This window comes from Megascapheus bottae, chromosome 19 (assembly GCF_031878675.1).
Source record: "Megascapheus bottae isolate mThoBot1 chromosome 19, mThoBot2.hap1, whole genome shotgun sequence".
In the NCBI taxonomy this organism is placed as follows: domain Eukaryota; kingdom Metazoa; phylum Chordata; class Mammalia; order Rodentia; family Geomyidae; genus Megascapheus; species Megascapheus bottae.
In genome coordinates, this window is record NC_143527.1 from 8,220,007 (window position 1) to 8,291,833 (window position 71,827).

The window sequence follows — 71,827 nt, forward strand, 5'->3', positions numbered from 1 at the left end:
CTAAAATAGAGGCCTGGGTGGTCAAGGGACGCCTTGACCCCCCTTCCCCTTCTGAGTTTCTTGTCAATATCAAGGCATACCTGAGAGTCCCACCAGCAAGACATGTCTAAATCTAAAAATAGCTGTTGAGTGTATCTGATTGAGTCCAATTTTCTTGTTATATGTCAATGTCTGTTTATTTAAAAGTCTCCGCTTCTCTGTCTTGTTCGTGTTACATATTTTTCTTTGTCCAGTTTTTGTCTTTAAAATTGGTACCATTTCCAAGTATGGATCCTTATGGTTTTTCTGTGCGTACTCAAGCACACATCCTTGTTATTTATTTGAACATTTCTGGACCTAGCATGGCCGCTCCCCCATGTCTGCAGTTGTAACAAGCCCTGGAAAAATAAATTCCAGCTAAGTTGCCTTGCAAAAAGTTTTGTTTCGAACCTGGTTCTCACCTGTAAGAGTAAAATTGGCAAAACTCTCTTGACACAAACTTCCGGAAACTGAACGGCCGATATTAATTTTGCGCGCTTTATGATCTTTGAGTATGAATGTGTGTGAATGAGTGAGTGAACATGTTCAAGGTTAAATTGTCAGCATGCTGTATAAAACAATGGATAAATTTATACTTAAACACAAAGACAATTGGGTAAATCTAAGCTTAAAACTTCAAGAAAAATATTAGGTTTGAATGTTTTACAATGTCTCAAAGAATTATTGTGTTGTCTTAAAGAAAAACTGGTAAATATTTTTCTAGATCCTGAAATCTGCATTTTATTGCAGGGCATACAGCTGTTTACATTGTAAACATTGTATCCTGCTCAGCACAGAGGTGTTAGGGAATTTGGGATTTATTACTTTAAGTTAAAGTTTGGAAACATGTATTAGAGATTTAAATGTAAAATTGTTCATTAACGTCAGAAACTTTGCCTGTCCTTTCTTGCAAACTGACACTAGAAATCTGATGGTAAAATGTGGATAATGTGATTAGTATTTTAAAGGAATGTTTAAAAAAAAAAAAAAGGGAAGGAAACTAAGTCCAGACTTAGACTTTTGGTGCACTGATGTCTATAGTTCTTGCATTAGGGAAAAACTGTTATTTGAGTTTAAACTGTTGTTGGAGTTTTAGACAGTAATCTAAACTGCATAAGAGCCCCTTTTTTCTAAAAGGCAAGAGGAATGCCTTGGGCCCTAGGGGGCCTGAGGGCAGGAGTTCTTTGTGCCCTTAAAGGTTTTTCAATTGCAAATAAAGGCTAAGGTGTTAATTGTTTAAGCCAGTATCAGTAAAAGTTATTAAGAACATTGGAAATGGGTTTCTAAACAATATTTGAAAGTGAAGTTGTCTTAAATGTTTAAAGAAAGAGAGAAAAGGAAAATCAGGACTACCAAAGTAATTGCTTAATTGCTATTTCAGCTTGCTCTTGTAACTTCCAGCTAGCCCATTGGAGAAGAACAGCAATCCTTATTCAGATGTAACTTTGGCCTTTTCCAGGTTCTAGGTAAGCTCATGCTTAGAGACTATTTCTGTGTCGACCACCTTGTTGCTCTAATTGGAGAAACGTGGCCTTTTGTAGGACTCTCTGATCTGAAAACTGCAGTTTTGAGCCAACCCCGGGCAAAGCAAAGTCCCTGTGAGATTGTGGTGTCTAATCTGGCAGCAGAGTGCTATTAAGGCAGAGTTGCTTTGGAGCTCGAAGCCGCAGAGTGCTAGCTCTGAGCTGAACAGCTGGGGGACAGCACTCAAGCACCAAGCTCGGGACTCAAAGTGGCAGGGTGCTAGCCTTGAGCTGGAGAGCTGAGGGACAGTGCCCGGGCCCTGAGTTCAAGTCCAGCAACTAAGCAAGTGAATTGCCAATGGGACATTTATCCCTGTGTGGAGAAACTCTACTGGGACACGATGCAGAAAGCCTCTGCTTGGATGGCAGAGTTGGTGTCAGATCTTAGTCACTTGTGCTTGGCCGATCAAATTAATCAGAGCCGGGAGGTCATAGAATAGTTTGTAAGCATGCCTTACTAATGCCCGTGCCTTTCATAACTGGGCAGGAACTTGTCAATCTTCTGTGATAGTGGGTAGTTTTAAAGCCCTAATTGAGCGAAATTTTTATTTATTTATTTATTTATTTATTTATTTATTTTTGACACCAGCCACAAATTCAGGAAAAGTTTGTGGATCTGAGACTTGTGTCTCTATTAATCTGTTTAGATCTGACAACTGAAGCATTGTTAAGGTTGCAGAAATTTAGTTCCCCAGACAATCAAGAAAAGGCCTTTGCAAATGGGTGCTAAGTAAGTTACACTATTGTAGCCAAAGATGGTTTGTGCAGTTGTTAAATGTTAAATATGATCTCCAGTTTGGAGCAAATTATTATTCCTGATATCTAATCCTTGCAATCCCTAATAAAACAGGCTAGGCTTCTTAAGGTCCCTGGTCAAGCACAGAGACAACGCCCCTGAGTCAGCTTGAAGAAGTCACAGAAGCTGAATCTCCGCCCATCTATCCCCTTTAGATGAAGGGACCAGTCATTTTTGGAAAGTGAGACAGGATAATGAGATAATTAGAGATAGTGGAAAGAATAGAAATTGCACTTGTGTTTCTTTTAAAATAAAGATGGGGGATATGTCGGGAGCAAGAGTGGAATCAAACTGTACTTTGATTTGCATCAGATAATTGCTTGATTGTCTTATTGTTTTTTGGCCTTCTCCTGTTCAATTGATCTGAGATTTACCATATGAATGTAACCCCCAACAGTTCCCTGATTAACCATCTGGATGTAACACCTGGCAGTGCCCTGGTCTCAAGAAGGGATATAAACTTTGAGTTAAGAATAAACGAGGCGGCAGTTTTTGCTTGGGCTGCAGACCTCCTGGACCCGATGTGTTTGTCTCTCTTCTAATTTTTCCAGTCCCTGCCCCTTATTTCAGGAACCCCAATTTGCTGCCGGTAGGCCCCGGCACTTTCCGAGCTAACTGATCTCAGATCCTGTCACTTTTAATAATCTTCATGCTTTTCCCATTTATACAACACAGTTCATTCTGCAGCCCATTCCCTATTATGAAATTCCAATTAGGGCTACAATGTTGATTGAGAGATGCATCCATTTAAGATCCTGCAGACCACTCTGAAGAAAATACAAACTGAGGAGCAAGTTTAGCTCTCCTATGTAGGAGAAGAAAAGGAGCAGGCCAACCGTTTCATTCAGGAAGAAAACCTGTGAAAGGCAACAAGCCAGCAGCTGAGGGAGAAATGGCACCACTCCCCACCCTTGCCACAAGGGTCCCTTTAAATATGAGGCAGAAAAAAATGAGGTCAGTCAGGGCAGAGAGAAGCTGGGTGAGATGGAGGTGGGATGGGAGCGCAGTCTTATCCTGAGTAGGGGGTTTCAAGGTTTTAGAAGCGTCTGTGTCCACTAGGGGCGCAGGCACTTGACATGGCCTTGGTTTCAGACTCTTCTCCAAGCACCAGGGCTGCTTCTGCTCAGGTAAAGAGGAAGGGAGATGGTTCAGTGGGGTGGGCAGCAAGGGCATTCTAAGACATGGCTGTCAGGAGAAAGATGAGTGCTTCCAGTTCATCCTTTCCATCATCGTAAGGTCTTGGGGTTTTCTCTGGGTGGGGGAATGGCTGTTATATGTAGTACCCTCATATGTGTCTGAGGGACATTGAGTACGTGGACTTGAATAATATCTATGCCCTTCCTAAATTTTTCTTGATGCTTTTGCTGTTTTAAATCTCCCACATGATCAGCCTGCACCCCAAAACAATGAACTCAGGATCCCTTGGTGGAGATTAAAGATGCAGTGTTGCTAAAGGTCCCCAGGCCGTGGCACTGTGGCCCTCTGCAAGTCAGGAACAGCCTGCAATGGAAACCAAGCACGCACCCTGACCTTGACCTCCATGCTGGGAAATACTTCTCTATTATCAGCTATAAAGGCCATGGACATCCAGAAAGAGTAATCACAGGACAGACCAGAAAGTGACTTTCTTCCTCCAGCAACCTTGGGGTGCCTCTATGGTTCCCCCTACTGGTCAAATCTAACACTGCACCAGCCGCTCAAAAAACCTCTTTCAGTCCAGAAACAAGGACATACTAAATCCACTAGCACAACAATGCTCATTGCAGCACTATTTACCATAGCAAAGATATGGAACCAACCTAGATGCCCCTCAGTTGATGAGTGGATCAACAAGATGTGGTATTTATACACATGGAATTCTATGCTGCTGTCAGAAAGAACAACATCGCCCCATTTGTTAGGAAATGGAAAGACTTAGAAAAAAATCATATTAAGTGAAGTAAGCCAGACTCAAAGGAACATGGGCTTAATGGTTTCCCTCATTTGTCATAATCAGTAGAAACCTTGGGCTCTCCTAGCAGAGATTTGCAATAGAGCAAAACCTTGATACATAAGGCCATATAGTATGACACTAAATGAAAGGATCTCCAGGATATAGACACAAAAGCCATATAATGAATGATTGTTATCCTTGATGTACTATTTATCTCTCATCTCTTTTGCTGTCCCTTGGTTATCTTATATTCTTAAAGTATTTCACCTTGTTATCTGATATATTGTATATATGCTTATTCAGTTATTTGAAATAGGATAAGGAAGGGGGGAAAACATGATGAGGGGCAGAGGTGGGGGGAGGGAAATGGGGACAAAGACAAGAGAAAGGGTATCAATGTTTGTGAAGTAATGCACCTTCTATCTGGTGTAACCCTTCTATTAATTATAATAAAAATATATGAAAAAATAAGGGGGCTGGGAGTTTGGCCTAGTGGTTAAAGTGCTTGCCTAGCATGCATGAAGACCCGGGTTCGATTCCTCGGTACCACATACATAGAAAAAAGCCAGAAGTGGTGCTGAGGCTCAAGTGGTAGAGCTCTAGCCTTGAGAAAGTCCAAGGACAGGGCTCAGGCCCTGAGCTCAAGCCCAGGACTGGCAAAAAAAAAATACTTTCAGGCTCCAGATGGAGGATCACAGACAACTGTGCACACAAGTGGATTTGAAGCTAGGATACAATAAATTTGCCACTGACACAGCAGTAAATACAGTTCTCAGTTAAAATTGTAGTTATTTCTGAAAAAAAGACCACATAGTGCATTTCTCTCCCTTTTCCTGATCCCTTCTATAAGGACAGAAGGCTAGAGAACTCCATGTTAGAACTGAAATGTTCACAAGCAGCTCAGGAAAGCTAAATTATTTTAGCTCGACTCCAGCATCCACAGAAGAGACATTACAATCTCTTGTCCTTGACAGTCATATGGTGTGACCACTGGTTGTGCATAGCCTAGCCTGTGAGGCGGGGATGTAGCTCAGTAGCAAAAAGAAAGAAGAAAAGGAAAAGATCAAAACATAAAAATTCCCAAGCAGAGTGAGTATATGTAGTGATGCCAGTGGACCAGAATTTCTCTTCCTTCCCTAGGACCAACATCCTAATTTCCCACAACTTCTGCTTTGCAGCTATGATTTCTCTGTTCTTCATTTCCCTTTATCCTAGGCCTAGTAGCAGGGTGGTGAGGATCCTGAAAGCAGGGGGGGGGGGGTTCCAGGTGAGCACCCTGTTTCCCTGCTGTTCTAAGCACGGGGCAGGCTTGAGCAAGAGAGACAAGGCCCTAATCTGGGGCCACTCTCACCTGGTAAAGGACTCCCTCTGTATCTCCTCCGACTCCCCCATCTTCAGTCCATGCGTCTTTGTGGAGAACTCACTCAGGGCTTGTGTGTGGATCGGGGCTGCACATAGCTTTGCTGGGTATAGTAGTTTTGGTGGGCAGATTTTGTTCTTCGATTCCCCATTCTTCCCCTCTCCTCTGGCCTTCACATTGAGAAGCCTGGTCCCAGGCATGTTGGAAGAGCTTTAGATGTTATTTACTGTTCTCCTTTTCCTTGTCTCTGGTAGGCTGACTGCACTTGGTGGGGGATTAGTGCTTTTTGGTGATTTGTGTGGTGCTTTGTGATCATCTCATAGGCTGTCGTTTGGACCTGAGGTATCTGCTCACCCTTGGTCCCAATCTGGAACCATTGAGAATTGGAAGAAACTTTCAGAGTCTAGGCCTTGGAAGAGGTTAGTGGACTCCTAACTCATTGTTTAGCTTGCTAGCCAGGAGAAGAGTGGTTTTCTCCCTGTGGTCCAGCCATAGTTTCTCATCACCGTTCTGAAGCAATTGATTGTGGAATAAAAGTGTAAAACCATGAGCCCGAATACATCTTTTCTCTTCATAGGTTTATAATCTCAGATATTGGTGGTGGCAGAGGAAAGATGAACTAATGTGTTAAGACCGAACTAATACTTGTGTGCGTGTATCTTTCTTGACTTTTGGGAAGTGGAAGTTTCTGCTGTCATTCATCGAATAGACTTTCTACCCTCTGATCATTTTCAAGTCCTTCATCTACTTCTGTGATTTTCTCTGTTTTATTGCCACCAGGGTCTCACACAGTTGCTTCACAGTGTCCTTTTTCTTCTTTGAGCATTTTTAGTTAACCTGTCTTCTAGCTTACTTGTTCTTTGACCAATCTGGTCTTTACGTCTTCTCCCCTCACTTTAGTCCTCAAGTTTCTGTTTGACATTCTGTACTTTTTCAAAAATCTTATTGTCGGGGAAATGCATGGAGGGGTAACAGTTACGTTCGTCGAGTAGTGGGTGCATGACTTCTTAAACAATGATTTCCCTTCTCATGTTTTTTTTTGTCCCTCTCTCCCTCTCCCTGACATTTTTTACTGTTTTAATCTCTGTCAATTTTCTCTGATAAATTCTTAAATGGCTTCCCTGTATTCTCTTGTCGTGTGCTGAGTTTCTCTCTGTCTTATGAGGATCCATCAGAGGCCTCCTGTGTGTTCCATGTGCTGTGTGCTCTTGTTTATGTTTCTTTGTTTTTGGAGATTTGTTTTCCTTGTAGTGCTGCAGCTGGAGCCCAGGGACTCATACTGGACCTTCACCAAATGCTGGCCACTGAACTCCATCGCCAGCCCCTGCTGGTAATTCTTTGAGATGCATGCTTATGACTGTACCTTGAAGAGTCTGGTATTTATCCAAGTCTCCAAGTCTTCACCATCGGGCTTGATCCATCCCCCCTACACACCCCTCCTCTCTGCAGGTCCTTGGTCTTGAACTCAGGCCTGGGCACTGTCTCTGATCTTTTCCACTCAATGGTACTCTACCACTTCAGCCACCATTTCACTTCCAGCTTGTTGGGTGGAATTAATTAGAGATCATTAGAATAAGAGTCCCTAGACATTTCTGCCTAGGCTGGCTTTGAACCATGCTCCCCAGATCTCAGCCTCCTGAGTAGCTAGGCTTATAGGTGTGACCCACCAGTGTTCCACTGATCCATCCTGTGTTTTTAAGATTGTCTGTCCCTTAACTCAGAGTCAGTGTCTCGTTTTGGGCACAAGATGGCGCACTCAGTCTACGTTTGCAGTCTAAGTTTTGTTTTGTTTTCTGTATTTAGCAAACCGATTCTGATAATGGGTCTGAAGGGGACCCCACAGGTACAGCCACACTGCACGGAACGCAACGCAGGTTCCCTTCCGGGGACCCAGAGGGGCTGCCTCTTGCAGCATGGTTGGTGTTAGGGAGCCCTCCTCTTTGGCACATCCCAGTTGGACCAGGGGAGCAAGGTCACAAGGACTGTTTCCGCTCTGTTGCTGAGGAGTTTCAGCCCTGTAATCAGGCTCAGCCCACACTTCCCAGAAGGTGAGGCAGGAACCCAAGGTGAGCAACGTGCTCCTGCCCGCCCTAGCAGCCCTTTCTCCAGTCTAGCAAGACCTCAGTCAGGGGTTCAGTCAGGTGGGGTTGGGGGTCCCTGCCAGAGGGGTGTGTTCTCCTTAACCTCAGCTACCCTGGGGCCCTGGCAATGCCACCACCTTTGCTGTGGTTCTGGGCCCTCCTAGTGTCATCTCGCTGGTCACTGGTGGCAATGGTTGTTTTGTGGCACAGTAACACACAGTTTTCCTCACCTCTCCCGGTGACCTCCTCCTGGCTCTTTCCCATGCATGCTGTTTTTATGTCCACAAATATACGGCTCCCATTCCATTTCCAGCTCAACCCAGAGCATCGTTTCTATACATCGTCTTCTGGATATGTAGGCATGTTCTAGGTATGTCAGGGCACAGAAACCACACAGTGCAGAATAATAGAATGTAAGGAGGAAAATACACTCTGTTCTCTGCCAAATTCCTGCATATCCATTAAACTAGGTGTTATGAACTTATTTCAAAAGACAATTCACACACACATGCACACACATGTGCACACACATAAATGACTCCAAGAGTATTACAATTAGTCTTCGATCATTCTTTGCACCAGCCCCCATGGTTCATGTCTGTTTCTCAACCCGTGTGTGAGCGAGCCACCAGCTCTGTAACGCTAGGAAAACAAGAAGCAGGAACTATTTTTTCTTCCCAAGAGGTCAGTCAGCACTTTTTAAATTAATGACTGTCTGCATGAGCTGAATTTTCTAAGATTTTTTTTTTTACTGTTCTTTTTAGAGAAGATATTGTACTTAACTATTTTCTGATTGTCAGTCTTTCAGATAGTGTTATGATAGTCTCGATTTTACACACTCTCAAACTTAGTTACTTCTTAATTCTGAATTCACAATGCTTAGGAACTTTTAATTTAATAGTACATAAGTGCAAAGGATTTTTGACATAGTTACGAAGGGTGTGATTCTGTGGACAGAGGCATTTTTTTAAAGAAATAATACATTGCTGTATAAATGATCATTTCTCAAGGCTTAGAATTCATCCTTTTATCCAGTAATATAGGACTACAATTTGATCTAGAAATGAGATTTTCTCATTCTAAGTTACATGCTATTTATGTCTAACCTATTAGATGAAGACCCACAGCCTTGAATGGTAAAATTTGGTCTGAAATGAGAATAATGGCTAGCGAAACTACCAAAAATCAGTTTTAAGACAACATAGGTTAAAAAGATATTATAAAATCATAATCCATTTCCTGGAGATTTTGATGTTATTAAAATAAGATCTTATAACTAATAGGATACCTAGTTACACAACAGAAATTTATTCTTTTAGCTCATAATAATTTTTGAAACAGGATGTGAATGCTAAAAATGTTTATACATAATAACTATTTTAAATGAAACTCATTTGGTGATAAACTTAGATTCACTGAATAATTATAAAAATAAAACTCGGGCCGGGAGTTTGGCCTAGTGGTTAAAGTGCTTGCCTAGCATGCATGAAGACCCGGGTTCGATTCCTCGGTACCACATACATAGAAAAAAGCCAGAAGTGGTGCTGAGGCTCAAGTGGTAGAGCTCTAGCCTTGAGAAAGTCCAAGGACAGTGCCCTGAGCTCAAGCCCAGGACTGGCAAAAAAAATAAATAAATAAAAATAAAAATAAAAATAAAACTCATTTCTCACGGATGCCTCACATAGCTTTTCCTAATGTTAACGCTCAATATCTTCAAGATACAGTTGCCAGTGTTAAGCTTCTACTAACTAAAGTCCAGGTTTCATTTTGTTTTTAACCTCTTTCTCTATGTCAACATAAGAGCTGTTTTTAAAGAGTCTCCAGACAGGGAAGTTCATTGCACAGTGCTAGTTTATGAACCATTCCATGATATTCTTGAGAAATTTCTTCTTTTTCCAGTCCTGTGCTGGAGCTCAGGGCCTAAGCACTGTCCTTGGACTTTCTCAAAGCAAGCGCTCTACCACTTGAGCCTCAGCACCACTTCTGGCTTTTTTTCTATGTATGTGGTACCGGGGAATCAAACCAGGTTTTTGTGCATGCTAGGCAAGCACTCTACCACTAAACCAAACTTCCGGCCCCTCTTGGGAAATTTCTTGCCAAGGACATGCCTTCATATCTATAGAGGCTTTTTTCTGCATTAATTGATGAATTCATCAAATAGAAAGAACAATAATGACTGATCTGGGTAGCTCAGGAATTGGCAGGCGTTCAATGGGGTCCTAGTACTTCTGCAATGCAAATAAAGGGCACATGAACACCAGATACTGTGGTAAAAAGTAAAATTTATATTTTCTTTAACACTGCAGACAGGACTGGGTGAAAAGAATGTATTGCTTTAGGATTTAGGTGCTAAAATTTAAAAGAAAAAAAAAGATCTTGATGAGGAACATGATTATGTGACGGCTGAGGGTGTGTGCAGGTGGGAGAAACAGGGTTTGGGGGTTCAGGGGGAGGAGAACCTCCCATAGAAGAGCAAGCTTTTGCTTTTGTTGTGCCTGATGAGGAAAAGGAATGGGTGGTCCGCATTGAACTCCAGGGAGGGGAGTCTCGTCCGGAATTTCACCTCGCTCCCAGAGCCAGCCGCAGCCTCAGTACCTTCCTCGCTGATTTCTACAAAAGCCTTGTGGAACACGTTGGACAGACAGAGGTTTCTCTCTGAAGACATCCCTGAGAAGTCAGCTTTCCCCTGGCTGAAGGCATCGCTCATCCCCAGGCTGCTCAGGGCCGACTTGAGATCGTAGCTCTGCTCCAGCCTGAACTTGGGCAGGTGCAGCTGAACTTCATACAGCTCCATCCAGTCCTCGCTGGTCCACTCGTGCAGCTTCTCGCGGGTGATGGCCTCCTCCAGCTGTGGGGTCAGAACCAGGAGATTCGTCAATCACCCAGAATGGAGGGACCAACATCCATGCAGCATCTCATTAGGGACTGCACCCAGGACCTACTCTCTCCCCTCACCCCGATCACAACACACATGCCTGGAAACTCCTTCAGTTGTGTATGGAAAAACCTTCCTGCTTGTGACCTTGAAGAAATCCTCGCTTGGCCATTTCCTGGTTTTCAGAATAGAGAAGAAAGAGACTTTGCTTCAAATGGGAAGTACTTCTGCCATGGTAGGCAAGAGATCAACTGACTTTCAAACGTTCTACATTAATACCATGTCAGAATCTTTAGCTCTTAGCTCTTAGCAAGAGCCTTGACTCGTTAGGACAATAGTAGCCATTTTTCCACACATGTCTTAAAATATTATGTAACCACTTGGGCAGCCTTTTCCACCTACCTACCCATAAGTGCATGGAAACTTCAAAAAAGTGCTAATTGTCTGGCACACATGAACATTAGGTACTGTGTTAAAAAAAAGAGGTTATCTTCTACATAGAACTCTATTGCTCCTCTGAGCCATGCATGCCTCAGAAGCATGAACTGACCAAAATTATGTTAGCCTTGTAAGTCTGGCTACTCAACAGCCTAAACAACACAGGAGGTTGCTACTGGTACAGGCCCTTTCTCTTGATGCTTGTTTAATGAGATAAAAATGTGGAAAAGAGTTATGGGACATATTATATATATATATTTAAGTGATTATACAAATTAATTCGGGGTAGGGCACATAGCTGGGGAGTACAGCATCTTTTTGGCATGTGCCAGTCCTTCGGCTTGATGCCTACCACCACCACAAACATCAGCTTCGAATTACATAGATTGTACTAGCATGAGAAGACTTGGGCTAATTGAAAACTCCTAGTAATCGCTCTACGGAGCTGTGTGATTCACAAACAAAAAGTTGCCTGTGTTGTGCATGTAATTGTTTATATGACCACCCATACTAAAGACATCTATCCATCACTGAACTATTCTGAAGAATCATAGCATCAACTTTACAGTGTTAAGGAATGATTATTTATTTAAAGGTAAAATCCTGAAGAATCGGAGTACATTAGCCAACTATTCCCTCTACAGGAATTAAGAAGACAAAAGAATCTATCCTTATGTTTCTCCTGTAAAGCACGGGGATAAACACAAAATCCACAGCCTCGGTTACCTGTTTCAATCCCCCAACTTCTTCAGGCAGGAGTATCAACAGGCTTAGGTCACGGCTGGCATAGTAGAGTTGAAGGCCTGTTGCCTGTGGCTGCTCAATGTGAAAAACTGGAAGTTTCTCCTTCATAGACATCATTTGCACTGGTTTGCTTGTAGTCTATTTTAAAAAAAAACTTACAGTCATTCAAAGATACTTCCACAAAATTTTTATGTATTACATTTTAATGTTTGTTTTTATAACAATGCAGGATTTAAACTTTTATACTTAGTAGGCAGAGCTCTCTGAGTTTTTGTGAGACTGAGTAATGAGCTACCATATTTCCAAGGTCATTCAGGTAGATGCAGCCTTTGTAGTAGGTGACAAGCAGAGGGTGGTGAGAGAAGGCAGACTGAGAGGGAAACAGACACAGACTGAATGGCGTTTGAGATGCTAGAGACTCTGATCGCCTCTGGACTTCCAGATGCTCACAGTGTGACCTATTGCTGGTTCCCACTACGGATGGGCTAGTTCCAAATTCTTATTTTTTATTTGCCAGTCCTGGGCTTGAGCTCAGGGCCTGAGCACTGTCCTTGGACTTTCTCAAGGCTAGAGCTCTACCACTTGAGCCTCAGCACCACTTCTGGCTTTTTTTTAGGTATGTGATACCAAGGAATCGAACCCAGGTCTTCGTGCATGCTAGGCAAGCACTCTACCACTAGGCCAAACTCCCAGCCCCCAAATTCCTTTCTATCACTTGAAAGAGGAAATTCCTGCTGAATGAGTGAACCCTAGTCACTATCCAGAGACGTTTTCACAGGCCAGTGTGTGGTCCCTTCACTGGGTTTATCCAACTGCTAAGACATGCCTCTTGCACACATCCACACAGATGTGCAAGTAGGTTCTCAGCATCAGTGCTGATGTTTCTCTTCCTGGGAATTTAGAATGGGGCAGGAGTCTGGACCCTAGAAGACAGGAAGGGTTGTGAGTAGCCATGTTTGGCTACTATGTGTATCAGAAGCATGGAAAGTTAGGATTTAGCCTGGGAGAATGACATGAGAAATATACTTGAAAAGATTGAGAGGAACATGTTTTTCCCAGCACCGGAAAGGCTTAGGCAGGAGAACCTCGAGTGGAAAGCCTGGCAGATCTACAGAAGGAGAACCTGTTTCAAATAAGCAAATTTTTTGTAAGGATTGATTTTAAAACAATACTGAGAACATTCAAGCCTTATTTTTAATCAGAACCCAATACCCAGCCACATTCCTGACTATTATGGTTTGGAAGTTACATATTCCCTGTGAGTTGTGTATTGAAAGAGCCATTGCCCGTCTGATAGTGGTTTTGGAAGAGGGCAGAACCTTTAATGTGTGGACCTTAGAGGGAGGAAATTAAGTCATTAGGGGCATCTTGGAAAGGAATCTTGGAATTCTGAATTCTGACCCCTTCTCTCTCCCTCCCGCTCTGTCTCTCATTTCCCTCCCTCCCTCCCTCCCTTCACTTCTCTTCCTTTTACCCTTCTCTCTTTTTCTCCTCCTCCTCCTCCTCCTCCTCCTCCTCCTCCTCCTCCTCCTCCCCCTCCTCCTCCTCCTCCTCCTCCTCCTCTCCTTTCTCCTCCTCCTCTACCTCCTCCAATTCCTCCTCTTTTCTTTGTTCTGTCTGTCTGTCTGTCTGTCTGTCTGTCTGTCTCTGTCTGTCTGTCCCTCACTCTCTCTTTCTCTTTCCACCTTCCTGGATACTATGTTTTACTTCACAAACATGTTCCTACCAAAATGTTCTACTCCTTCCACTTCAAAATGGTGCAAATGTTTAGCGCCCAGCAACCATGGGCTGTCCCATAAACCCAAACAAACTTTCCCACATTTCAAGATTCTTATCTCAAGTATTTTATGCCAACAATGTGGAGCAATACAGCTGTCAGACTCCATGAAATACATCCTCCTTCATTTGTATTAGCCTCCCTTTTTTTTTTTGCATTAGTGGTTTCCTATTGCTTATTTTATGGACAGTCATGTAGTGTCTTAACACAGTAGAATTGGTTTAGAAGATAAGGACGAGATTTTGCGGTGAGGAGTGTATGCTTCTGGACTTCTTCCAGCAAGCATGCCTCATCCACTCGGCTTCCCTGTATTCCTCAACTGGGAAACACAGACAACACTGATCCTCCCCAGCTCGCCTGGTCATTAACGAAATGGTAGAACATGTGAACAGGCTGAAATCAGAGACCAACAATGAAAGGGGAACTTCCAGGTGGAACAGAGCTTGGGGCTCCGTCACCCTCCCCCTGTGAATAGCCATCGTTTAAAGGAATATAAAATCAGAAAGAAGAGTGACGATGAAACAGTGTGATATGAAACTTCAAAATGATCTTCAACAAGTTCCTACCTCGTTTACTCTGAAAGGCTTTTCTGTGGTGTCCTTCATGGAGAATCTCTGTTCCCAGCTTCCTTTGAAGTACAAGGCATTCACCAGAACCATCCTGGTCAGAGTATCCACAGAGCCATCAGGTAGAAGGTCAGGAATTTTACCTATGGGAGCAGGAGGACAGGTTTCGAATGGCTAGCAATTTAGGTGTGTTTACTTATATGCAAACAGACTCATTTCTGGATACTTACATTTTTTTTCTACAAAATCAATCAATGGTAGACATTTGACCAGCATTGCTGGGATGCTGGGTTTGGTCTTCACACAGCAAAGAAAGAAAGAGAAGGGAAGAAGGGAGGGAGGAAAAAATGAAACATACACACACACACACACACACACACACACACACACACATTTACCTAACTATATGTGTGGATAAACACAGGACATGCCTCTAAGAGGCTACTGAGTAAGAGATGGGGACAGGGGAAGGAAAAAAATAATAGAAGGTAAATAACTTTCAAATTCATGATGCCATGTTCATCATCTGTCAAAATGTATTTCAAACTGTTTAAAAATTTAACAAGGAACTATGTTGAAATTGTTTTCAGGTGGGGAGACAGATTTATTGGAACATTGTAAACATTGCAGAAATGCAAAACTTAAATCCCCCTCTGTGTATAACAAATATAAGCTGCCTTTTAAAAAGTATATCAGATGAGAGTCTTTCATAAAGACATAGCATATACACAAACTACTTTGTCAAATAGCAAAAAAATTCCAACACATACCCTAAAATTTAAAAAAAAAATAGGGGAAAAGTCAGGTTGGGAGGAATAGATGAGAATCCCGAAAAGGGTAAAAGTGATCAAGGGACACTATTCATACAACTTTGTTAAGTACAGTTTCTTTGTACAGCTACTTAAAGATAATAAAAATGTAATAAATAAACGGAGTCACCACTTTACCAATATTTCCATTTTCTACTTTCCTGATTTTTACCCCTACACTTTGGAGAAGTTTATGAGCTATGATAATCTTTCTTTAGTGTAAAGTGGCAACTTCAAGTCTACATTTTAGATAAAACATGTCAGGAAAGTAGAGGATCTAAAAGTCTTGGTATGAATAGAAATAAAAGTTCTGATTCTTTAGAATGTATCTACAATTCCAAGAAACAGTCATAGTCACCCAGCTTAAATCGAAATAAACAGACCGAACCTGGAGAACACATCTTACCCTCGGTCTGGCTCGCAACCCAAGAGTTGATCTCCTTTCTGATTTGGCCAGGAGCTTCCATGAAATTAACAGACTGTGGCTCTGCACCAAAATATGTTTTCATGTCTTCAAAGTATTTCTGAAAGACACAGGGCACAGTACAGAATTCAAGCCTAGAAAGAGAAGCTAGGAAGCTGGAGAACCACTAACTCCCATCTCCTCTTTCTCATCAGTCTTTGCTCACCGTTGGTTTTGACCAAAATCTAAACAACAAACTGACTATTATGCAGAAGTTAAGTAGTGGAAGGAATATATTCTGGATCTTGTTATCTATTTTGTTCATACCTGGAAATGAGAGTAGAATGAACAGGAATGGCAAGAAGGCTTATAAGTGATGTCACTGGCTAAAGGAGGTTATTGAGCTTTCATGGGCAGGGGATGGGACCAGGAGACCTGTGATCTGACCAAGTCCTGTGAACTTCCAGGAACTTGTTCTGATCATGGTCAAAGGTTTTATCCATCCATGTCTGTGGCTGTGAGTGGGTGATGGCTAAGGTTGGTGATGTGGAGGCAGTTGCCTGTGGAACACTGATTTCTTTTTCCAGGTAGTTGTGGTATGCCTTCAGTTTGCTCACTCTATGTTGGCCTTACAGGCAGTTCAGAGTGGTGTGTAGATTCTCTTGCCAGAAATCGGCTTGAGGATGATGAAGTCCACATCTGGAATTTATAATCTTCCGAAAAGGAAATGTAACTATTCTCAGGTAGCACTTCCTGTCTTATCCCAGGGCTGGTGGATTTACAAAAGTTGTTTTACACATCCATGTCCTGTGTTCAAGTGTCTGCTGAGCTCAATCACCTTGTCTACTTCTGAGCCAAGCAGGAGTCCATCAGCCTATCATAAATGACACTCACTAGAAGTCCCATTTGCCTGATTTTGTCTTTTGTCAAGCCTGAACAGGATGCACTCCTCACCTTCTGCAGAGATGGGCTTCAAGTATGAGTGAAGGAGAGAAGTTGATATCATTTTCTGTCCCATGTTCCAACTCTGGATGGAAAATTTAGCCCTCATTTGTTCTCAAAGCTAAGCTGCTACCTAATTCCTCCAGTACCACCAAACTCTCTTCCTTCACACTTACCCCTCTTAGTAGTCCTTTATTTATTTTTTGTTGTTCTATTCTTTTTTTTTCTTTGTGTAAGTGTGTGAGAGACAAGTGTAGGCCAGGGACATATTGCAGTTTGTGTTTATGGGTCAACCTTGAGGTTTATATTTTTTTCTTTCTTTCTTTTTCTTTTTGTCAGTCATGGAATTGGTTTCTTTTGTTCTGCATATAAAGTTCTGATAACTTCATCTGGTTTGAAGCCCCTCCCCCCTTGGGTTTTTGGGGTTTTTTTTGTTGTTTGTTTGTTTGTTTTTTTGGTTTCCTTCATTGCTGTTCTAAATCAGGAAGTACTTGCTGCATTAAGATTGTCCATGGGATCTCTGTTTACCTTTTAAATTAGCACCACCTGATTCCCTCCTCCCCATGGACTTAAAGACATTTACACTCACACTGTGAAATGGGTATGTTTTTTCTCCATATATCCTATTGGCTGTTTTAAGTATGTAGGAATTGCCAGGCTTCAGGATTTCTGCAATGAGTGACTGGAAATCAGACTGAATGTTTTCTACCTTGCCTGAGTTGAATTCCTTTAAAAGAAAAGAAAACAATAGTGAATAAAAGCCACATGTACATGATCAACCTGTAGCTAAATAAAATCATTTGATGGCACAGAATTCTAAGGTTATCAAAACATTTGCTTTAATGTTATTAATAAAGGGAGACATTGTTTTCTCCAAATTTAGTACACAATAACAGGCAAGAACATAGTTAAGAATGCTGAAGTCTTGAGAGGTATCAAGAAGGTAAAGATGAGTCAGAATATGATTCTTCAAAAAAAAACAAAAGTAGAAGCCTGGAGCAATGGCTCACTCTAGTAATCCTAGTGATGCAGGAGGCTGAGATCTGAGGATCACCGTTCAAAGCCAGCCAGGGCACTAAAGTCCAAGAGACTTATCCCCAATTAACCACTAAAAAACCAGAAATGGTACTGTGGCTCCAGGGATAGGATGATAGCCTTGAGCTGAAGAGCTCAAGGACAGCACCCAGGCTCAGAGTTCAAACCCCACAACTAACCAAAAAAAAAATAGCAAATATTTCATATTTTGTGAAACACTGCTATCATTTTAATAGGTCTCCAAGAATGGCTACTCATGATAGGCTATTGCAGGTTGAATAATTTAACCACTAAAATACACACTGGGCCTGGATAACAAGAGATGACAAATACCATTTTCCTTTTCTTCTCACTTTCGGGACCAGATTTGAGATCTCTCCCCCTGTTAAACTGAAGTACCTATAAGTTTAAAAAGACAAATCAACACATGAGTATACCTAAAAGTAATCACAGGAAGTAGGTCATAAGTACAAGCCAGCCATCCTTATCTTCAGAACCCACAAATACCTTCAGAACACAGAAACAGGCAATGAAACTCTGGCTCAACTTAAATGGCGTGTTAAACTGTACATTGAGCACTGCTTTGTAAGTCAACTTTGAAAAGTCGAATTTAAGTCACTAGTGTGTTCATTTGAATACTCTTGCTAGGGAATTAGGATGAGATCGAGAGTAGGATGAGGTGAAACTCCTGTTTCCCGTATTTCACTTTTATCTGCAGTTATTTGAAAACACACTTATATTGGGAAGTCTGGGACCAGCTGACACGTCAGTCAGAACTAGTGGAAAGGCCTTCACTGCAGAAGGCTTCCTGCCCCATACTGGGAAGGAAGGATGAATTCACAGGGAGGCCAAGAAGCCTCCGAGCACACAGAACCAGCTTTCCCCTGGGTATCCCCACTCAGTCTCCTGCATTAGATCACAATCTTTATATCCAATCAGAAGACCCCAAATAGAGTGCAGAGAACTTCTGACAGCTACACCTCAGGAGGGGCAGAAAAGGTAGACTGAAAAGGACATGGAAGCCGCCCCACACCCCTCTCTCATACCTCATCTATGCATCTGAATGGACCACAAAGATAGGGTCCACATAAACTGAAGAATATTATTCAGCCACAAAAAGGAAGAGAGTCCTGCTGTTTTCAGTAACGTGAATAGAGCTGGAGGTCATTATGCTAAGTGAAGTAAAGCCAGGCACTCACATTCATAATGAAGGTGTTTAGGAAACGAGATTCATGGCTGGAAGGGAGGAGCATAGGTGACTGAGCCCTAAAATGGGCTCTGGTGCTGTCTGTTCACCTAGTGTCATGATTGAATTGGATCAGAGAACACGCAGAGGGAGGGTATTGCTTGATTGGTGAGTAAGTGGGGAACTTCACACATCTGGCACAGAACTGTTAGGAGAATAGGGTAAGAGAGATGGATGAAAGTTTGCTTTTTATCTGCATCCTCAGTACAATAGTTCAGAGTGGGGGTTGGAGTGGATTGAGAGGAAGATTAGACAAATACAGCTCAGTGAGAAAAATTACGGACTGGTTCACAACAATTTAAGATACAGTTAACATAGAACTAGAAAACAAAAAAAATCAAAGAAATGATAACTGTGTAAGGAGATGCAAATTACCCTGACTGGATTGTTGCACACTGTACACATACATTATGAATGTTTACCATGTTAAAGAACAGGATTTTTCCAGAATGATTTTCTTGAAGACAGCCAGGCACACATATATGAAAATGAAACAATTGTGCTCCTCGTGACTTACTTAGCTGTTTAATCCTTGGCTTGCTGGCTGGGTTTAAAGAGGTCAGTAATAGCATTATAAAATGGAAACCATGACATTGTTAAAAATGTGGATATGTCACTCAGCATCCTCAATGCATTGTGTGTCCAAATATGGAAATAGTAAAACATACACACACATACAGTGCATAGCCACCTATGTCACTGTATTTATATGCGAACCTACACTCATAAACACATGTTTTTAAAATAAAAGTAAAAATGAAAAACAAATTTAGCTTCCAAATTTTTCAATAAGGTGGCAGAATTCTTACCCAAGATGGTGACCCCTCTGTGCCAAACTTAGACATAGTCAAAACCAGTCATTGTGAGTAAAAGGAGGTTGCTGTGTGCTCTGTGAGTTTGGTCCTAAGGTATCATCCTAACTTAATACTTCACAAAATAGTATTAAGTGAACACTGAAAACATTGCCATCATTAACAACTGTAACAAATTGTTCCTGGTTGATGGCTAAGTGATGGCTAGCTGATTAATTGAAAAGACAGCCATTCATGAGATAAAGTTAGTCTTTAGCAGAATCATTTGGGTTCTGTTTCCTGGGTGTCACTTGTTTTACATTTTTATTGTTTTGGTTGCCAAAGAATGCACTGCCCTGGCATTTACTTCGTTTTCTGGGACCAGTGGACTTAGTACTAGGTGAGTGTGCTTCATCCTGATTGTGAGCTGGGTCCAGGACATAGGGGTATATCTATCCTTGCCTTGTGTTCTGCTGCCCTGCACCACCGGGGAAGCAGGAAAGCCACATCCTTCCTGGGAGCATCCAAATTAAGCACGGAAGTGAATGCAAACACTATGTCAGTCCTTGTTAAGTTAAACAGTGAGAAACAAAGTACTTAACTGAAAAAAAAAATAAGTAAAATCCCTAAAATTTTCACCAGAGTTTCTCTGTTTATTGTATGATGGGGTATGTTAAGGATTTTCTAAGCTGATTTCTACTATTTTTTAGCATATTTTTTAAATCTGGAAGACGTTGCTATAAAATGTGAGCTACTGGGCTTTCTAGAGGAAACTGCAATGAAAAGCAAGGAATGCATTGGTATAGAAGACCCAGTAGGCAGCTCTCTCCTCACCTGGGCCATCTGGGCTGCAGTGTTTCCTTTCGTGCCTGAATACACCATGGCCAGAGAAGTCATGATGCCCCAAGGAGAAAAGAAAATGTTTCTTCCCTCAGCAGATTCAGCTAGCTTTTTGCTAAACTCCAAGGCAAACTCACTGATGGAACTTGCTAGAGATTCCATTGGGGAAAAACCTAAGAAGAGTAAAGCAAAAGATGGATTACATGTTAGCGAAATCCTTCCCATTTTGTTTTATTTTTGGAAAAGTGTTCATCACCCATGCCTACCTTCCTGCATGTACATGGATACATAGGAACTCAGAGAACTTCAGTGAAATCCCAGTCCAGTGGTGTTGTTTTGTATATTACAACCCAGAAGTGTGGCGAATGTAAGATGTTGGAAGCCTCCATGTTGAACAGCAGTGTGCATCAGAGAAGAAGGGTCAGCTGGCCCCTGAGTCTACTGCCACATCACTAGCCTTCATGTTTATATCTAGTCTTTCCAAACTCTTCAGATACAAAAATATTCCTTTACTGCTTTGTACCAACACCACTAGTTTTGGACTTGGTACAAACAAGTATTTCCCTAACCTTTTTTGTTTGAGCAAGAAAAAATTATTTTAATGAATAATAGGGTTTCTTTTCTTTTGGCCAAGGACTTATACTCAATGCGTAGGTACTGTCTATGAGCTTTTTTAAATGAAACATTACAATCCATACAGTCATTGACAGTAAGAGTCAAGAGCACATTCAGTTGCATAGTACACCAATATAGTGCCTTGACACCAGGGTCTCTCCAGGGTTTCTGTGAGCCAGAAATGTGTGGAAATTTGGAGAAGCTGCCTAGTTGGAACGCTCCTCTTCCTCCTCCTCCTCCTCCTCCTCCTCCTCCTCCTCCTCCTCCTCCTCCTCCTCTTCTTCTTCTTCTTCTTCCTCTTTTGTCAGGATAATGTATGGAGGGGTTACAGTTACATTCATCAGGTAGTAGGTGTATTCATTCCTATACAATGATACCCCATTCTCATGGTTTTGTCCCCATTTCTTTCCCCTATCTCCTCCTAATCATCTTGTTTTTCCCCCTTCCCTTTCCTATTTCAAATACACAAACAAATACATATATATATATATATAATATACCAGGTAACAAAATCAGATACAGTAACAATATGAGATTAACCATAAGGGCAACAAAAGAGAAAAGAAATAACATAGTACATTATGAACATCAATCACACAAGATAAAGCTCTTGTTTCCATATCCTAGAGATCCTTTCATTTAGTCTCATCCTGTATTCCTGTCCTTCTTTATTGCATGTTTACAGTGCCCATTACTTGGGCTCCAAGCCCACCATATTAAATTTCTTAGCATGACCAATACAAAGGGAAAGGCCTATAGAGAGGCTGAGACTGATTTGCCCGTTTTTCTCCCTCATTATTCATGGACAAGGAGATCCAAGCTTTCTCATCGTTTGGGTGTTAGAGTTGTAAATTTCATTCTGAATGACCCTGAGAATTTAATTTAAATCTCACTTAAAACTGTGCTCCTAAAAGAGACATAGTTCAAGCTACTGTCCGTTTGTGATTAAGTAATTTTCAACTTGATTAAACAACTGACAGGAAATCAAATTTCCATATTTAGGAACTCCATTAGTGGCTGAGTTGTGTGGTTTGGACTTGAGCTGATAGCCCCTGCCCTTCTGGAAAGCTACAGTGAGGGCTTTGGGGAAGTCAGTTCCCTATGACAGGTACTTGACTGAGTGATAGGCTTCGGTATCAGCATGATTTGGAGTTAACCATGATACTATTGAGATTCCTCCCACCAACACCCTCACACTTAACCAAACAGCTACTAACCTTCAGCTCACACCCTGGGTGTGGCTTCTGCCTGCTTCAAAAGCTCATAGTAATCCCTGGCTAATATTATTGTTATTTGACATTAAAAGAAACAGAAACCTTTCTGGTTGTGTAAGATTGTATACTCTCATAAAGTACTGGAGGCGTCACGGTATTTTTTTCTTAACAGATAAAAAGGACCATGTCAGAAATAGCTTCTCTGGGTCCTTTAAGATCCTAATGGAGGAAGTGGCTCTGATAAAGAAGCCCTGGATGCCATCAGCCTGTTAAACGATCAGCTTCTGATACAACAATGTGAAGGAGTTCATGTTATTGTATTCATCCAGTCAAGCGACATTTTGATCATTGCTTTCGTATGAAGCCTTATCTTTTTTAAAACCTCATGAAGTACCTTCCTTGGGAACATATTCTGTTTTGTAGTCAAATCAGTCAAAATCAGTGTCTTAGGATTTAGGAATTTCATCTTTCTACCAAAAACATGTTATTACACAACCTATTCTCTTCTAATAAGTTCCTGAATAAAAGAATAACAGAACTACTTGTGAAATGTTAATATCCAATTATTTTTGGCCTCATTAAAATTCTCACTAATTTTGTTTATATGTATGTAGGAATTGTTTATTGTTTATAAAGGGATGCCGCCTATAACACTTTTTTTAAAATTCCTGACTTTTTCCCCCCTTGTGGATATAGACGTTTGAACTCAAGTCCCTGTGCTTGCTCTACTGATGCTCTAGCACTTGAGTCACGACTCCAGAAGTTTGCTGATTCTTTTGGAGATGGAGTCTCAGAGACTTTTCTGCTCAGACTAACTTCAAGTTTTAGCCCTTCAGATCTTAGCCTCATGAGTAGTTAGAACCTGATGTTTTTTGAAGAAACTATAATTCAGTCCTGCTATGTAGTTTAATGGTTCTAAATGCTTTCTAAAAGATGCGGAGTTTGTGGATGAGATTTTACCAAAAGTAAATTATCCAAACCAACAATGGGCAATCTTCTATGGCGTTCTCCAAGCAAACTGCACTTTTGTAGTCTCAAGAGTAATAATACCAAGCTATCATCTGTCAATCACCTATCCTATATCTGTCTTGAAGAAGACGAAGAAATTAAGAAGTAACGGCATTGATCAAATGTCTTGCTTCTTCCATATCCAATTTGAACAGAATCTGGAAGTCTCCTTAACCCAAACCTCCATTTATCTACCAAGTAGCTCAGGATCAGATCAAGTAAGCTAAGAATACACAGCTGTTAGTTAACAGCAGTTAAAACCCCATTTTCCTGAAATCCAATGCAACTGTTTTTGTCAGTGTATCTTATCATCTTTGAGATAGTGATAGAGAAATTAGTGATGGAGAATGAGGTCTAACAGGAGGAGAGAGAGAGACAATTAGCAGAGTAATCACGAATATAGTTTGGTCTCTCATCCCTTGACTGAAGACCCAAGATGTGTGACCTTGCTGATGATAAGATTAACAATGTCCCCCACATCAGACAATAACCTTCTCCTTTGCTCCCCTCACATCTCTTCCCCACAAAGCCCTTTTCTTGGAGCAGATTTAAAGAGCACCTGGTATAAGGCAGGTAACTCACAGAAGAGCAGGAGGCTGGCCAATAGAATGGTGGCTAAGCACTGGGGAGGCAGAGAGTTGGGTTATCAAATCAGTTCCACACGCTAATGATGAGCTCACAATTCATGTCTCCAGTGCCACTTTTCTGAAGGGTTAGGAGGGCTTAGGCTCAATTATTCTAAGAAGATACTTTTTTATCTTTGCTTAAGTTGATGGATATAAGGTTGAAAATCCACTTGGGACTCTACCTGTGGTTTCACAATTCCTAGTTTAAAAAAAAGAAAACAATTTCCATGAATTCATTGAAATGAATGTGCTCTCTCTCTTTAAAACTTCAGTACAAACTTTCACCCAGCTCAAAGTCGTCTCTGACTTGCAGAGACAAACACTTCATCGATAGAGAATTGTCTACACAGTCTTGAGTTTCAGACAGTGCTCTTTATTATTTGTTATTTAGCTAGGCACTACAACAAAGAAAAACATTAAGAAAAAAACATTTTTAACCAAAGAAATGTTTACAATACCTTGTTTCTCTTTGCTGAAGCAAAATTGGCAACTAGTTCCGTTAGTAAGAATTTGTGGCTGGAGTTGGGTAATTTTAACTGAAGAACATAGTCCCTCCCTCTTCTCAGCCCCACCCTTCAATTCACTCTTACAAGTCAGTACACTCTTCCTTTCAAGCTTTCTTTGGCCAGAAATTCAAACGAAAAGAGAAGTAGATAGTTGAGGTCTTGCCTGAACTATTTAATTATCCATATTTTCCACTTGGGTCTACATGTAGAGACCTGAATTCTGACAAATTCTAAGTCATACATTCCTGAGCTTAATCCCTTCTCTGGTCTGCCAACTAATCACAAGTAGTATCGGTTCTCCTGGCAAATTGTTCTTTTAATCAGTAGACTAATAATGAACAGTGCAATGAAAGCTGCCACTGGTTTATTTACTGGTGTATCCACCAGCTGCTCTTGGAGTACTATGGGACCAGGATGTTTTCTGTTCTTGTTTGCAGTGTTGGTGTAGACCCCAGAGTGGGAGACCAGTGGGTAGCAGCAGGTCAGTGTCCTGTACCACCAACGATGCTGTTCTTCAACAGGACATTCATTCACCATTTTCTGGTCATATTTGTTTTCCCTAAAAACACTCCTTAGCTCAGTCCTCCTTGTGTCCTCAAGGAGAAACTGTAAGGCAAACTTCATTTACAGATGCATGGTAGAAAAGGACAGGAAAGGTTCTCTGCTCCATGGTCATTACCTTGCTCCTCAGCCTGGACCACTAGCCTCCTTCCGGTTATATACTGGTTCCCCAAAGCCCTCGGCCTAGACTGCTGGAAATTGCTACACCTTTCGCTGCTATGAAAAATAAATGCTTCAATTCACTTCTTCTTTTTGCTTTTCCATACACAGGATCCTATCTGCACTCAGAATGGTGCCTTTTTGCGTGACTGTGATTATGCCCCTTAGCTCATTCATCCTGTCTGTTGTCTGGGCTCCCATTTAGTTCCTGGAAATGAAGGTGCTGTGCTTTGGATCAGACCCGTCTCCCTTGCATTAAAGGAGTGGCCCTCAGTTATGTGCTTTCAGAAGATGGTGGGGAACCTTAAGGGATTCAAATTCCAGGGCCCTTGGATGGAATCATGGGTCATTGTCTCTTTATCTCTTCTGCATCCTGGTCGTGAAGTGTGCATCTTTTCTCTATTATGAACTTCGAAGGATGGCTCACCATTGGCTTAAAAGCTACAGGTCTAACCACCCAAGACTAAAACCTCTAAATCTATGCACTAAAACCAACGGCATTTTAAATGGATTGAACTGTGGTATTTTCTTATAGGAAAAGAGAGCTAACTAACAAACAAGCAATAATAGGTCTAAAATACACACCCTAAGCCAATAACAGAAAGCAAATACTTGACTGTAGACATATTTATTCATTGAATATTTGGAATTATATATGAGTAACAGACACATCTATGTAACACATAATGCTATAAATTCTCAGACTATATGGACATTTATTATGGGAGATTATGGAAGAACATGTACTCATACTTCATTACAAGCACAAATAAATATACTTCTATCTTTGTATTCTAATCCTAGGGCTATTCCTTAGCTCAAGGCTAGCATTCTATCATTTGAGCCATAGCAGCACTTTTGGATTTTTGCTGGTTGCTTGGGGTAAAAGTCTCAATGGACTTTCTTGCCCAGGCTGGTTTCAGGTGGCAAACCTCAGATCTCAACCTCCTGAGTAGGTTACAGGCATGAGCCACTGCCACCTGGCAGTGCAAGTAAATGTATTTATTTAGATGGAAACTTCACTGATCATTTGCTTCGGTAACTTTTTCAGTCACTTTAAATGGATAGTGAACAATAAGTAAAAAATACTCAGCATTATATAAAATAATAAATAATACAATAAATGTTCATGCTATAAAATAAAGCTCTTGCAAGGAGGAGCTAAATGAGTATCATCTTGTTGGAACAAATCAGATGATTAGGGGAGCTAGGAAGATATGGCTGAAAGCTATACAGTGATCGCTGAATTTGTATTCAGCATAAAACAGTTCTAGAAGAACAGAACTATGTTGAACGTATCTTTAAATATTTAGATCTTGAGGCAGCGATTCTGAGCCTTAATGGTCCACGCTACAAAACCTTGTACAGAAATGGACTTTTCGGTGTTAGGGAGAGGAGAATTTGCCCCAAAATAGAATGCTCTTAGTTGTGGTTTTAGAGATAAAGAAGAGGAAGGGATGATCTGCCACAAACTGGGGGCCTCCATGCCCGGTTCTGCCACTCATGACAGCCCCAGTGCCACCAGCTGCTACAGTACCCTCCTCATTCACGTCCACCGAGGCTTGATGGAACACATCTGAAAGAAAGAGGTCCCTGCCCTCAGACATCCCTGAGAAGTTGGCCTGGCCTTTGCTGAAGGCGTCTTCCATGCCCATGCTTCTCAAAATGGGTTTGAGCTCATAACGCTCTTCTAATCTGAACTGCGGTAGGTAGACTTCCACATCGTCTTCGGCCAGCGTGTCACTGCTGATCCACTTGCTGAGTTTGTCATAGTTGATCTCGTGTTCCAGCTGCAAATGGAAACAGTGGAAGGAAAGAGCCAGTGAGTTTGAGAAAGGAAGGGAAACAATCCCATATTTAATGTCACCGTGGATGATAGAAAAGAAGCCATAGATTAGGTCGAGTTTTTCCAAGAAGGTGGTAGGTGTGAGAAATGTTTAAGATTTAGGAGGAAATGTTGTGGTATGACATTTGTTATCAACTGCTCCACACAGCTCTGGGAGAAATTGCCAATCTTTCCTAAAGCGTTAGATATTCATCTCATGAAAGTCGATGGAGTTGTAGCAGTTTGAAATGACTGGATTGTGATGCCTTACCAACTCTAGACCAGTAGAGGCATCTGCAATTTCATCTGGAAGCAACAGGAACATGCTGACATCTCCAGCGTATGGGAGCTCCAGAATCTGAACCTTGAGATCCTCTATGTATCCAATGTTGAGCTTCTCTCGCAAATACATCATCTGCACAGGTACATTCTGGGTCTAAAAGTATAGACAAGGCCAATATGGAAACCAAGTATAAGATGTCAAGGGATTTACAATGAGAAGGAGTATCAATGTGTGAGAAGTAATGCACCTACTACCTGGCGAATGTGACTGCAAACCCTCTATACATTACCCCAACAATAAAAGAAAGAGAGATTTACAAGACCTAAGAGAGAATGAACTGTTGTTCAGTCTTGAAGAAATGCTAAATCTATTTTTTAATTTATCTTTATTATCTAATAAAATTAATATCATGTTATAACTACCACTGAAATATCTTCTCAGTACCTGCTATGTGGCAGTAACTCTGGCAAATCTCACTGAGCACTTAACAACAACATTTCAAGTTGGATATTATGGCATCCTAGTTTTTCAGAGGGAAAATGATATACATAGGAGATATATAAGATCACAGCTGATAAGTGGTAGAGCCAATAATGAATCTAGACATGTGTAATCATAAAATCTATAGACTTCATCTCTAATAATATTACCTCTTAGACCATTACTAGGTAATATTCAAGATCTTAAAAGAATCAGTAGCCAACATACTTAAGTTATAACTAGCAAGTCATGTAGGAGACTCTGGGGTAATGTCTCTTACTGTTCTGCCTTGTGTAAGACCATGGGTACTTATTAGAAAAATGATTCTTTTGTTGTCTCATACCGAGCTCACACGAAAAGGATAAAGCCCATTTAGTTTCTTCTCAAATGGCGTTTTCCACTTTCCTTTGAAGTAGATAGCATTCACCAGGACCATTTTGGTCTCATCATCTACGGAACCTTTAGGTAACAGGTCTGGGATTTTGCCTACAGGAAACACAACATATCTTTAGGCTTTATAAATCAAGAAGGATTTGCTTTCTTGAATACAAGTAGGCATCAAATTCTATATCTACATTTGCCAAATTGCCTACATTAGTCTTTGAGTTCTATTTTTCCCTTTGCGATTGCATAAAACATCTGTAAAATTAGAATAGATTTCTCAGAAGGTTTGTCAAATTCTAGAGAAAATGAAACAAATAATTGTATTTAAAAAAATCAAACCACTGTCACATTTGAAAAAGATTTTTTTACTTCCATATATATTGTTTGCTCAGAATTTTTCAGTTGTTTGGATAACATTGAGTTCAGGAGGAAGTGAAAGAGTTTCTTAGTAGACATTTTCTGTGTGTTACTTGGTCCTTCTACAATCTAGTCTATATAGTTTATTAATCTAAAAAGTGAATAATGGTTTTTCAAAACATTTATAAGCTATCATTAACATAAACTAGGCCTGAACTCAGGACATGGGACACTGTCCCTGAGCGTCTGTGCTCAAGGCCAACACTCTACCACTTGAGCCATAGAACCACATCAAGTTTTTGAGTGGTTAATTGGAGATGAGATTCTGCCCGGGCTGGCTTCAAATCAGGCCTTCACTATTGGCAACCAGCTAAGAAAGTTTATTTTTAATGAGTCTCTGATATTCAGTATTTTAACCTCTAAGATGCATTATTTTATGTGTCCTCAGAACATCTGAACTGGAATACACAGTCTCTGATAACAGCACTTGCCATTTTTCTCTTCAGCTATGCCACTTACTGCTACTGACTGAAAACAAGTTAGAGTAATTTATGAAATATACCTCAGAGCTTAGAAAAATCCTACTATGAAGAACTACACCCAGCTTACTAAAGTCGAACCACAATTTGGTGGAAATAAATGGCTAATAACCGTAGTAATGATATTATCTTCCACTTATTATGTTATTTGGTGATTGAATAAGTGAACTCAATAGTAATGTGTAAACACTGTATTTAATTTGAGTTCATGTAAAAATGATAAAAGAAAAGATGTGTCTATGAACAAACGAAGGATTCCAAAAGAACTTGGCTACAGCACAGACTTGAATGATGAAGGAAAAGATGACTTAAAATAATCCCATTATCTTTCCCTCCACCATTTCCAGTATTCCTCTAGTTCACATTAACCCCTCAGCTCAGGGGCTAGCCTCTTTTCTTTTCTTCTTGCTTTTATCCACCCATGTCACAGCTATTTCTACACTGCTACTTCCTGTGCTTGATGGCTTCTACCTCTTTTTGTATTTTGTATTATAATAATAATATCTAAACATCAGAATAGTTGAATACTAAAAGCAAGTCTTCTCTCAGGGGGCATCATCTATTTTTCTACAAAACTTAGAGAAAATGTAGAAATGAGTGGCTTGGGAAGGATGGGTAAGAATGTTGAAAGGGATGATATTGATCAAGATGCACTGTATTCTTAAACTGCTTTGCTAAATGGCAACTCCTTTATGTAACTAAATAAAGTAATTTGTAAAATGCTAAGGAAAAAATTTGGTTAAATGAGTATAAGTATCCCTCAACCAGATAACTCCTTTTAAAGAAATGAGCGCTAATTTCAAGAGTGGTTAACGATGCATCAGAGTTCTCTAAGTAGACCAAAGAAAATAAAATCATTCCCTCATTTTTACCTTTGGTTTGAGTCTTAACCCAGGAATTAATCTTTTGTCTTGCTTCTTCTGCACATTCTTGGAAGTCTACCACCTGGGGTTCTGTGGAGTAATATTTCTTACAGAGTTCCATGTAGTCCTTTAAAGTAAGAAAATGTCAAACGTTACATAAAACATGTATTGAACAAGATCGTGGGATTCGTAGATTACAGGCTTCCAGTCATGGCTTCTAGGCGTGAGGTAGGGGTTGGACGGAAGTGGAAGTTGCCTGTGTGGGGGCTGAGGGAGGAAGTATGGCAGCAGATTACCAGCTTTCCATTATCACTGCCATGCTTTCCCAACTCCAACGGCCTCTTGCGTTCTGTGCTCTCTAGATGCTGAGTAACAATGCCGTGGGGAATGGTGGCTGTGGGAAGCACCTGACTCATGACTCTGTACATGGAACATTTGTGACAGGTAGAGGAGAAACTGACACCTGGACAGTGGTTATAGGAGGTCAGCCTTAGGAAGCCTAAGTCAAGGTTTGCCTTTGCTTGGATGAATTGGTGTTTTAAAGGTGATCTCATTGCTGGTTCACACCCTCACCCCTAGTTTAAGTGATCGGCTTTCCTTACTTCCTTGAATCTTGACGACTTTTCTCCAAACAGCTTATTAGCACTTTCCAATTCATAATCCCCTTTGGATGTGTTGATGTCAGAAGTGAGCACCTGGAAGGATGAGTGGATTTTGTCTCTTGCTTGTGCCTGGATCAGGAAGAGAGAAATCCCTTTTTGTAACCAAGACCACCAAACAAGATATCCCTGAAGCAACAAGAACTTTCCCCCAAAGTGACAGTGACATGTCCTTTCCCATCTCTGTACATACCTAACTAGTTGTGACAGGTGTGCTGAATTGATGATGGAAATCATTTCCTAATGTACAAGTATCTTAAATCACAACATGGTACACACTGAAAATCTGTTTCATTTGTCAATAATGAAATTCTCATAACGCCAGGGAAAATGTGACCTAACCAAGTTCAGGTAGTTTCCGTAACAGTCTGTGCTGCAAAGTAGCCAATGCAGTGGGAAATCCAGGCTCAAGGGAATAGGAACTCCAGTACTCAGCCAGGCATCAACAGCTCTGTGAGAGACAGGGGCTCCGTCCTGGCTTGAGTAGAGGACAGAGCCCTCCAGGCTCACAGGATACTTGGCACAAACATCCACTTACACTGTCACATGATTCACTGGGTGATCGGAGGGTGGAGAATCCCTGAGTCCAGGAAGGAAAGTAAGCTAAACATGAGCAGGACTGGGGGGTTAGCTATGGCTAGAAGCACATCCAGATTTAGCCAGTTCTTACAATGTAGATTAAGGAAATACTTGCTTGCGATAGATGATGGTGACAGACAGATACATAGATACACAGAGGGACAGACTGATTGATTTGTGGCCCAGTGACTTCCATACAGTCATCAGGTTTGGCCTTCAACATCCCAGTTGTTCATCATCCTTTCATTCATACATGTGATTTCTAATACTCTCTGCTGTAGCAGAAAATAATTTAATAATTCATTACATATATTTTTAATGACAGAGAGTTGTGATGGGATGTATTAGAAGACCGGGTTGAAAACTCATCAGGTCTGGACTCTGCCTGACTCCACCTTTGCTGTTGGCTGACCTTGGCCTGTTTACTTCATGGCCCCAAATTTACCTTTGTTTCCTTTTCTGCAGGGAAATTCTTCCAGTAGGGGTAATTGTGCTAAGTACCTAACACTATGATTTTTTGAGACTACAGAATTTAGAAAAGTTCTAAGAATGAACGAACCGGGTACCTGTAAAATAGCATCCGGGTAAGTTCCCTTCTGTATCTGTTGCATGAAGTCACAACCAGTGAAGTTTTCTGGGGTTCCAGCATTATACCCAGCAACTTTGTTAAACTGAAGCACCTGTAATCAGAATCAGAGAATGGAGACCCTGAACTGCTTAGTGTACTATAACTAATGACTAAGAGATACCTCTAGAGAGTCCTAGGTTCCCTGCCTCATGTACATGAAGAACAACACAAGTTATTCTTCCTATATGATAGGGAATTATCAACCAATCTAACTTTCCCCTACAGGAATCCACATCAGATATACATTGTACTCTCTACAGATTTACACCATCTGCTTCTTTCTATTTCTATTATCTTCCACTGTACAGAGGAATTGTCATTTAACAAAGCAGCTTATGAATACAGTGTATCTGTACTAATCAATGCCACCCCTTTTAATGTTCTCACCCATTCTTCCTTACCCTCTCCTTCCCTCCCTTCCCTTCATTCCTTCCTCCCTCCCTCCCTCTCTCCCTTCTTTTCTTCCTTCCTTCCTTCCTTCCTCCCTTGCTCCTTTCTTTCTTTCTTTAAGTAGGACTGTGCTACCACCTCCCCACAAGAAGGTCCATTCTACTCCTAGTTTTCCCACCAGCAAAATGAGTTTGTCAATCAGAACATCAGCCTCAGAGGATAGTATATTAAGTGAACAAATCTGAGAAGTTTTTATTTAAAAGCCCAGTGTCACTGATTTACTGCCTATCTATAGTTAATGCTACTGGGTATTTTAAATATTAATTCCCATCTTTAAACGTGTCTTTCAACTTTTACCACTTTATTTCCATTTTATATGCAGAAAAACTGAGAGTTAACAGGGCCCAATGTCTCGAACATTTAGGAAGTAGCAAAGGCATGACTCAGATACCGACAGGGTTTTCTTTAAAGGCATGAAATATCTCTTTCTTTTTGTCTGGGAAAGCAGTCATTTAATTCTAAAATCTGCTTATGCCACACAGTTATAAAATATACAAAATCCTTGCATAATCTCCGGTTCTCTAAGTACTTTTCAGATCCCGAAAACCTGCCTTCTGTTCAGAGTAACAAATGAATTGAATTTTTTACCCTCAGTATCAAAATAAAGTTGTTAATTAAACAACCCAAAACATCCCCCTCCTCGTTAAGCATTTGTCCTCAAATACACCGTCTCTGATGCTTTGCATTTAGAAACTTTAGACTTTGATGTTTTCTAAGCTCATCAATGCAGCATACCACTCCCTCTTTCCCAAGAGAGAATGTAAAGGGAAGGGGAGTCTCAAAACACTGCTGATATCAGAGTTGAGCAACGGGATTTGTTGTAAGCCTGGATGTTTAAACCACCACAAGTACAGAGGAGGATCTGTCCATCCCTCGTCCTCCTGCAGGGAAATTGCCAAATGTTGTCCCTGTGAGATTCCATACTGCAAAGGAGGCCCACTTGAAATGGGTCACTGAGTTCCAGAGTGGGCTGTATTTATACTCAGACACAGTTCTCATGGGAAATCAGAAACCAGCCACTGGCAATTTGGTGTGACCAAAATCACAGTGCATTTAGTCTTCATGTTTCATGTTTGTGACTGCAAGGGAATCTTAATTATAGGATGTCCACATGAGAAGGTTCAAGGGACTGAGTGAGGTATACGGCGTCGCACAACTGAAGCAGTTCAGCAGTCTGAGAAAGGATCCACTCAACCAGGAATGGCTGGAAATCTCAGACAATGCTTTCCCACACCCTGTCCACCTTGATCTTGACTCATGGCCATGCAGAGCTCAAGGCCCCATTGTGTGGACATGCCTGACCTCATGGACTGGCAAGTGTCTCCCAGGGAACTTCTGGGAGTGGACTGGCCACAGCCACCATGTATTTGTCCTCCTAAAACCAGGAGGTGTCCTTTCTAGGCTTGAGGAACAAGCAAATCATAGTTGCAGGTGGGTGGAAGGGACCTGAGCTAGGCGTTCTACACCAAGGAAGGCCTTCAGGTAGGTATTTAAATTGCACTGCCAATATTCACATCTGTTAATTGATGGGGTTTTATTTTGGTAAAACCAAGTAGTGTAAAATGTGAAAAGTACGAGCCCTGACTGGATATGATTACTCATGCCCATTATCATAGCTCTTTGGGAGGTTGAAATCGGGAGGATTTATTCAAGGCCAGCTTGAGGAAAATGTTCATGAGATCAACACCTTCTATTATCCCAGCTATTCAGGAAGCATTCATGGGAGGATTACACTCGAAGCCAGTCAGGGGTAGACAAGAGACCACATTTAAATAAATAAAACCAAAATGTTCAGGGCATGAATCAAGAGCCTCCCTGGTAAGCAAAAGACCAACAGATCAAGCCATTCGTATCCCACAAATAGAAGTATGAAGATGATATGAGATATTCACAAGAGGGATTCTTCTTGTTTTATTTTGGTTTTGTTTCTTGAGACAAGGGCTCTCTGTGTATCCTGGGCTTCCCTCAGAGTGGCAGTTTTCCAGCGTCAGCCTTCTAAGCATAGTATTTAAAAAATAAAAAAGGGGGGGCAGGAGTTTGGCCTAGTGATAGAGTGCTTGCCTAGCATGCATAGACTTGGGTTCAGTTCCTCGGTACCAGATACACAGAAAATCCAGAAGTCATGCTGTGGCTCAAGTGGTAGAGCTCTAGCCTTGAGAAAGCCCAAAGACAGTGCTCAGGCCCTGATCTTAAGCCACAGGATGGGCAAAAAAAAATTTTAAATTTAAAAAATTTAAATAAAAGGGAGGGAAAGGGGGACAAAAATGTGAGAAGGGATGTCAATGTTCGAGAAGCAATGCACCCACTACCTGACGAATGTAACTGTAACCCCTCTATACATCACCCTGAAAATAAAATAAAAGGGTATCACTATTGTCAGACTAATAGGATAGTCAAGTCAGATAGGCCTTCTACTGTCTACAGCTGGTTTATAGATTTCAGTCTAAGGACTTGATGTTGTAGGGGCTGACGTGCTCTCAGCACTCTGTGACAACTGTCTCCTTAGCATCGGATGACGGGAGCATAAATGAAACAAGAGTAATTCCCTAGAAGGAGTCCCTCCATCCTAACAGAGCTTTAGGAATACAGGCTTACCTGGGCCATCTGCTCCTCGGTGTTGCCCTTGGAACCCAGGTAGACCATAGCCATGGTGGACGAGATGCTCCATGGAGAGAAGAAGAGGTTCTGCGTGGGGCTCGTCTTCAGCAGATGCTTGAAGAAATTGAGGGCGAAGAGGGTGTTGGCGACATAAAGATCTTCCATCTTCTCAATCTAGAAGGAAAAGGAGTGAGGCAGAACAGCTCTAAACGATGGGGCTGTGTTTTGGATAAGGTCCATAGAACAACAGAGACGTCCCCTGCGCAGAGTAGGGGAAGCCTCCCTCTTCTTCCTCCATAGAACAATAGAGACGTCCCCTGCGCAGAGTAGGGGAAGCCTCCCTCTTCTTCCTCCATGGGAGTAGTGAGAGTGGTGACAAAGAGCTTTGAGTTACGGCCGTATCACCACCGCACCCATTGTGGGTTCAGTCGTCCCCTGACACCATTTTGAGTCTTCTAAGGCCATGCGTTTCAATGGCTCATCAAGTGCTCTTAAATTTCATAGGCAATCCTTAGAATAAGAAGGGACACTTTCTGGCACTTCGTGCAAGAACATGAACAATATCAACAACAGACAACATTTATTGACTTCGTATAATCTAACAAGAATGTTTTTAAACGCTTTTCTTGTCCTAATCATTTCATCCTCCCTGAAAGACTGTGAGGGAAGCGTTGCCAGGCATGTTCACGAAGGAACAGAGACACTCGGAGAAAGGGACCATGTCACCCAACTGCAAAGGGCAGCGTGGGAGCCAGCATCAAGTAAGCCATCTCCAGCAACAACTTTCACCTCTTCGCTACACCCACATGCACATACATACTCCCCTCCCCATCTCTCTCTCTCCCCCTCCCCTTTCCTCTGCTTCTTTTCTACTATCCCTCTCTCTTTCTGCCCTCTCCGTCTCTTCCTCTTCCTCTCACATACACATTCAAATGTATGTTAGATACACACATGTTCTTCTTGGCTTCTGTGGAGATAATCAATCTGCCTCCGAGTTTGCTGCTATTGGTAGTGCTTAGCCCAATGGCTAAGTGTCAGCTTTTTTACCGAGCTGCTGTGCATATCCTACTTACCACAGTCTTGAAACAAAAGAACTTCCTACACTGGGCAGCTATTACTGTGGCCCCGTTTTGTTACCTCCACTCACAAGTGGGAAGGCAGTGCAGGAGGGAGTGGAGGGGCAATAACAGGGAGACACACATGCACATCAATTACCACCCATCGGAAAATACATGACAGACATCTTCTGTGACCGCTGACAGTGTACCTGGATGCTTGGTCAAATCCAGGTGGTGTGTGTGTGTGTGTGTGTGTGTGTGTGTGTGTGTGTGTGTGTGTGTGTGTGTGTATACCAAAGACACTGACACATATACTCTCTTTAGAGCCCACACTGTGACAATGGCTTCTAAGAGCTTCTCAGGAAGAGCTGGGAGCCCCTGGTGGGGGCGGCACACCTGCAGGGGGCAGCTTCGCTATCCCCTGCCTTGGTCCTACCTCGCTGGCGAGAGAAGGCAACCCAACAAGAAATCACATCACCTGCCTCAAATCCAGGAGTGGTGCCAGGAATCTGGATTGATCAATGAACTCTCCGATTGCATGAAAGTGACCTCAGACGTGGGCACTAAAACCTGTCAGTTGAAATGTGATCCACACTAGGTTTTATTAAGACAAAAGTAGAAAATACGATGCTGAACTTCTACCCATTTCCACTTGTCTGCTCATTTCCTCCTCATAGTATCTACCAGAGGTAAGTATGGCTATCTGTTTGGTAGATTGCATGCAAAAGTTCCTAGAAGTTAAAGAACCCGTGTAAAGTCAGTCTGTTCACATACAACTGGACAGGGATTCATAGCCAGGTCTGCCCAGGAAACCCTCTCTCTCCTGTATCGTTTTTGATACATAATTTCACTCTGATGTGCAAGACTCTTCATGCAAGTGATGGCTTGAGAAATACTAGAAAGAGGAATTAAAATGAGGAAATAGCGGCCTCCACTGCTCCTAGAAAGCTTACTAAATTAAAACCAAACACATTTCCTCTTGTTTCATCACAGAAACTAGATTACTGTGGGCAGTTCTGAAACATTCTCTTTTTTTTCTACTGACTTAAAGCTCTTCATAGTTAATTACACTTATTAAGTATATTTTCTAAATATCTCAGTACTTTCTAGAGAGAGAGAGTGTTTAATATATGAACAAAATGTTATTTCTGTGTAAAATTCAACCAATATATCAGAGCTAGAAAAGGAAACTTCAGTTGCTTTTGCTAGATCTTTAATCACACACTGCATAGTCCATCAGGGACTTTGACTTGAACAAAAATTAAATGTCAAACCCTGAAAAAGGACTCTCGACACAAAGTTAGGATTTAAGGATGTTTGATGAAGAATAAAAAAATTAATAAGATCAGAGGAAAATTGTCCCAGAAGCTTTTATTTCTTTTAAAAGTACCTATGGCTAGAAAGACAACTCAGTAGTAGAGACCCTGCCTAGCTTGTGTAAGGCCCTGGGTTCAGGTTAGCATCATCGCATTAAACAACAGACAAAAACAAAAAGGAAAATAAACAGATAACAAAGCACCTGAATTCTACCTTTTAAATGAAGTGCAATTGATTGCAGTTAATATAAATGAGATTTGAGGTCTGTAATGCAGTTGCCTAAACACTTCAAGCTATCTTTTTGTTTAATTAGCATAACAACTTGCCCCCTAAAGTGTAGAAATGCCTTTAACAATAAGTCAGCACAGAGATGTATCTACACTAATTCTCAGAGCCCAGGCAAACTCCCAGCTCTCTGATTCTAACTCTAGCACTATTCCTGCAAGCTTTTTAAATCATGTCTACAAGTTCAACTATTCAAACTTTAGGACATAATATATACATATGTAGTATAAAACATATATGATTCCTGGATGCTCAGACAAGCCCACAACTTTTATTCACATGGGAGTCTTCCAGGAAAATGCAAAATTGAAGTCATGGGGTGATGTCAGGACTTCCAGACAGGAAGTCTCCCAGAGCAGGCTCATACTAAGCCACACAACTACATTTGTTTCCACATATTATGTCTCTGTATTGTTAAGTATTATCATTGGGTTGAATGACTGGAGATCATATACAGGACAGATGGTTCTTTTGCTTCCTGCAAGGCAAATTGGCCAGGGTACCACTGAAACTTGGCAGAGGTAATGAATGTGGGAGGTGCCTTGGGGTACATTCCACACACCCTCATCTCATTGGCCAGAGAGGAATTCTCTGTAGCATTCAAAACTAGGTTTGGGGGAAACAATATAATGCAATTATTTTGAAATTGACATCAAAAATCAATAGGAACTAAGATCAATCTTTATAAGGAACTCTCCCATTCGTAATTACACCTTCCTCCCCCAAATTTAGTTGATTTTCATAATAAATTGTTACTGCTGAGCTAGTAAAATATGTACTTAGTCTACTTGTCAATAAGTTAGCTGATTTTTCTGTTTCAAGAAATTGTCCCAGTATTGAACTAGAATCAATAAATGTATTCTCATATTGGACTGATTTAACTCCAATTTTTACTTAAGTTTTATACTTCATGACTCTTAATTTTAGACAAAAACTGAATCCTCTTTTCTTTGACATCTATATAAAGCTTGATTTCAGTTATTTCTGTAAAGTTCAGTGTCCACAACAACAGCCGTTCTACAATGTACTTATTCGAACAAGTTCAGACACACTGATATCACAACTTGAATGAACACGAACATATACTTTGGTTTGGTTTGCTAGTCCCTGAGACTTAAAACTCAAATCCTACTAAACATTTACTTCACATGTAAAACTAATATATAGACCAGGTCAAACAGCCAAAGAATGAAACACAAGTATAATTTTCACTACCTTTTACAAATATCCCACATCTAAATGTTCAATACATTAATAATATCTGCATGAGAGAAAACAAGAAAAGAAACTAGGTATCCCACAGAGACGGTATGGAAATTGCTGAAATACCTCAGGAGTCTCTGAGCTGTGTCTGGCAGGAAATGATCCTTCAGCCTTGTCACAGCCTTGATATCCTAATGACTGGGTTTATAAGGCTCTGCCCCTCCCACACAGCCTCTTTTTTTTTCTTCTTCTTCTTACTTTGTGTACCTCGGATGACTCAACTTTTTACTCAGAAAGACATCATTAGAAAAGATATACTTGTTTGTAAAAAGGCACAGTTTAAGAAACTTGAGAGAATGACGTCATTGAGAATGATAAGAATTTAGAAATATCTGGAAGGAGCCTGTCAGAATTGGCTAAGAGTAATAGAAATGTGTGGGTCAATGTAATCAATATATGTCTTATGCCTGTATGGAAATATCACTACAACCCTGCTCATACACATGGTATGATTAATATGTGCTAGTAAAATATATGGAAAAGTAAACAAAACAAAATCTGTCTTCTCACCGCCACCCTTCAAGACTTTTTCTTCTCTACTTAGGCTCAAAAAAAAATATCAGGGAGCCAGGTATTTGGCCTAGTGGTAGAGTGCTTGCATAGCATGCCTGAAGCCTGGATTTGATTCCTCAGTTATCACATACACAGAAAAAGCTGGAAGTGGTGTCACGGGTGGCTCAAGTGGCAGAGTGCTAGACTTAAGCAAAAGTGCTCAAAGACAGTGCCCAGGCTCTGAGTTCAGCTCCAGAACTGGCAAACACACACACACACACACACACACACACACACACACACACACACACACTCAAAACCCAACAACAGTTTATTGATTCTCCGAAGAGAGTGGGAACATGATCCTTTTTCTATTGAGTCTAGGCAGAAACCAGTGGCCTTTTAGACAATGTTTTCTTTCCCTGAAATTCCCTAAACTATTACGTTTATAATATCCTACATCATTCTGGGTCCCACCTCACCTCCTCTCATGAGCCCCACCCGAAAGACTTTTCCTTGCCCTGGATTGCACCATAGAGTGTGTCCTACTTTAAATAGTATAACCTGCAATTCAAGTTGAAGTATAATTCTGGGCAAATCATACGTGGGGATTGTAAGTTAGGAATTATGTTTTAAACCTGACTGAGAAAAGTCACCATTTTTTAGATACATCAAATAAAAACAGAATAAAAAGACACAATTTATGCATAACTAAACATAATTATGAATCTTAAAAGGGTCATAGTGTTAGAGCTCATCAAAAAGAGTTTGACACCTCTCATCAGCTTCTGTTCTCTTGACTGTTATGTAGAGATTTCTCTTGAACAGGAATGAGGTGAAATAAAAGTTCTGTGTTGCTCATAAGAATGGTCTGCTCCCTGTTACTGGGGGTGTATAGGTGATGTCCATCAAAAGGTTTTTGATTGCTTGTTTTGTTTGTGTTTTAAGGACACAATCCAATTATGTAGTCCTTGAACTGGAGGTCCTCCAGCCCCTCTCTGGAGAACTGGATGGCACCCACACCCATCTTCCAAGACTGGGTTTGAGCCCTGCCAGAGCTTCTCAGCAGGGCTGTGGTCCACCAGAGCAGCAGGCTTCACTGTTTTGCTGATTGAGTCTCGGATTACAAACAAATAAGATGACTTAAACTCTTGTTTCACGATTAAAGGAATAGGGGCCAGCATGCTCTTCACAGTCTGCTGGCAATCACAAATCAAGTTTATTTTTTAATTGCTGGAAAATTAATCCACATCAGTAAACAGAATTGGAAAGCTACATCAACTCCTAAGATTTTTCCATTAGAGAAAAGGAATGTACAATTAGGAAAATGTGTCACTTCTAAATACATTATCTAAAATATAGTGTCAGAAAGAAAATATGACTTGTATTGTCCAAAATATAGTATCAGAAAGGAAGCACATAAAATTCCATATAATAACCTTATCTTATTGATGACTTCTAATTAGACACACTGAAACAATGCTCATTTATAACGAAGATGATTTAAAGTAATGAATCACAGGATTTAGATAGCATAGTTAGAAATGTAAGCAGTTGTTCTGAGTAGCATCAAGCAAAGTCAGTCTTCTCTGTGGTGTGAGTCTAGAGAATATCTCAAGAAAACCATTCTCCATGATCTATTTATAAAAATACTGTCAGATCAAATCATTCGGTGTTAATGGCAATAAAACAGCTTGTCACTGGCTATAAGTGAAACATGAGATATAGTGTAGAGAGGTTTTAGGGGGAGGAGAGGTGGTTAAGTAAAGAGTTTCAGGGTGTGTGAAGAAAATAAAGCAAAACAACACAAAGGCTTTAAATAATAGTGATTCTGAGCCACAGACAGAAAGATCCCAAAATCCAGGCTAAAAGAAAACAAACCTGGTATATTTTAAGACATAGCCCTGGGCCAGCCATGAGTATGAGAAGTTTGCACAAGAAAGGAGATTTGTTGGGGAGTGTTACGCCTATAGTGGAAAAAAAAGTATTTATCTTGTTACTAAGTGATAAAGCTAACACAGAAGCCTTGACTAATAAACTGTGAGAACAGATCCTTTCTTCTGTGATTCCGCTCTTTGAGAAAGCCATTAACGATCCTTAAGGCCTGTCATGCCAAAACCATGCAAGGAGAAAAATGTGTGCAGAGCAGCCAATCAGTGCCTAGTGATTCATTCACCATGCCTACCAGGTGAAACTCAATGCCCACAACAAAACCTTTCCTGACGAGGGATCTAATAGTTTAACAGTGGGCTCACAGAGTCTTGGCTGCATTCGTCATCTAATCCCTACTATTCTTGTGAATTATTATGGATCAGTGGTAACTGATATTAACGAGTTCAGTTGTATTTGCTCTGATTTGGAGGCTCAGCAGGCAGACAGCCAACCCTTTAGCTACAACTTCAGTCCTTTTGGCTTTGGTTAGTTTTGAGACCATTTCTTTCTTTTGCTTTTTTCTCTTTATGCCAGATTGGCCTGGACACTATCCTATTTAGGTTTGCTACCAGTGCTTGGATGACAGGCACACACATCAAACCAGATTTTTCTTATAGAATGTGGTCTTGTGAACTTGTTTCTCTGGATGACCACTTACCACAATACTCTCCATCTCTGCCTTGTACGTAGCTAGGATTACAGGCGTGAGTTACCCCTCCCACATCTAATTTTGTTTCTGTTATACCTAGCATGATGTTATTCTATCTGCCCCATGCTGTATGCTTTGCAAAATGAAGTATGTTTCATAAAATGTACTCAGGAGATAAATCCACAACCAAATAATCATAGGTTGCATTCTAAATTGAATGTCAGTTACTTTTGTATGATCCTTTCAGTGACTTCTTTTCTTAATACCCATAATTTAATAGTTTATTAGTCAACAATATTATAAATATTCAAAAATTACTTAATATAAATATTTAACCAAATGATAATTGGCTAACTAACCATATAATTAATCATCGTTATAAGTGGTTCTTTGATATGCAAATTAGTATTTTGGGCTGATTTTATTTTATATTCCTAAGGGCATGTTAACGTTGTTTTTAATTTTTTTCTAAATAAAGAAAGCACTCATCCTTTCGGTGATTTCCAGACATTTTTCTCTTAAAGTTTGGATACAGGAGAAGGTTGGTCAGCATTTCCAAAAATACAATGACTTAAATGATAGATGGCAAAAGTACAATGACTTGCACAGTTACCAGATTAGTCCTCTATATAATCAGCAGGGGAAAGCACCTGGACTTGCCTATCGTGAGGAAATATCAATGAAAAAGGAAGAAATGGTGAGACAGTCATACATGCTACCTCAGGCAGGGCTGGACAAGATAATTTACATCACTCTCCAGCAACGACAGCCTTATTTAGACTTCTGCACACATGAGGAGGAGCAAGAAGAGACAATGGCTCAGTTCCTCTTGCAGATTAGTCATTAGGCCATGGTACAGGAAGAAGAGAACACACATGAAGGCACACAGTGGAAGGGGGAGGGAAAGAAAGGAAGAACAAAGACTATACAGCTCTCTTGTCTTGACCCCTCCAACCTCCTCCTGAAGTGATCTGTCCCTGACTGTCCCATGATCGTTCCAGTTTCAATCATCTTGTTCAGTGAGTTCTGCTTCAGAAATGCTCTAAACACATGTACAAAAGTGTACAAAAATATTTATCAAAAAGTTTTACTTATGTATGGTTTTATATATAGTGTTCTGGATCTTGATTGTTTCATTTTATGTCTCTAAAATTCGGCCAGATTATTTCTTATAAGTATAGCTTATATTTTCATTCCACTGAACAACTTAATTGATCTCATTGTCTTATCCATGCCCTTGTCAATATATATTTATTTCTGGTTATTTTTAATGAGGTTTTTCATATATACATATGATCACCCAAAACAGGCAAACAACTCAAAACCACTTTTCCAGTACTCACTACTGTAAAGGCTTTTGATTTTTAACAACCTTGTATGTATAATTTGCATTTCCATGACAGCTGAAGAAACCGAATACTCCAATGTCATAATGATGTGGATTTCTTTTGTACAATGCTTACCTGAAGGTCTAATAATGTCCCCTCTGACACCCAGTCAGCTCAGGGACACATTTTACAGAAATAGAACCCCATGTTATAGAACTTCAGAAAGGAAAAGGAATATGATTGCAGGTTCATTGTAAGTTCTCACTGATCTAGGATTGGACAAATTCTGTAGGAAATTAACTTTCCCACATTCTCTCTGGGTGGTGAAGCCACATTGTGAAGCTGCTAGGAGAAATATCTCTAACATGACAGAAAAGTTGGTGTCACTTTTCCACATTAAACCTGCACCTTGAATGTTTGTGGACACTTTTCATTCTACTCATAGTTTAGAACAGGGCCTCACGAGCCACCTGGCATCCTCTCTGAGGAGGTGATGAAGCAAGTTATTGGTGTAGCTGTCATTTTGTATACTTCTCCATGGGTCCCTAGAAGAACATACCAATCCTCCCTGGAATAGCAGCTGTTATATTACAGGCAGTCTGTGAGGCCTGTGCAATTCAGAATTTATTCAATCACTCATTTTCTCTTTTATCACAACATCCCTCATCTTAACCATTTGCTGCCTGTAATTCAAAAGTTTACCCTGTATTTACTCTCTCCAAAGAATCAACCTCCAATCTGGCCTTCTCCCTGGGAGAGAAACAGAAAGTCTGACTGCTTGGGGAAGAAACTATCAGTCCTTGAACTCTGGCTATCATTTAAGTCCTCCACTCCTGAGGTACCTAGTGTAAATTCTTCAGCTTTTTAGGGATACTGATAGTTTGTTTTTCTGTAGCTCACTTTCTAAGTTTCAGTTTTCTTGGTTCTACTAAGCCAAATTTCTACTTGTCACAACAAATTTACTTTTTCACATCTAAATCTTACCGTTATATTCTCTTTGATTTCCTTTTCCTTTCTGAGTGAATGCTTTCAAACAAATGTAGCACAGTAAGAAAACTTGCTGTTTTTCTTCTACAATTTGAGGAGAGCTATGAACCTTCATGTGTTTAATCAGCAACCTTTAATTAAATGTTCCCCAAATCCTCATAGCCATTTTCACAAGACAATGATATTCCCAACAGTTGAATGACCACATTATGACTAAGAACAGGAATTTTCAAACTTGTAGAAGAGACATTTTTGTGCTGCTGGGGGCCTAGTGTTTGGCCAGCACATTTACCCTTGATGTTTCTGCTCATATATGAGCTGTGCTGTGACTCCCTGCATGATGATTTTCTGAGTCAAATGACTTACCTGTGACTTTTCACAATGCTTCTCCAGCTGAAATCTTGTGGGTCAGCTTTGAACCTTACCCTAGTCTCTAGATGGTTCTTTCCTATGTCCACATCTAATCTTACCTCACATTCTATTCCGTCATCACCACCAAAAAGATGAACTAATGGAGACTTAAGAGCTTGGGGACCTCGGACCCTAGACTCTGCAAAGGCAGACAGAGCACATTGTGGGGAAAATGGGCTCACTGCTTTCTCCTAGGAAGGTCTTCATTTTCTCTTGGTTTTACCTGGTAAGGCCCCAGTGTTCTCACACTAACACTTTCTACGTTCTGTACACTCCAGCAGTTTTGATGTAAATGCTTATTTTTCTTGACCCTGCCAGAAATCATTTCATCTCTGTCTATTTTATTATATTCTTTCAACTCAACTCAATGTACGTGGATAGCTGCAGAATACAGACTCAGAAGAGACTGGGTCTTCGATGAGATCGTCCATTCTGCACATGTAACAAGCTTTCAGGTCTTACCTGACCTTTCCACAGTCTAGTCTGAGGAGCTAGTGGAGAAGCTCACCTGGAGTTCTAGGTGTGCCCTAGACTTCTTCCTACACTGCTGGGATCTCCACACTGGAGGAGTGTGGTGGGCTCAGCTCCTTACTTCTGTCTGCTTTGCAGCTAAGGTTTTAAATTTATAGCATTCACAGAATTTCTGCTTGTTGGGTGCTTGAATAATAATTGTCCCAATAATCACACACACACACACAGAGAGAGAGAGAGAGAGAGAGAGAGAGAGAGAGAGAGAGAGAGAGAGAGAGAGAGAGAGAGAGAGAGAGAGAGAAAGAGAGAGAGAGTTTGGTGCCTAGAAGTATTATAACTCCTGTATTAAGCCCATACTCATGAGCTGATGATGTGAAGATGTAAAAGACCATTTCATTTATTTTAATGTGCAAATTTTGGCATCTGTTATCCCAGAACTCTCTGATTAATGTAGTCTGGACTGCACTGGAAATTGCACCCTGTTTGGCCTTCTCCTCCAGTCTGCTTTTTCTCTCACCTTTAGTTTCCTTATGCTCATTCTGATTTTTCTGAGGACATCTCCTTCACAAATCTGATGGACCCTAACCAGCCACGGGTCTTCTTTTAATAGAATTGATCTAAAACAGGCAGGCTCATAGATTCCAGTGGGATATAAGAAGAGAAGGATTATAGCAGACAAAATCTCTATCAAGAGACTATGTGCTGGTCCTTGCAAGCACTCATGTTAGTGCCTGATGGCACAGTAAGTGCTTCATCAAATTTGGCTGATTGGCTGATGAGATAACCTAACCCATTTTCTTGTGGCCTAACCTGATTTCTGGATCATGGAGCTCAAGCAGAGCCTGAGCCTTTACCATAGCCAACTTCCAGCCTACCCAGAATAGCCACCCCATTTACCACAGTCCTGTTCTTGGATGGCCAGGTTGACCACAGAATCTGTGTTGCAGGCCTGACCTGCGTGAGTCCTCCCATCCCTATTTCCTTGAATCTGCACTTCTGCTCTAGGACTTCTAGTCATTGCCACATCAGCTCTGAGCTGCTCATCTGACACACTCCTACTACTGTGTTTTTCTCATCATGAGGCAAGGCAGGAAGATCAGTCCACACGCAAACCCCACTTCCTGCCTGTGGGTGCGTGCGAAAGGCCCTGTGCACACATTCTTGCACTATTTGGGGGAAAACAGGCCCAGGAAAGGGGGGTGTGGTATGAAATGTCATCACTCAGACGGTGAATTCATTGGGAGTATTTTGAAGAAAATGTTTGCAAAATCTTTTCTGTGGGTTCTTTAAAATCACTGCACGACATATCAAGATGTGGAATGTAAAATTATGTATTGTGGTCAGGTGCACAAAACACAAAATGATATGACTCTGTCTCAACAAATGATATTGGAAACACACTAATAGAAAATATGGGAAGTTAAAAGATTTGCTCAAGCCTGAGTTTTCATCTCTGAAGACAGGTACATTTTTTTTCTTTTCTTCTCTTTTTTTCTTTTTGCCAGTCCTGGGCTTGAGCTCAGGGCCTAAGCCCTGTCCTTGGACTTTCTCAAGGCTAGAGCTCTACCACTTGAGCCTCAGCACCACTTCCAGCTTTTTTTCTATGCATGTGGTACCGAGGAATTGAACCCGGGTCTTCGTGCATGCTAGGCAAGTACTCTACCATTAGGCCAAACTCCCGGCCCCAGACAGGTACATTTTATTTGGGGTTTCAGAGTGAAATTAATGACCAGGATGTTGGTCTAGCAAGCAGTTCTGAGGAGTAATTTCTCTCTTGTTTCCTTTTGTTTTCCATTGTAATTTGCATCTAGTGGTTCTTCATATAATTTTCTCTTGCTTTCCACCTTATTATACCACTGATCTATTCAAATTCCTTTGTCTTTATTACTTCTTCCTGTCTTAATAGATTACGAATTTTGTTAAGGTAGAAATGAACACTGACGGTTTCTTTGTTTTTAATGTAATTATGTAATTTATGTACAAGGGAAAAATGTCTCTTTTGATCATTAATATGATCATTGAAACTGGCTCTAGTCCCTCAAGCAATAAATCCTGGACTCACAAATAGAACCTATTATATTTTTGATTTCTTGCTTTTGAATGTTTTAAGCGATGTCATGACCCTTGTGAATGGTTGCACGAATGTTACTTTTTTATTATGAAAGCATCAGTATAAATTTGGAAATCTTGGCTAAGCTTGCACATTTCTCTTTCCTTTGAAGCCCAAGGATTACTTCCTTCTTTTCCTACAAGCTTCTGTCTCTGTCCCTTTCTTTGGTGTTTATCGACCAGGTCCCACCTTATGAAGCCTAACAGGTTCTCCTGTTGTTACAGTTTGGAAAGTTCACCAAGTAAGAAATAACCAAAAAATTATTCCAATACTCACTTCTACCCCTTAGAGGAAAATGAAAGATTTTTTCCAGATGAGAACTGACAATAATAATAATGCCATATCTAAATCCTTCCATAAATTTTCAAGTCCCTGAAGAGAGTCCTTACTCTCTCGAATTGTTTTTGAACTCTGGAAGTTCTTATACGGCTATATGTCTCACTCTACAATTATGTCTGTCCTTTCCTGCTCTTCATCATCAGGTTTTCTTTGTGTGTGTGTGTTTCTCACTACTTTCTGTTGAGTTTTTTTTCCCAGTTTTCTTTTCCTCATATGTGTTTCCCAGCTTCTCCTGCCTGGAAGCAAGTCCATGAAGCAAGAAGTCTCTCACGGGACAGACTCTAAGGACACATGGAAACCAAGTGTGGAACAGACTGGACACACTCATCTGTTAGTCAGTCATTAATTGATTCATTTAACTCATAAAAAACATGAATAATTTTCCATTGGAAATGAAGATGTAGGTTATATTCAGCACAGAAAGTGTCAAGTCACTACATAAAACCAACCCCAAAGCACAAATAGCTATGCAAAGCAGCTGCCTCTACCAGCTCCTCACCCCACCCGCTCCAGCAGCAGGTTTCAACATCCCAGCTCTCACTGATTCCTGGTTTCTGGTCCCAGGGCCCAGTGTTCATAACTCCTTCAAGCCTCTTTCAATATGGACAATGTGTATGTTTCTCTTGGCATATGCTTTTGTTTGACGAGGGTTGGATTTGGAGAAGGGAGATAAAGACTTTCTGATCTAGCTTTTCATCATTTTTCATCCTTCCTTGGGATAGTACTGTTTCCTTGGATCATATTTCCCCCATCCTTCTCCAGACACACCTAGTGTCTTTACCTCAAATCCACATCCACGCAGGTAGAGACTCACAGGTCTTTCCCATTGGGAAATGCTATCGATGTGGGGATCAAGTCACATTTATGTGGGACACTGTAAGCACTCGGCAATGTTATAAGATCTGAATTGGATTGACTTACTTTTATAATTCTGAGATAACTTCCCAACCCACCCCAGTGCTCTCTTCTTCATCTGCCCCTTGTTACTGGAACACACTCCCCACCGCCACCTGCCCCACAGTATTCTTCTGCCTCTGTTGGGCTGAAATGAACACTTCCCATTCCCTTGTTCTTCCCTTTACTTTAATAAGGTATATGTTCAATTGACTCAAGCTTCCAGCCAATTAATTCCAATGTGATAGTAACATTGTCATAGCAGTAGAGATTTTTTAAAAAAAAATTATCTCCCTCACTGGATTGTGCACTATGATAACGAGATTGTGTCTCCTCCCCTTGTACATCCTGCATCCTCTCAATATTCGCAGCTGCTTTCAGTAAAGAATAAACCTGAGTGTTTGTAATAAAGGATTTTGGAGTCCAGCCACAATGGAAGAGCAGGCCAGCTTTGTTGTGGAAACTGTTCTTCCCCTCCTAATCTCTAGAGCGCAGTAGAAGCACCCTCCACCCATACACCAGACATTGCCAAATGCCAGCAAACATCGCTTCTGATGGAGAAGCATGATGCATATTGCGGCAGCATCCATATATCTTTACAGAAAAGGTTGGTAAAGGTTGAGTGGAAGGCTTCCATACGGTCTTCATGTTAAAGGGAGCCTATTCAATCAAAGTAAGCACTTCACTGTAAAATAACTATTTCATAGGTATTAAAATAATCATTTAATATCTCTCTGGTAATTAATGATGTTATGCATCGTTTCATCTATGTTTTGGCCTTTGTATTTTTGTGAAGTATCTGCATGAATGTTTTTTTTGCCTACTTTAAAAAATTGAATGTCTTTGAGGACAATGCTTCTTTTACCTAGTATATATACATGTACAATTGTTTCCTCCAGCTTGTGACTTGCTAATTAGATTTTTAAAGAGCTTCCTTCGGACTAAAGGTTTTCTGTTCCAATGAAGCCTGCCTTTTCTCTCACTATGTATTTTTTATACTCTTAGAATTCTAAGAAAATCTTTCTTAGCCTAAACTCATGAAGAATTTTCCCTTGCAATGCTGTTTCTTTACTTTAGGTCTGTATGATCCCCTTCAAATTAAACAGAGTAAGATATATCAAGGAAATGGTAAACTCAACAATAAAAACTGTCAACTGATTCACGCAACTTAGGTTCATCTCAAACTCAATAGACCGAGTTATAGAAAACATACACAAAACACAAAACAATACTACATGTTTGCATTTTTAAATACCAGAAAATGAAACCTAACAAGAAAGAAAGTTAGTAGTTGTCTAAGGATGGGATTTAGAAGAAAAAATGAATCTGAAAAGTGGATGATGAAAGTTTAGAGGGTAATAGAAATGTGCAGTTCTGAAAATATTTAAAACTATTTAACCGATCAACACTAGTAGTTTATGCCTAATCTACACATTAATAAAACTGTAAAAACTCAACTTGAGATAAAGGAGATATGAGATTTTCCCCTGGACGATGAAGAATGAAGATCCCACCCTTATACCATATCCATCTCAACCTTTCCCTAACTCCATCTAGCACTTCAATTCTCCATAACTTAGCAGCATTGGTCTTTTGCTGGGTTATAGGCAACTCCTTTCCTCTAGGGGTCAGACTCAACCAGGAAAACAATTCAAAAAGCTACTAGAACACTGACTGGGTTGGTCCTAGGTCCGTGGCTTTTCTCATCTTCCAATGGTCTGTTCAAATGCCATTTACTCAACAAATTCAACTCAGTCCAAATGCTCCTGATTTTTACACAAAGCAAAAATGGTTCTGTATTCCAAACTTAGATCTAACTTTTTTCTTCATCCATTCCTTTTGTTCCATTCCTTTCCTTTTATAACATCTTAAAATACCTACCTCTCCAAATACACAAATACAGGGACTTTTTACTCACTTCTACTTCCTCCTTATACCTCACACTGTGCTTTTCATATAGGTATTTCTTATTAAATGTTTTTTGAGCTAAGAACATCATTTTATGCATTCATCTGATTATTGCTGTATGATACCAGGTGAGAGTACAGTTTCTATTTACTTCCCTCAGTTCAGGATAATGGTGCGTGCCTTTCTGAGAAATGCGGGGAGGGAAAGCAGGAGAAAAACATGGGAAGAGATAACAATGTTCGAGAAGAAATGTACTCATTACCTTATGAATGTAATTCTAACACCTCTATACATCCCCCTGACAAAAGAGGAAGAAGAAGAAGAAGAAGAAGAAGAAGAAGAAGAAGAAGAAGAAGAAGAAGAAGAAGAAGAAGAAGAAGAGGAGGAGGAGGAGGAGGAGGAGGAGGAGGAGGAGGAGGAGGAGGAGGAGGAGGAGGAGGAGGAAGAGGAGGAAGAGGAAGAGGAGGAAGGAGAAGGAGAAGAAGAAATAGAAGAGGGGAGGAGGAGGAGAGGCAACTTCTTGAGTCCCTCCTGATTTGATCTTTATAGCATGTGGCATGATTAGATTTTTTTTTTAATTATCAAAAAAGCCAAGTATGGCTGCATGACTACAATGGCAGCTATTCAAGAGGCTGAGGTCAAGCTGAGAGATTTAGTAAGACCCTGTATGTATATAAAAAACCATTTTAAAAGTGGAGTGTGGTAGAGCACATGATAGCAACTGTCAGTGTTATATAAGCAACCATATGCTTCCAGAACCAAACGGGACATTTTTTCAGGTACCTCTTGAGATTAACCAAACTGATACATATTGAGAAAGATAATGAGTGATTAATCAGATTTTCATTTCTTTCAAAAATAACCCTGCCCAACGTTCTTATGTATCTTGCTGAAATGCTACTTTCAGAACAAGTTCATAATCCAAACTGTTTCTGCTTTAGTGTTTGGAAACTGCATAGAAGTGGTCAAACTCTATAGTAACAAATGTAATCCTTGTCTCCACAGCACCTACGTCCTGAGTTCAAGCCCCAGGACACACACACAGTATCTATCTGTGTCAGGACTCCTCTCCACCGCATGTCTACATAAAGTATTTCTCAGCCAGAGGTGAGCACTAAGGTGGGCACCTTAGTGACATCTGAAGACTTTTTTTGGATGTTGCCGATTATCCTTTATTGCAGACAACAATGGCGCACCATTAGCACAAAAAGGCTGAGAAAGGCTCACTCAGTACTAGCAACTGTGGATAACCATACAGAACCAACAATAGCAGAACAGGAGAAAGCCATGAAATACCATTTCTTAAGCAACTTGAAATGATCAAAATTTGATCATTTTGATTCTCAAATTTTTCTGTACATCTTGTAGGAATTGAGTAATATATTGTTAAGAATCTGTTTTTCACTGCAATTGACAAAATATAAATCTAGAACTTTGTCTCTATCTATATCTGTGTATAGATATGGAATATAATATTAAGGTTATGATTCATGTAGCATGTATGATATATGTCATATCAGACACCTGTGTATATTGTCATATATCTACACATATAATCATTTCCATATGTGACATTTTTGCTCTACATGCTTAATCATTCCCATAAAATGTACTGCAAATATTTGTTTCAGATCTTTGTCTCCTGAGGTCCCCAAGTTTGAGAAAGTACCAGATGGCATTTATTTGAAAGGTTCTATTTAATGGTTTATTACCTTGCCATATTTTCTGCCGTAATTCCTTTTTCTTAAATTTGAAATTCCAAGGTCAAATAAATGATACATATTTTATTTCAGGTTTATCTGTCATCTTATGCCAAGGTTTTCTTAAAACAGAGAAAATGATTCAGCGTACACCTGCCAAAACAGGACTGCTCAGAGCAGTCCAGCTCTGTACTGCCACACTCAGTTTCGTTCCTCAAGTCTTGTATAGATTCAAGTATAGGAATACATTAAGAAAGCAGTACGCTACCTCGGGGGGGGGGGCATGTAAAGATGTAAGTGTTAATGAATATCAAGTATGTAATAAGGAATTTCTTTGAATACGTATAATTCTTTTGAATATATATATATACCCCAGTATAGTTCTTAGTTCTCAGTCTTACTGTCTACATTCTTTATTTGAAATAAGTGAAGTTTTCTTTTACTCATTCTACTAGAAGACATTGTTAGTGTCCCCTAAACATTTTTTTTGAATCTAGCATTTGTTATGATCAGTTCTAATAATATTTAACGTTCCAGTTTCTCTTGATTTTTTTTTTTTTGGCAGTGGTGGTACTACTGAGGTTTGAGCCTAGGGCTTCATGCTTGCCAGGCAGGCAGTCTACCACTGAGGCACACTTCAACCCCCCCCATTCCACTGGTACTTCTGAGATAAGGTCTTACTTCCTGGCTGTGCATGACTGGAGCACAATCTATCTATTCCAGGCTTCCTGTCATAGCTGGCGTAACAGGCACACAGCACCACACCTAGCTTGTTTCCACTGTGATGGAGTTTCACAGGCTTTTCTGCTCAGGCCTACTTGGAACTGTGATTCTCCTGATCTCATGCCTCCTAAGTAACTAGGATTTTCCACAGGAACCAACGCTGTCCACCTTCATTACTATTAAAAATTACATTGGCTTTTCACAGTTCCATTGCACCCCGCCTCCCTCTACTTTCCTTCATGTGCTCGCCTGTGTTTGAATCTATTTCTTCTCATCTTTTCTTTGTTCATTTGTGAGGCTTGAACTCTGCTTGGGCACTGCTCCTGAGCCTTTTCACTCAAGACTAGTGCTCCACCACTTCTAACCACAGCTACGTTTCCATTTTCTGGCGGTTAGTTGGAGATAAGAGTCTCATGGACTTTCCTTCCTCTGCTGGCTTTGGAACACGATCCTCAAACCCCAGCCTCCTGTGCCCAGCAATTCTGATTTGTTTTTACTTATCTTCATTAGGAAAGTGCAGCTCCCAGAGCTCTTGCTGGGGCCGTTGGTACGTTCGTGTGATTGATTCTTGGTATGTCGTACATACTGAACCACACAGAACACACTTTGTCTATATTTACAACAAACCATGTAATTTTGACTTCACTGTGTTGCCTTCTATCATCCAATTAAACTGTTTAGAACAAAATATATTAGTCAAATATGTCAATTTGCTTTTACATTTAGCAATGATTTTACAACTAAAGTTATACCCTGGCACAAATACAATTTCCCTCTGTTATACATTGTTTAATATCATTTGATAGCACTGAGTAACATCTGGGTTTGAGGAGTAAATCGCTAGGAGAAATGATAAATGTCGCTGAACTCAGGATTCCCCCCCCCCTCTGAAGAGAAGTAGGAAAAATCAAAACTAGAAAGCTAAATAAAGAAGTTCAAGGAAGACCCAAGTGAGAGGAGAATGTGAGGATGTGATCGGCTGTGGTGCTGATGTGATGATACACAATTAGAAGGGACAGGACAGAAAAATCAAGGAAAAAAATTATAGTTGTACACTTTCCAATATTGACATCCAAGTCCATGAAAACTACAACCACCACCACCCAGTCAGGATGGCTTACAGAGTAGAAGAAAAGAAATACTAATGGAAAAGGGAAGTTGACCAGGTAACTGGAATCCATGGCATTCTGGGCATCAGAAAGAAGACTTATTCAGGGACAGAAAAATCTCATGAATTTGAGAAGTTCATTTATGAAAGAAAATCAAAATTATTTCACTGCCTTTTCGTTTCCACAGTAACATTGGGGTGTGTGTGGAGGGGGGGAGAGACAGAGACAGAGACAGAGACACAGAGAAAGACAAGAGACAGAGACACAGAGAGCCTGGGTTCAAAGGCACCTCATAAAAAGTCAATTAAGTTTCATGATTCTGTGTGCTGGGAAGTTCCAGGGCCGGCCCATCACGTCCACCAGCCAAGCTGCCACACCCTTCAGAAGTACAAGGCACAAGGCAGCTGGCTGGCGAGGAGAAGCCTGGCCAAGGACGCCTTTCCTCAGGGATTCCACTGTCAGTAACTTCCAGTTCTTGGGGACCTCTTTGTTCATTTTTGCCTGCTTCTTCTATGTGTAATAGAGAGCGATTTAGTTCCCAGCCTCTGTGTGTCCCAGTCAAATGCTTCATTTCACCCTTCTTAAGTTTGTGGGAAATGCTCATTAGTAACCCACATCCTGTATGTCCTAGTTCTCTCAAGCACGTTCGTTTTTATATTTGTTTATGTTTCTTATTCTTTGGGGTTTTCTCCATTTTGTTTTGTTTTGTTGACCGAACTGACGAGGGTCGTGAGTGGATTATGTTTTCAGAGAAGAATAAAAGGTATTGAAATGAGAACGCTCAATTACATTGGACTCTTTCAATATTTTGTATAGTTTATCTGGTTCTCCATTTTGGTTTCTGGTTTTGAACTTTTGGGGCTGGCCAGCATCGAGTGTTCTCATATGCTTCCTTGGATACTTCAGGAACTACTTATTTTGGAAATTTCAGTGACTCCGATGCCAGCAAAGGTGGTGGAAGGAACTTGGAGAAAATTTAGGAATGTGTTATCGGGGTACACAAAGTTACTCAATGAAAAAGACCGTAAGAGGCTAGTAAGGTTAATAATAGCCCAATATTACCAATATTTCATTAGTCACACACCCACTAATTGCTTTCAGTACTATGGAAATCTAACTTGCAATATCCAATCTTCAACCCATCATTAATAAATCCAAGTCGTGAGGGTGGGAAGATAAGAAAATGATCTCGTTGTATGGAATAAGCATCCTTACATGATTTTCCTGGCAAAGTGACAAAGCATAGGAGCCAAGGGAAATAGTTTGGTATCAGATGATACTGCGGCCTAGTGAAGGAGGTAAGATTGCATTGTCTGTTTTGCAGAAAGGAAAGCTCAGCTCTGAGAGGCTCATGTCTTGCCTAGGTTTACCCATTACTAAGTACAGATGTAGGATTTAAATTTCTACCATTGGACATTGAGTCTAGTGATTTCCCCATCATCTTTTCAAGGCATCCCCTTGAAAAGAATCTCATGTGCGTTCTTTAAATGTCTGATGGAACTGGTAGTCAATCTGTCTTATCCTGGAATTTTCTTTGTTGAGAGACTCTTGAGTATTGTTTCAATTACATTGCTTCTTATAGATCTGTTTAAATGGTATAAATTCTCTTGGCCCATTGTGGTTTATCAAGTGACTCTAAAATGGTATGTCTTTTTTTTCTAGGTTTTTCCCATTTATTTTATATAGATTTCCAAAGTGTTCTCTTAGGATCTGGACTTCATTGACTTTTGTTGTGATACCATTGTTTCCATCTCTAATTTTATTTGATTCATTTCTTCCTCCTTTTTATCTAATCTATAGACCCGTTCTAGTTACCACAAATGAGGGAAACCATATAATCTATGTTTCTTTGGGTCTGACTTACTTCACTTAATATATTTTTCCAAGTTTTGCCATTTCTTTATGAATAATACAATATCATTCTTTCTGATGGACAAGTAAAATTCCATTGTGTATATACCATGTATTCTTGGCCCATTGGTCCACTGAGGGGCATCTGTGTTGATTCCATGTCTTGGCTATGATAAACAATGTTGCAGTGAACATGGTTGTGCTGGTCGCTTTAGTGTGGCCTTGTTCGTGTTCTATTGGATAAATGCCCAGGAGCGTAACTGAATGGTCATAGGGAAGCTCTATGTTTAGGCCTCTGAGGACCTGGTACATGCCAAATAGTACAGGACTCTAGGCATTCACACAGAATGAGAGCAGAGGGAGATATTGTTAGGGGAAAATCATACAGGGGTGATAGTTATATGCATCTGACCATGCCAAATAGTATTAACCAAAGTGAACTCAAGGAAATGAAAGCACAATCTCTTTGTTGTTGTTTTTCTTTTCATTTACTTTCATGTCCATTTATTTATCTTTGGGAGGGTAGGGGGCACAGAAAGGGAGGGACAAAAGGTGAATAACTGCAGCAGTGATACTGACACTATGTCAAAAATGAACTATACAACTTGTGGGTGGGGATGGGAGGGAGAGAGCAAGGGAAGGGTGACACTGTTCAAGAAGAAATGTACTCTTTACCTGACTTATATAACTGTAATCCTTCTTTATAAGAGCAATAAATAATTTTTAAGAAAGAATTCCTGAGTCCCTCTGGTCTGTACCACCAATGAGTTATTTGTCACCCACGAGCAAGCAAATAGGTATCGGTATCCCACCCACTGTTCCAGAGGCCACAATAAGGAGACCAGTGCAGCAACTGTGCAGGAACTCGACTAGATCACAAACAAAAAAGCACTGAGGGCCTGGCATGAATTTCAGTACCCAAAGAGTGAAGCTTCCAGAGGGAAGTGAAGAAGTGAGCAACCTCCTCTTACCCAGCCATTCTCCCAACTCACACGTAAAACCAACCCAAATGGAAGGAAATTCTCTATGCTGTGTTTATGAGCCCAGTGGGCCTTTGTCTCATAACTTCTCAGAAATAGAAACAGAACTTTATATTTACTTCTATTTCCTTGTGACACAAACCACAGCTGGCTCTACTTCTCTCCATTTGCCCACTCCTTCCTACTTACATGATGTCCTCGTCACTTGCCAACAGGCTAAGCAGGGAACACTCCATCTCACAGGCTCTTACTTTTGTGAGGACAGCCATAGATTTTCCAGTAAGTTGTTTGATTTCTGGTCTCTAAGAATGTCAGCCAGCTGGCTCTTTATGTGTAGGAATTCCCAAAGCTGTTTTATTGGAACCACACCCTTAGACTGGGAGGGTTGCTAATAAGACCTTTTTGATATCGGCAAGACATTGTATAACATTAATAGCACCAAAAAAGATTTATGACTTCCTTATTGATATTCCGACACACACCTAGCAACTACAAGTTTTCCCTTTGATGTGTTCTTACCATAATTGGTCTCTTTCTCCTTTCAGAACCAGGAGAAGGTAAACACATTTTCTTTATGCTTAAAGATCTGTAGAATCGTAGCTTTTCAGTAAGGGAAAAAATTACTGAGACTTCCCCCCATCTCAACCAATAAATAGGAAGGGTATCTTAGGTGAGTGCCTGTATGCCAGCTATGTGGAAGACATAAACAGGTGTGTCATAGTCCAAGCTGACCTGGGATGGAGAGAGGGGAGAGCCAAAACCTATTCTAAAAATAAATAAATAGAGGTTGAGGTTTTAGCTCAAGTGGCTAAGCAAGCACAAAACTCTCAGTTCAACACCCATTAACTGCAACTAACAAATAAGAATCTGTAGAATAAAGACACATATATTACTAGCTCTCTTTCTTGATGAATAGATTGTGTTCCTCAGGAATATGTATATATATATAATATTCTGGAAAGGACTTATAAATGGAGCAGAAGATAGCTGTCCCTTCTGTCAGAGAATTAATACTCACAAGTACTTCTTAGAATTTTACTATTATCACTATTATATAAACTTCCAGAAAATTCTTGTTACAGAGAATACCAAGACAGTGAAGTCATCTAAAAGGATAAACAACCTAAACTTAAGAACATATTGTCATGTTAATTACAGACTTGCTCAAATTTATGACAGGTGTGGTTTTCCAGGAAAGCTTCAGGTCACCAGAGAGAACTGGTCCCTCAGTAGGTATGTCAAGGCAGGAGTGAGGCAGGGAGACAGGAGAGGCCTCTGAACATAGCCAACACAGAAGTGGTATTTGGTGGCAAAGTTTGTGATATCATGCTCTAACCGAAAGAACACACAGGATCTGGGCCCGTTGCTAAATTCCCTGATCTTCACTTTTCTTACAAAATGTAAATGACAATAATTGACATAATCATCTCCACCTTTCAAGTCTTAGATGAAACATGTGAGAGCCTTTTTATTATTCATGGGGCAGGACTCATGATGAAGATGACCGTGAAGGTGATGCCACGGGTGATGGTGAAATGTTCTTTCTCTCCGTGAGAAGAGCAATGAAACTTTACTTCTTCCCAGCCCTGTAGAAGGGAGGGGAGATCCAAGACACTCTACGTGAGGTAGAAATGTCTATTCGCATTTCCAGTGTAAATGAGAGAAGTACGAAACTGGGATTGGTGCTTTACACTTGAGCTTTGGAGAACACTTCACTAAGAGTGAGCACTCAAGAAGGTGTAGTGGATGTGTTTCATACTAGAAATCCTTAATTTTGTTGGACTTAGAAACCTCTTGAATTTCGATAAAATTATCTAAATCTATGCCTGTCACCCACAATTATTAAAGCAATTTGGCTGGATGGAATCATACAGAGAAAACTTTGCATAAGAGAGCCCTACAGTTAACACCCAATTAATAAGCAAGGAAAGATGTTTAAAAAGCTATCTTTATGTAAAAATACAACTCAGTGATAGGTTCAACAATTTGGTTTTATACCAGAGTGGTCTCTGAGCATTCACTTCCTTTCCAAATCACATCCTTTCAGGTAACAATTGAATTCATGTTACAAATATTCAGAGGGCTTCCGGGGTGTCAGGTTGTTGTAGGGATGTGGAAATATGAAAACAAATGTCATATAAATACAAGTTAATGGAAAGAGAAGATTACACTACTATTGCCTTTGTAGCCATTGAGACAAAAACTTGTTAGCATTCATCAGCAAACACCCATGACTCCATAAAGGTCACATTTTCAGAAGCTGTGTCAGACTTGTGCTATGTTAACTGCTTACCAGTTAAATTTACCTCCTACCAATTTCCACCAAGGCAGAACAGATGTTCCAGATTATGGCATACCATATGTATATAATGTAGAATATAATAATGTATTACAGGTTATGGAACTCTTTTACTCAGGGTTTCTACACCTTTCACATTGTGACACATTTACTCATTTATACCATACTGGTGAATTCCACAACACTCGCTGGAAATATATATATATATATATATATATATATATATATATATATATATAGTATCTTCCAAGTCCTCTGCTGAGCCTCACAAGTCTGTATCATAGGCTACCATTAACTTCTACAATTATTATTTAGAAACATATTTTATGAATGAAACCTAAAGCCATGGGCTACTATTGCTTATAAATTTATAGTTTCAGCATAGTCTAATGACCCTTAATATATTTTCCATGTATCTGTAAAAATAGCTCGTGATTTTCTATAAATATTTATATCTGTGAATGTTTTCCCTTATAAACCAAATCCTTGCACAACTTTCACAACTTTAACAGTAATTGTATGTGTGCCGGGTACAGTGGCTCATGCCTAAAATCCTAGCTACTCAGGAGGCTGAGATCTGAGAATCACAGTTCAAAGCCATCCCAGGCACTAAAAGTCCATGGGTCTCTTATCTCCAGTTAATAACCAGAAAATTGGAAATGGCTCTGTGGCTCAAGGGAAAGGGCAGTAGCCTTGAGTTGAAGAGCTCAGTGACAATGCCCAGGCCCCATGAACAAAACAAAACACCAATATAATTGCATTTGTATGTGTAAAAACAAATTAGCCTCATTGAAGCAAATCAGATTTATAGCTACAAAATCATTTTTTTCCTGTATTGCTTACTCAATATAGAAAATACATGTTCAAAATTAGTCAGAGGAGTGTAATCATACTGAATAGATATGTTTTATTACTTTATTATGATAAATGGGAAAACCTTGTAAATTTAAAGCATATGAAATACTATAATATAAACAACAACTGCTAACAGTTGAAAAGTATTTAATATTTGAAAAACTATGTACATATGAAGTCTTCTCAAGGATAGCCCAAAGCATGTTGACTTAAAATTATTAGTAAAAAGTTTGGTTGGTCTTTATTCCTCTACCTTTGCTTAAAATATAGATTATACACTGAGTTAAAAATGTATTCAAATGAACTCATGTCTGCTTAAGTGGCCAAGGAAATAAGTGTGTTATCTTTCACATTAACATTTAGGAAGCAGAAGGGCTTACTTCCAAGATAATTTATGATGAAGTTACAATGCCTTTAATAACTGTAAAATTTCAAACATCATTCCTAGGGCTGCCTCTACAGTCTCATTGCTAGTAGAGCAAGCTCAATCATTCTCAGACAAAATGTGGGATAAAAATGGTCTCAATGGCTGTGACTTAAAAAGTCAAAGAAATTAGAAACAGATGAAGAAAAGTGTAGCAGAAATGCCAGGGGTAAAGACTAAGACCATCAACCAAGGGCCTCAGAGGAGTCAAGCATCATCTGATGACCGATGTTAGGAAGAAAAAAATTCCAAGGCAATACCACGTACTTTTTAATGAAACAAATCACTTCCGTTGCTTTGTTGTGACAGAGACTGCTGTATTGGATTTTCAAGGGCAAGAGACTTTTCCAATAAATAAGATGAGGTCATTCTTCCTGATGACAAACATGAAAGGACGATCCACTCTGAACACGATGGAGTTGGGAAGTTGCTTTTCTACAATATTATTCTCTGTGGCGGCCGTGGCCTCTGTGCCATCCTCACTAACCTCTATGTAAGACTTGTGCATTAGTTTTGATATGTAAAGGCGACCTCCTGAAGCTATTCCAGAGAGATCAGCTTTGGATTCATCAAAGATATCTTTCAGCCCTAGGGCTTGCAAGTGGTGCTTCATTTCGTAATTCTTCTCTATCTTGAACTGAGGAAGAAACACTTCCACATACTCAGAGGACATCTTCCTTGGATTGGTCCACTTCATCAGATTCCGGAAACTCAGTTTCTTCCCAATCTTTAGGAAGAAACAGAGGGTAGTTTAGAACATCTGATTACAAAAGAGAATGGAACAAAAATGACACAAAATAGGGACTTCCATAATATCCTCCTCCTCAAAATTGTGAGAAATTATTTAAATAGTTTGAGTGCTTTTTAGCAAATCGCATATTAATTACTCTTCAACACAGAAACCTGACTTGTTTGCCCTTCAAGATTTGTTCTCTTGCATACACATGAACAGATACAAATAAAGTGTATTATCTGTGGGCAAGAGAATATAGGATTCAGAGATCATCGAAGAGCAAAAGGAGTTCAGTGATTACTTAATGTGGTGCTTTCTAACCATTTTACCCTTCATAAAATGCACAGAACAGAGTCAGGACTGTACAGTGCACAACAGTAAGCCGTGGCAAGCCAGGTGGACGGAGGCAAAAGACCCAGAATCCCAACTGTAGGAATTTGGGAGATTAGTATTTCTTGATATAACCATATTCCTTGGAACCCTTACATTCAAATTGAGTCTTCTGCTCAGCAGATGAAACATGGAAAATCAAAAGAATATGCAGGGAGATTCCTGAGGGACACAGCTAATAGCAGAAACATCTGGTTGTTTTTGCATTTGATTGTCTTATGAGTTATGCAGAAAGCATACATAGGAGGATAATATTGCAATCTGGATCAGGGAAAAAAAATCACCTCACAAATAATCAAAGCAAAACAGACTGGAGGCAGAGTACCTGCCTAAAAAGTATGAGGTCCTGAGTTCAGATCTCAACCCTGCAAGCAAAAACTGTAAACAGACAAAGTAAACTAAACTTCCAAATCGTTAAAGATCTATTTTTCAAACACAGGAATACCATGGGTAGAAATAATGCCCCTGGTTAGCAGAAGCTTTAATTTCTTTATGTTATTTGTATTTCCAAATTATTCTATATTAGCGATTCCTTATTTTCCAGATCACAATATAGTCAATATTTTAATTCTATCACACTGAAATACACATGTGTATTTGCCTGCATACGCACAGATATATGTTTGGTTACATGTATCCAGCAGATCTATTAAGTTTCGTGAGCTTCCTTTTCCTTTATCACTTGTCTACTCTAGGACTATAATATAATACAGTAATGTGTATACTATCACAAAATAGTATATGTGGAATGCAGAGGGCTGGGCCGGGCCTGGCATATGGCAAGTGTTCCATAAATGGTGCTCATTCCTTCAGAGAAAGGAAGTAAGACCAACTGACGCTTATGGGATTTCAAGTCACAAACTCAAAGAGCCAAGTTTAGGAGATGGCCAGGAAGAAAAGAGGTGGAAGAAGACTGGGGCCTCAGATACAGCGCCAGTCCCTGGATTTCACCTCCACAACTGTCTGCCCCTCCCCTTGAGCTGGTGTGTTTGTCCTGTGACACGAGGTCCAGGGCCATTGTCCACCACGACATCACCTAGAAGATGGCAGCACAGAGCGAACCCACAGGCTCTCGTTCTCAAGACTCGGGACTCCCCACCTCCCAGCTCCCTGAGGATGCTAAGTCAGCCAGATTTTCACCAACAGGAAAGAAGCTGCAGGAAGAGCTACACGAGTGCCTCTTGAACTTCCTAGCTGAGGTGTGAGAAGGTTCCCTGGCCAGCTATTCAAACACAATGATACCAACTTCAACCCTGGCAGTCCTGAACTCCAGAAATATCTGCAAATTAGTGGAAAAGCACACGTCTAGGGTGTTAACAGCCTGCATTGCTCGAGGTGATTTATGGCAACACAATCAAGATGGTCCTACAGGTCCTTGTGCTTTGCAGCACCAGAAAGAGCAGTGGTCACCCACCTGGGACACGTCGTACTCCGGCAGCAGGATGTACATGCTGATGCCACCATTATACCGGAGCTGTAGCACCTGCATTGGCGGGTCCTGAACAGAAGACAGATTGAACTTCCGCTCCTGGTGCATCATGGCAACCACTTTTCCGGGACACTGCAAGGCAGGCACAGGCAGTTACCGAGGAGAACCCCACTTCCTTCCACGGAGTGAACAGGCCCCATCTGTAGACACACTGAGACTGAGAAAAATGAGGTGGCTGTGTGACCTCAGCAAACTACTCCCCTTGTCTGTGCCTCCCCTTTCTCTTCTGGGTCAGGGAGGTGGACATGGCTCCCCGCTGCAGAGGAGTGTGAGGACTGGGTGGCTTACATGTCTGGTTGTTGGAACATTGCCTCCCACTTAGTGTTTGAACTGAAGATGTCCTTATAATAAGCAAGAAACTATTGGGTGCATGTCGTTCACATCTGTAATCCTAGCTACTTGGGAGGTTGAGACTGGAAAGACTGTAGTTTGAAACCATCTATGAGATTCTACTTCCAAAACTGAGTAGCAAAAATCCAGGCCAGAGGCACACTTGCCAGGGAGCTGAGTTAGGCAATGGAGCTTAGTTCAAATAGGGACGCAAGGGGTTATTCTTATACGAGAGCAGAGGGAAGAATTTACATGTGAGAAGTATTTCACTCCGTGTGTGTGTGTGTGTGTGTGTGTGTGTGTGTACGTGCATGTGCATGTGTGACACTGGGGATTGAAATCGGAGCCTTGTGTTGCTGCTAAGTAAGTGGTCTTTTATTTGAGGCACACAATTAGCACTTTTTCGGGTTTTTTTGTTTTATTTCACTTTGCAGATATTGTCTGGTTTCACTGTTGCCCAGATTTGGCTGCAGATTACAATTTTAATACAATTTTAATGTGGCTGGGATTACAGGAGTGCCTCATCGGACCCAGCTTGTTAAGGTTTGGGGTGCGCGCGCACGTGTGTGTGTGTGTGTGTGTGTGTGTGTGTGTGTGTGTGTGTGTTCATGAGCACATGCACCAGGAAGGAAAAATGAAAGGAAGGAAGGAAGAGAGGAAGGGAAGGAAGGAAGAGGAGAAAGGAGGAGATGGAAAGGAAATCGAGAAAAGGAAAGAGGAGGAAGAAAAGGAGGGGAAAGAGGAAGGAGAGAAGGAAGCAGAGAGGAGGCAATGAAGAAAAGAGAAAGAAAATGGAGGGAAGAAAGGAGGGAAAGAGGGAGGAAGAAAGAAGAAGGGAGGCAAGGGGAAGTGAGGGAAATGAAAAAGGAGGAAGGAAGAGGGGAAGAAGGAAGGCAGGAAAGAAAGAAGGAAGGAAAGAGAGAAGAGGAAAGAGTAGGAAATGGAAGAGGAGTTGAGGAAAGAGAAGGGAAAAGGGAGGCAGGAAGGCAGGAAAGGGATGAAGAAAGTAGGAAGGAAGGCAGGAAAGAGGATAAGGGGAGGGAAAGGAGGGCAGGAGGGAGGATTGAACAGGAGAAGTGAGGGGGCTTGTGCATTTCTCGAGCAGCCGCAACACAGAGGACGTGAGGAAATGGTGTCAAGACCACAGGTGCCTGCAAAACAGAACCTCTACGACATGGGGATGCGTACCTTGGGAGAGCGGAATGGGCACCTGAGCGTTTCGCTCTTGGTGAAGGCTGATTCCCACTTGCCTTTGAAGTAAACGGCATTGACCAGCACCATCACGGCAGAGGAGCTGATGCTGCTGTCACTGAATACCTTCCTTATTTTCCCTTTTGAAACACAAGTTGAAGGAAAAGATTGTCATTTCTTTCCATAAAGGTCAAAAGATAGGTATTTCCTAAGGTCACTAATGGGCATGAGCCTTTTTCTTCTAACCTCACAGTAATTATACTAATGACAGTGCTGTTAGTGATGAGTTTATGTATCTGGCACTTTCTAAACTCTAAGTACAATTCCTGTTTTAGGCCTCATAAGGTCTCCAAGGTAAGCACACATTGCTTTTTGCTGAGGCACAGAGGGATAAAGTACCTCATCTAATCCCAACAAAAAAGCCATAGCAATAGGATTCTCCCCAGGAAGGCAGCCTCAGAAGCCTTGATCATAGGCCCCCAGTTGCCATTTACCTATGCCTGGTAGAAAGAATTTATCCTGCCCCTCTGATTGGAGATAAATGAGAATGTGCTAGATGCCTTGCTCTACACGGGATGCTTGCATTGCAACAGACAAAGCCGTAATCCACTGGGCTCACAGTGTAATGCACAGGAGTCAACAACCAAGAAAGCAATGGTGACACACCATTAGCTCAGAAGGGTGTTGGCTGGTGAGTGGTGACGACACAGTGTGGATAGGAGGAGTGCCTACTTAAGTTGAGAGCCATTGAAGAAGAGGGCAAAGCGATCTCTCACCCATGATGTGTGCAGTTGTGTCTCCACATGAGCATTTTATGCATTTGTTTATCAAAAAGCAACATAAACATAGTTCAAAAGAAAAAAGGATTCATAATCTATTATCCTTAAAATCTACCTAAGATTTCACTCAGTTGTTACAAAAGTAACCGTTTTATAATTTTTTTTAAAAAATTTAAGTGCTATATTTGAAACATAATGGCTAAAGTAACCAACTACTGATGTAATGAGAAGAAAATGAACAAAAAGAAATTTGAAGACTGTATTCTTATCACCCAGGTCTTAAGTGTTTGCATTTTGTTTGCACTTGTAAGTATAAATCACACACCTCCTATTTCCCAACTAAGCCCAATGCTCAGAATCAACCTTGAGCTATAGCAAGAACCACTAGCACTGGAAGACAAAAGGTGAACAAGCAGATTTTCCTCTTTCACGCTTAATCAAGACTTTTAGAATCTAGTTGTGAGATAGGAAAGATGTTTTTACCAACAAATAGTTGTGCCTTGTCTGGAAGATACCCCTCTCATCGAATAAATTAACTTGGTAAGTGAAGAAGATCCTCATATATTAAGATGACTCAAATTATATTACAATTTTAAATAATAGTAATCATTAGGTTGGATTAGAAGCAGCTAAATCTAGGTGTACAAAAACTCCTACCTTTAGACTAGACAGTCCTAAATATTCCCAGGTCACTGACAAATCTTGTCATAAAGTAGAATATTGCACTCACCATGTGTCTCATTTTCAATCCACTTATTAATTTTGTATCTGGTATCTTCTACATCATTCGTGAAATCAACTCTTTCCACTTTGGCATTGTACAGTTTCTCAGCACATTTAAGATAGTTCTAGAAATAAGAACAACGTTTTTGTGTCTACAAAACAACATAGGAGACATTTGCTCTTGAATTTGTCTCCTAATTTCTTCTGCTTTATTCAAGGACTCAAGTCAAAAGAAGCTAGTCAATGTAGCTGGCTAGACCTGTAGAAATATGGCTGAAAGGGGATGTGGTCAACTTTTAACAGACTTTGTAGAACAAACATGTTCTTTTAACTTTACCCAAAATACACTGAGGAATGCTTCCAGTGATTATAACTATAGCCCATCGCTTTGGCTTCACAATGCTTTTTTTCAGGACTGCTAATCTTCAACTACTTTATTTATTTCTAGTCTTTTTCCCATACACTGCTTTCTCGCCACAACTATTTCCTTACAGTTCTTCAAATGCCACCCATGGCCCCTCTCACAACCAAGGCCTTTGACATGAGTATATGTATGTATGTGAATGTGTATGTGTATATGTACATGTATATGTATATGTTTATGTACACACAAACATCCCAAAGACTCCATCGATAAAACTGCTGGGTGCCAATGGCTCATGGCTATAATTCTAGCTACTTGGGAAACTGAGACCTGAGGATCAACATTTGAAGCTATCCCAGGCAAATGAAAAGGTCTATGAGACTCTTATCTCCAACTAACCAGCAAAAAGCCAGAAGTGAAGATGTGATTTAAGTGATAGAGCACCAGCCTTGAGTGAAAAATCTCAGGAAAGTGCCTAAGCCCTTTTCTTTAAGCTTCAGAACTGGCATAGACATTAAACATACAACAAAACTAGATGTAATACAGATATAGAATTTAAAATCAACATAACATTGTAACATTCATAAACATTAATAAGTTATCTGAAAAAATATAATTTGAGAAATCAATCCTATACGTAATAACTACAAAAAACAATAAGAATTAATTTAACTGAGGAAGTTCAATATTTGTATAGTGAAAATTGTTAATCAGTTATGTATAGGTATTACTAATTTTATTTAAAATAAAAGTTTTGCAGTAGCTAGCTCCATTTGTAAATGCTTGGAAAGGCAAAATGTGCATTTTTATGCCTTGCCTTACCTTTTGTGCCTTTGTGCTTCTGACTGTTTCTTTCTCTCCTCCCCTCTTATTTTTTGTTAGTTCTGGGGCTTGAACTCAGGGCCTGGATACTGTCCCTGAACTCTTTTTCCTCAAGGGTCAGCACTCTACCACTATGACCCAAAGCATTATGACTTACATATATATATACATATATATGTATATATATATACTGTATCAGACAAAAAGAACACACAATCTACTATGAATAGCAGAATGAGGGCGAGGCCAGGGTAGTACACAGCTCTGTAATCCCAAATATTCAGGAGACAGAGACAGAAGAACTGGATTCCAAGACAATCCATCCATAAAAAGAGACCCCATATGGAAAAACAAACCAACAACAACAGAAACAAAGGACAATAGCACTGGTGTATAACTCAGTTGGTAGACTAATTTTGTAGGGAGCACCAGAGCCTGAGTTCAATGCCAAGTACTGGGGGGAAAAATAAAGTAGCATGAAGATAGAGAAAGCAACGCCTGATTTAGAAGGACACACAGTCCCCCAGGGGTCCAGCAGTGTGCATCGGAGGAAAGCAACCAGATGTGATAGACACATTAGATGCCCTCGGTAAAACTTGTATGGAAATCATTTGGGAGGCCTGACAAACAAACACTAGCCTGATGCTTCACTATTGGAAGGGTACCAATGGATTTGGGAGTGGCTCTAGGGTGGGGCAAAGAATTTGAGTGGGTGACAGAGGGAATAGTAATGGCTGGGTGGAACACAGAGAGCTGACCGAGATGCGGGTGGAGATTAACTCAGCAATGTCACAGAGGCAGAGTTCTATAGATAGCTGTCTGAGGTATGGAGAAATACAAAGGAAAGAAGATGCCCAGATAAACACGGGAGCACTGTGACTGCCAGCAGTTTTGGTCAGGTGAGCAGCTTCTGGTGGTCATAGTAATGCATGAGAAGCATGGTTTGGCAGGAAAAAACACCTTTCATGCTCCAGTGGCCTTTGATTAGAGAGGATGTGCTGATAAATAGATTAATAATCAGCACCATACAGGAATACTGTTACCCTGCTCACCCATTTCTCATGTCTCTGTTGAGTCTGATCTTACCCTCTGCCAGTGGCTGCAAAGGCTGGCCTTAACTGGCCATGCTCCCCAGAAGGGACTCATTTACAAAACAATCCCACTAAAAAGATAATGAAGCAACAGGTGAAAAGGATTGGTGAGGAAGAAGCAGGGGAAGGGGAGCATACTTCAGTGAGGTGGGGGAATAAAAGAGCTAAGAGAAAAAGGTTCCTCTCTTAACAGACTTTCCAGCACAAAGGAAACACTGCTAAATGATGTGGAATCCCTTAATCTCGTTCTGCCACCAACCATTACAGCTTAACATCGTTGCCAGCCTGTCCCTCTTTAGTATGGAGATTTTCAGGGTGAAGTCAACCTTTGGACTAGCTGAGGAAATTTTAAAGATATTTGATAGTATGACCATCAAGAAAAGATCTCCTATGTATAGCTCAGTAGAAAGGCAAAGCCTTTATTCATATTATGTGTTGAACAAGATTCTAGTCCATGACGAAAATGACCTTGTAAGAGATTCACCTACCTTGTTAATGTCAAACACTTGTTCTGCAAAAAGACCAGTGGCAATGCTGAGCTCATAATCCTTGTGAGATGAGTTTATATCAGACAGAACCCTGTGCAGTTGAGACTGGAGTCCTGGCTGTTTAGAAAAAGATGAACCAAAATGTATCCTTGGCCTCCAAAGTTGTGTCTACTCTCATGAACATGAGAAACAAAGCATGTACATTTTACTACAAAAGAGTGGGATTATAATGGTATTACAAAAGCAGTAAAGATACAGCATACATATTCGATAGTATTATGCATAATGCCTATCTGATAAAGAACTTATTGAAATAAATCAACTTAGAATTAAAATATTGTTAAGAAACAAGCTTGCCTTGTATACAACGAAATACTTTTACAATGTAAATTGACTGTGAAGAACCAAGGATAAAGTTGACCCTTTAGTTCTGTGATATCTTACTAATATTTAGACAGTATACATGCAAAATACTGGTAAGTTAATATGACCTGATAAACTCTCCAAAACTGAATTTGAAACATCCACAACCTGGGAATTTGAAATATCTTTAGAATCATTTTCTCAATTTAGTCTCACATTTTCTTTCTTTTCTTTAATAACAGTGCATCATGTTTACCTCTTTATTAGAAGAGTTTCCTTGTCTTGAAGGGTTGTTAAAGTAAAGTGTCTGCAAACAGGACACAAGAAAAGCAATCATCAGACTCAGAAAGAACTGGGGGAACAGGTAGCAAGAGGTTTGAAAGATAAAAATACTTCCTCCCCACTATGCATATCTAATTTTCACTTCAAGTTCACTAGTGTCCCACACTGGATCCTTGCATGAACCCAAGTGAGCATTGATGGGCTGTTAGGAAAAATGTTCTAGTTTTGTTTTCATTGCATCTTCTTCCTTTTCTAGTTTCAGGGTCACCAGAGTTTAGGAACTGGTGTTAGTGTACATCAATGCTACCGTGGCATTGCTTAGACTCAAATACTTCTTCTTGGTGATCCACCCAAACACAAATGCGTTTGTCTCAGACAGTTTGGGCCTGGGAGATCCCCAAAGCTGATGTACAGTAAATTCAGACCCAAGTGTAGGAGGGTTCCGAAGTGGGGTTAGTGGAAGTTCCTGACTTGGTGGAGTCATAGATTAATAGGCTGTAATTGAAGTTCTCTGGATCTCTTTGCTTGGCTTCCACGAAGGGAGCAACTTTCACTCCACCATGGGAACCCCCCCATTCCCCACCCACCCCAACCCTCTACCCCGCCCCCAGTCCCGGAGGTCCTCCTTCATCACAGGCCCCAGGCAGCGGGCAGAACCACCCATAGCCTGAAACCTCCGAAAATATAAACACTGTATTCTGTATGTCAGCCATGATTGTAATTAGAAACATGGATATTTTAGTGTGACCAAGAATTTTCACGTAGTAATAGGTATACAGCTATGAAATACCTCTTCTCTCCAAAACTCCTTTTTTTTTCTTTTTCTTTTTTTTTTTTTTCAAAATATTGTCATTAACTCTCCCTTCTGTCCTTGGGGGCACTATGGGATTTGGACTTGAGACCATGTTTCAGTGATTTATGAGTAAAGAAGAAGACCTCTAAGACTCTTCTCCTCTCCTCCTTTAATTCAACATTTCCCCACTCTTACTTTAATTCAACACTTTCTCCCCTTCTACATTTATACAAATTAGAATATTTTAAATTTGAAGACTTTTGTGTTAAATAAGTTTATTTTTTTCAAAAGCATGTTACGATCTAATCGAACTGGAAAGGTTAAAGTATTTTGATTTATAAATAACTGTAGAAGCCGAATCAGTACTTACTGATTTGGAAATGTCTTTAATCCAGTGAAAGATAGCTATGATATAAAGATAGTATGAAATAGCTAAGGCACCATGATGTAAAAGTGCAAAGTAGTCATTTAATGTGTGGGAATGACTCGGCGTGGAGCTCAGTCAGGAACTGAGAGACATTTAAGATAGTGCCATTGTTTGAAAAGGAAAGCAGTTTAGGAGATGTTTTCTTTTTTCAAATACAGCTCTCCTTATTCACGTATCTAATAATGTTGATTTATTATTGATTTATTCTTTTTCTAGATTCCTCTAGAACCTACAAGATCTGAGATGCAAAATTCACTCTTTATTAGGAAGTCATAAAATGTGCTGTCCTTATGACATCCATGCACGGACAGGCAAGGAGAACACATGCTACTACACATCCATGGATGAGACTCAAAAACAGCCATGGACTCACTTAGTCCCTGCTCCTCCAACCACTTTTATGGAAGTTCTACAGCGGTGACTGATGATCATAGACTTGTTCTGTTGACACAATATATGACTGCCTCTTCAGACGCAATTGTATTTTCAAGGTGAATGCACATGATCCACCCATGGCTTCTTTTCCACACCATCTTAAACTGAAGTGACTAAGGATAGCAATACATCCTATTTTTGATTTTTTTATTTGGGGCAACACTGAGAGACAAACTGCATGTATTTTCTAATATAGATGTTACAAAGCCACAAGAAATGCAAGGACATAGTTCATTATATTAAAATTCATGGATTAATTTATTTCCCTTGTAATAGGAAAATAAATAATAACCATGAAGGGAGAGGGTCCTTGAACTTCCCTCTCCCAATTAAGTCTTAGTCACAATGAAACTGACTGAAAAATGGAGGTAGTAAAGTCTAAAGCAGGAATACCTTCACATATTCCTGGATCTTTCCTAAAGTTGACGGGCCCAATAAGGATGGGCCAGTTTTCTGGTCTTTGAAACAATTCAGGGACAAAAGTGTAACCAACAGACGTCTAATAACACAGTGGAAGCTACTTTTGATTATGGTTTCATGTTGTCTGAAATAAACTGCAAATGTTTATGCATGTTCTATCCATATATATTATAAGATGTAATTGGACTGCTATATGGTCCTCAGAGATTTGAAGCTTTTACTCATCTTGTCAAAGATGATTAATCTTGTCAAAGATAATTGATATGAAGTCTAAGAAAGAGAAAGCAGTCTCTTCTTTGGCCAACACATGCTAAAACTGTTTCTTGTATTATTTATAAAAGCAAGACTTTCCATAGATACCTAAAAAAAAATCCTAAAGCTACTATTGAATACATTGTTATCTGAAGACAGATGATGATGCTTGATATTTGAGAACAAAAGAATTATATTTGAGAACAAATACCATGATATGGTAATAGGACTATAACCTACAGATTTCTCTTCTGAGTTACTCTTTGGATAATTAGGTAATACAATAAAAGTACATAATTAGTCTTAACTTTGTGAGTAAAATTTTGTTATACATATCCAGTGTTATTTTTGTTCATTTCTAATGTCATTCAATTTTGATATTAATGTGCTTGATTTTCTAATATTTCTAGCAGAAATTTACTAAGTTGAAATATTACTAAGATCCAATATTAAATGGGAACATGTTTATTTTACCTTAACATTTCTAAGATTTAACATAGAATCCCATATCTAAAATGCAAATATTCACCTGTGATAAATATTTAATAAAATGGAAAAT

General features: G+C 40.3%; 3 protein-coding genes and 1 long non-coding RNA gene across 4 annotated transcripts in view; 1 reads left to right on the forward strand and 3 right to left on the reverse strand.

The window, feature by feature from the left end:
* Positions 1-9,986: 9,986 nt before the first annotated feature.
* On the reverse strand, positions 9,987-24,229 carry Serpinb10 (serpin family B member 10). Its single transcript, XM_090353553.1, has 8 exons — positions 24,099-24,229; positions 20,172-20,350; positions 17,634-17,699; positions 16,855-16,992; positions 15,327-15,444; positions 14,112-14,254; positions 11,751-11,906; positions 9,987-10,559 (listed from the first exon to the last, which is right to left on the reverse strand). The coding sequence occupies exons 2-8, from the start codon at positions 20,337-20,339 to the stop codon at positions 10,155-10,157; spliced, it is 1,194 nt and encodes a 397-aa protein (XP_090209679.1). The 5' UTR covers positions 20,340-20,350; positions 24,099-24,229; the 3' UTR covers positions 9,987-10,154.
* A 1,261-nt stretch (positions 24,230-25,490) lies between these two features.
* On the reverse strand, positions 25,491-38,540 carry Serpinb2 (serpin family B member 2). The gene is made up of 8 exons (XM_090353554.1): positions 38,501-38,540; positions 34,509-34,685; positions 31,402-31,515; positions 30,200-30,328; positions 29,607-29,724; positions 27,798-27,940; positions 26,963-27,127; positions 25,491-26,656 (listed from the first exon to the last, which is right to left on the reverse strand). Exons 2-8 carry the CDS (start codon positions 34,674-34,676, stop codon positions 26,252-26,254), a joined length of 1,242 nt encoding a protein of 413 aa, XP_090209680.1. The 5' UTR covers positions 34,677-34,685; positions 38,501-38,540; the 3' UTR covers positions 25,491-26,251.
* On the forward strand, positions 33,285-36,252 carry LOC150049590 (uncharacterized). The gene is made up of 3 exons (XR_016538859.1): positions 33,285-33,395; positions 35,168-35,272; positions 35,894-36,252. It is a non-coding gene; the product is annotated as an uncharacterized LOC150049590 (long non-coding RNA).
* Positions 38,541-60,089: 21,549 nt separating the features above from the next.
* Positions 60,090-71,827, reverse strand: part of Serpinb7 (serpin family B member 7) — a 13,947-nt gene continuing 2,209 nt past the window's right edge. The window contains exons 2-7 of the mRNA XM_090353531.1: positions 68,916-68,966; positions 68,297-68,413; positions 65,539-65,656; positions 64,027-64,169; positions 62,434-62,580; positions 60,090-60,623 (exon numbers count right to left, since the gene is read on the reverse strand). Of these exons, the coding sequence (XP_090209657.1) occupies positions 60,225-60,623; positions 62,434-62,580; positions 64,027-64,169; positions 65,539-65,656; positions 68,297-68,413; positions 68,916-68,966 (975 nt within the window). The 3' untranslated portion in view covers positions 60,090-60,224. The remainder of the gene's footprint in view (positions 60,624-62,433; positions 62,581-64,026; positions 64,170-65,538; positions 65,657-68,296; positions 68,414-68,915; positions 68,967-71,827) is intronic.

What these genes read in the sequence shown, in the direction of transcription:
- Serpinb10 (XM_090353553.1), bottom strand. Translation starts at nt 20,339, where the DNA reads ATGGAATCTCTAGCAAGTTCCATCAGTGAGTTTGCCTTGGAGTTTAGC. An exon ending in GTGAGAAGAAAAGGAAAATG is followed by an intron (nt 16,993 to 17,633) that starts GTATTTGTCATC and finishes TTTCTTTTAAAG; the next exon opens with GAATTCAACTCAGGCAAGGT. An exon ending in AAGTTGGGGGATTGAAACAG is followed by an intron (nt 10,560 to 11,750) that starts GTAACCGAGGCT and finishes CTGACCCCACAG; the next exon opens with CTGGAGGAGGCCATCACCCG.
- Serpinb2 (XM_090353554.1), bottom strand. Translation starts at nt 34,676, where the DNA reads ATGGAAGATCTTTATGTCGCCAACACCCTCTTCGCCCTCAATTTCTTC. An exon ending in ACCCGGATGCTATTTTACAG is followed by an intron (nt 30,329 to 31,401) that starts GTACCCGGTTCG and finishes TTCCTGATCCAG; the next exon opens with GCACAAGCAAGAGACAAAAT. An exon ending in GGTTAAGACTCAAACCAAAG is followed by an intron (nt 27,941 to 29,606) that starts GTAAAAATGAGG and finishes TGTTTCCTGTAG; the next exon opens with GCAAAATCCCAGACCTGTTA.